Here is a 72,089-nt window from a genome sequence, read left to right on the forward strand (position 1 = left end):
CCTAAAACACAAGGCCAAATCTACACTGGAGTTGCTTACCAAGAAGACTGCGAATGTTCCTGAGTGGCCGAGTTACAGTTTTGAAAATGGTTGTCCAGCAGTTATCAACAACCAATTTGACAGAGCTTTTAAATGTTATCATTTTAAAAGGCTAATTGATCATTAGAAATCCCTTTTGCAATTATGTTAGCACAGCTGAAAACTGTTGTGCTGATTAAAGAAGCAATAAAACTGGCCTTGAGATTAGTTGAGTATCTGGAGCATCAGCAATTGTGGGTTCGATTACAGGCTCAAAATGGCAAGAAACAAATAACTTTCTTCTGGAACTCGTCAGTCTATTCTTGTTCTGAGAAATGAAGGCTATTCCATGCGAGAAATTGCCAAGAAACTGAAGATCTCGTACAATGCTGGGTTCTACTCCCGTCACAGAACAGTGCAAACTGACTCTAACCAGAATAGAAAGAGGAGTGGGAGGCCCCGGTGCACAAATGAGCAAGAGGACAAATACATTAGAGTGTCTAGTTTGAGAAACAGGCGCCTCACAGGTCCTCAACTGGCAGCTTCATTAAATAGTACCCCCAAAACACCAGTCTCAACGTCAACAGTGAAGAGGCGACTCCGGGATGCTGACCTTCTAGGCAGAGTTGCAAAGAAAAAGCCATATCTCAGACTGGCCAATAAAAAAAAAAGATTAAGATGGGCAGTCTGAGATATGGCTTTTTCTTTGCAACTCTGCCTAGAAGGTCAGCATCCCGGAGTCGCCTCTTAACAGTTGATGTTGAGATGTGTCTTTTACTTGAACTCTGTGAAGCATTTATTTGAGCTTCAAATTTCTAAGGTTGGTAACTCTAATGAACTTATCCTCTGCAGCAGAGGTAACTCTGGGTCTTCCTTTCCTGTGGTTGTCCTCATTAGAGCCAGTTTCATCATAGCGCTTGATGGTTTTTGCGACCGCACTTGAAGAAACGTTCAAAGTTCTTGAAATGTTCCGTAATGACTGACCTTCATGTCTTAAAGTAATGATGGACTGTCGTTTCTCTTTGCTTATTAGAGATGTTCTTGCCATTACATTTTACATTTACATTTTAGTCATTTAGCAGACGCTCTTATCCAGAGCGACTTACAGTTAGTGAATACATATTTTTTTATACTGCCCCCCTGTGGGAATCGAACCCACAACCCTGGCGTTGCAAACGCCATGCTCTATCAACTGAGCTACATCCCTACCGGCCATTCCCTCCCCTACCCTGGACGACGCTGGGCCAATTGTGCGCCGCCCATGAGTCTCCCGGTCGCGGCCGGCTGCGACAGAGCCTGGATTCGAACCAGGATCTCTAGTGGCACAGTTAACACTGCGATGCAGTGCCTTAGACCACTGCGCCACTCAGGAGTGGCGCAGTGGACTTGGTATTGTCACGGTTTCGGCCGAGGCTGCCTCTCTTCCTTGCTCGGGCAGGCTTCGGCGTTCGTCGTCTCCGGAATACTAGCTGCCACCGTTGTATGTTTCTATGTTCGTTTGGTCTTGTCTGGAATTGTACACCTGTTGTCGTTTAGTGTCATTAGTGTCCTATAAGTTCTCGTTGTGTTTGTCAGGTGTTGTGAGTGATTGTTCCCATTGTCGTGTTGGTGCGCTACCCGTTTCGGTGCGCTATTTGTAGCTTGCCTCCTTGTATTTGTAGGAGAGGATTTTCGCACATGTTTAGTGCGCCCGTTTGTTTACGCCTGTGTGCGCATTTTCTCGCCTCCGGGCTGTTTGGATTGTATTTTTGTGTGCTCTACTAAAAGTATTTGTTGGACTTAACTTCTGCGTCCTGCGCCTGATTCCACACCACACCCACCTACAGCACCTACTGACAGAATCACTCACCTTCTGAATGGAATCAGCAGGAGCCGCAGCAGCACAGGAGACGTTGGAGGATCGGGTTCGGGAGCAGAACGACCAGATCCTGCGGATCGGGACCGCCCTGCAGGATGTGATCAACACGCTCCAATGCTGGGAGACCCGAGGAACACCCCCAACGCCACCGTCCCTACCATCACCATCAGCAAATCAGCCCATTCCCGCTCCGGAACCCAGAGCAGTTCGACTCTCGCTCCCGAGGGCCTACGATGGGACCGCTGCCGGGTGTCAGGGCTTCCTTCTCCAGGTGGAGCTTTACCTGGCCACCGTGCACCCGGCGCCCTCGGGACACGAGAGCGTGTCCGCCCTTATCTCCTGCCTTTCCGGCAAGGCGTTAGAATGGGCCAACGCCGAGTGGAGGAGGATAGACGCGACCACCATCACTTACGCTGAGTTCTCCCGCCGCTTCAGGGCGGTGTTTGACCATCCACCAGAGGGGAAAGCGACGGGGGAGCGTCTGTTCTGCCTCCGGCAGGGGAAGAGGAGTGCCCAGGAGTTCGCGTTGGAATTCCGTACTCTAGCGGCGGATGCAGGGTGGAATGAGCGGGCACTCATCGATCACTACCGCTGTAGTCTACATGAGGACGTCCGTCGGGAGCTGGCCTGTCGGGACACCAGCCTCTCTTTTGACCAGTTAGTCGACATGTCCATCAGGCTGGACACCCTGCTGGCTACCCGCGGACGTCCCGAGGGAGGTCCGTCCATTTCACCCTCCAGCGTCTCCGAGCCGAGCCCCATGGAGCTCGGGGGCGCTGGCGCTAGAGAGAGGAGGGGTCGGAGTACGAGGGGGTCCATCTCCTGCACCAACTGTGGTCGGGGAGGACACACCGCGGCTAGGTGCTGGGGATGGCCTCCTAGGGGAGAAGACGACAGGCCCCGCACTGGGGAGTCCTTCCAGGTGAGTAGGCGCCCCACTCACCCAGAGCTCTCTGTTGCGCACTTCTGTATACCTGTGCGTTTTCCACAGGTAGCACCTCATTCCCAGCATAAGGCGCTGGTAGATTCAGGCGCGGCTGGGAATTTTGTTGATAAGACATTTTGTTTAGCCTTAGGGATTCCCCTTCTCCCTGTTGACGTCCCCTTCCCCGTTCATGCCCTAGATAGCCGTCCGTTGGGATCGGGCTTGATCAGGGAGGTCACGGCGCCACTTAGGATGTGTGCGCAGGGGGGTCATCAGGAGATGATCCAGCTATTTCTGATCGACTCGCCTGCGTATCCGGTGGTGCTGGGCATGCCCTGGTTGAGTACCCATAACCCGTTCATTTCGTGGCAGGAGAGGGCTCTGATGGAGTGGTCTGCCCAGTGTGTGGGTCGATGTTTAGGCGTTTCCGTAGGGGCTACCTCGGTGGAGAGTCCAAACCAGGTGCCCGCATTGCACGTTCCCCCTGAGTATGGGGATTTGGCTATTGTGTTCAGTAAGTCGAGGGCGACACAGTTGCCTCCCCATAGGCAGGGAGATTGTGCGATAGACCTCCAGGCAGGAGCTGCGCTCCCACGGAGCCATGTGTATCCTCTGTCTCAGGAGGAGAAGAGAGCTATGGAGACTTACATAGACGAATCTCTGAGACAAGGATACATACGGCCCTCCACTTCCCCTGCGTCCTCGAGTTTCTTTTTTGTGAAGAAAAAGGATGGTGGGTTACGCCCGTGCATTGATTACCGTGGTCTCAATCAGATCACGGTGAAGTACAGTTATCCACTCCCGCTGATTGCGACCATGACGGAGTCATTGCACGGGGCGCGTTTCTTCACTAAATTAGATCTCAGGAGCGCGTACAACTTGGTGCGCATTAGGGGGGGCGATGAATGGAAGACAGCCTTTAGTACCACCTCGGGCCATTACGAGTATCTTGTCATGCCATACGGGTTGATGAACGCTCCTTCAGTTTTCCAATCATTCGTAGATGAGATCTTCAGGGACATGCAGGGGCAGGGGGTGGTCGTGTACATAGATGACATTCTCGTGTACTCGTCTACCCGAGTCGAGCATGTGGCACTGGTGCGCCGAGTGTTACGGAGGCTGTTGGAGCACGACCTGTATGTCAAGGCAGAGAAGTGTCTGATTTTCCAGGAGTCGGTCTCCTTTTTGGGTTATCAGTTGTCTGCGTCAGGGGTGAAGATGGAGGTAGACCGGGTGTCAGCCGTGCGTAATTGGCAAACGCCAACCACTGTGAAGGAGGTGCAGCAGTTTTTGGGGTTTGCGAATTACTACCGGAGGTTTATCCGGGGTTTTGGACAGGTGGCAGCTCCCATAACGTCTCTTTTGAAGGGGGGTCCGGTGCGTCTGCAGTGGTCAGCCGAGGCGGACAGGGCGTTTGGGAGGCTGAAGGACCTGTTTACCTCGGCTCCGGTGCTAGCGCATCCGGATCCCTCTTTACCATTTCAGGTAGAGGTGGACGCGTCAGAGGCCGGTATAGGAGCCGTGCTTTCGCAACGGTCCGGCACGCCACCTAAACTCCGCCCCTGTGCTTTTTATTCCAAGAAGCTCAGTCCGGCGGAGCGAAATTATGACGTAGGGGACAGGGAGCTGTTAGCCGTGGTACAGGCCCTAAAGGTGTGGAGACACTGGCTTGAGGGGGCTCAACACCCTTTCCTCATTTTGACGGACCACCGTAACCTGGAGTACATCCGGGCAGCTAGGAGACTACACCCTCGCCAGGCGCGGTGGAATATGTTTTTGACCCGGTTCATATTTAAGATCACATACATCCCTGGGTCACAGAACGGTAAGGCAGACGCGCTGTCTCGGCGGTATGACACGGAGGAGAGGTCCGTGGAGCCCACTCCCATACTGCCGGAGTCTTGTCTGGTGGCACCGGTAGTGTGGGAGGTCGATGCTGAACTTGAGCGGGCGCTGCGCACCGACCCTAGTCCACCTCAATGCCCGGAGGGTCGGAAGTACGTTCCGCTCGAGGTTCGGGATCGATTGATCTATTGGGCTCACACGTCACCCTCCTCTGGACATCCTGGTATCGGCCGGACAGTGCACTGCCTTAGTGCTAAGTACTGGTGGCCCACGTTGGCGAGGGATGTGAGGGTTTATGTCTCCTCCTGCTCGGTGTGCGCCCAGTGTAAGGCGCCTAGACATCTGCCTAGGGGTAAGTTACTACCCCTGCCCGTTCCACAACGATCATGGTCTCACCTCTCGGTGGATTTCATCACTGACCTTCCTCCCTCACAGGGGAATACTACTATACTGGTCGTTGTGGACCGGTTCTCTAAGGCCTGTCGTTTGCTCCCTATGCCGGGCCTTCCTACGGCCCTACAGACCGCCGAGCGCTATTCACCCATGTTTTCCGGCACTACGGGTACCCGAGGATATTGTGTCTGATCGAGGTCCCCAATTTACCTCCAGAGTCTGGAGAGCCTTTATGGAGCGGTTGGGGGTCTCGGTGAGCCTCACCTCGGGTTACCATCCGGAGAGTAATGGGCAGGTGGAACGTGTGAACCAGGATGTGGGTAGGTTTCTTAGATCTTACTGCCAGGACCGGCCGGAGGAGTGGGCACGGTACGTTCCCTGGGCAGAAATGGCCCAGAATTCCCTACGCCATTCCTCCACTAACCTAACCCCTTTCCAATGTGTGGTAGGTTACCAGCCGGTTCTGGCACCTTGGCAGCAGAGCCAGATCGTGGCTCCTGCGGTGGATGAGTGGGTGCGGCGCTCGGAGGAGACGTGGAACGCTGCACACGTCCACCTGCAGCGGGCCCTCCGTCGTCAAAAGGCGAGCGCCGATCTCCACCGCAGTGAGGGACCGGTGTACGCACCTGGTGATCGAGTCTGGCTCTCTACCAGAAACCTGCCCCTCCGCCTGCCCTGTCGGAAACTGGGTCGGCGGTTTGTGGGGCCATTTAAAGTCCTGAGAAGATTGAACGAGGTGTGTTACAGATTACAACTACCTGTTGAGTATAAAAGTATTAACCCCTCGTTCCATGTGTCTCTTCTCAGGCCGGTGGTAGCTGGCCCACTCCAAGAAAATGAGATCAGGGAGACTCCTCCGCCCCCATTGGACATCGAGGGGCACCGGCGTACTCAGTGCGGTCCATCTTGGATTCGAGACGTCGGATGGGGGTCTCCAATATCTGGTGGAGTGGGAGGGGTACGGCCCGGAGGAACGGTGCTGGGTGCCGAGGGGAGACATTTTGGACCCGTCTCTCCTGACGGAATTCCATCGTAGTCACCCGACGCGCCCTGCTCCGCGTCCTCCTGGTCGTCCCCGAGGCCGAGTCGGCGCACGTCTGGAGCCGCGCGTCAAGGGGGGTACTGTCACGGTTTCAGCCGAGGCTGCCTCTCTTCCTTGCTCGGGCAGGCTTCGGCGTTCGTCGTCTCCGGAATACTAGCTGCCACCGTTGTATGTTTCTATGTTCGTTTGGTCTTGTCTGGAATTGTACACCTGTTGTCGTTTAGTGTCATTAGTGTCCTATAAGTTCTCATTGTGTTTGTCAGGTGTTGTGAGTGATTGTTCCCATTGTCGTGTTGGTGCGCTACCCGTTTCGGTGCGCTATTTGTAGCTTGCCTCCTTGTATTTGTAGGAGAGGATTTTCGCACATGTTTAGTGCGCCCGTTTGTTTACGCCTGTGTGCGCATTTTCTCGCCTCCGGGCTGTTTGGATTGTATTTTTGTGTGCTCTACTAAAAGTATTTGTTGGACTTAACTTCTGCGTCCTGCGCCTGATTCCACACCACACCCACCTACAGCACCTACTGACAGGTATTTTACCAAATAGGTCTATCTTCTGTATACCCCCAAAACCTTGTCACAACACAACTGATTGGCTCAAACGCATTAAGAAGGAAAGAAATTCCACAAATTAACTTTTAAGAAGGCACACCTGTTAATTGAAATGCATTCCAGGTGACTACCTCATGAAGCTGGTTGAGAGAATGCCAAGAGTGTACAAAGCTGTCATCAAGGCAAAGGGTGGCTACTTTGAAGAATGTCAAATATAAAATATGTTTTGATATTTTTAACACCGTTTTGGTTACTACATGATTCCATATGTGTTATTTCATAGTTTTGATGTCTTCACTATTATTCTACAATGTAGAAAATTGTAAAAATTAAGAAAAACCCTTGAATGAGTAGGTGTGTCCTAACTTTTGACTGGTACTGTACATCATTGGTCACACATCATTGTCAAGTAGAAAGTCTTAATAATAAATAATTTGCTGTTTCATGCCGTGCCATTTGCAGAAGATTTGAAATACATCAAGATATCCTTTTCATTTCAGTTCACAGATTAGTAGTCTCCTTCACTGCCTGTGTGTCTGAAGCCTGGCACGTGGCGATAACAAACCGGTAGTGCATGGACACCTTCTTGAAACAACAATTCCCTGTCTGCCTGTGGTTATGGCTAAAACAGCATCATTTACAGAGATGCAGTGAAAACATACAGAAAGAAATCTGCAGGTTGGTGCAGCACAATGACAAACATAGACCTACAGTATAGCACAGAACACCTCTCAGTAAAGAATTATACAGTATCATATCATATAGAAGCCATATAGAATTGGTCTGCTCATATTACTGCAAATGGACCAATGATCAAAGCCAAGAATTAGATTTGAGGTTAAAACAACACAATACAGATGAGGTTCTCGCGTATTGTGTAATAAATAATGTGATTTCTATGTAAATGGGCGCCATTCAAGCAATAATAATAAGTAATACAAATGACAGTGCCAAGATTAAGGGATGAACAGAGTTTATGAGACAATAACATGTTTCATATTTCAACAGACAGATATTGGCAAATGTTACTCCAGTCTATTTAATAAACAAATCAGAATTAAAATGTACATTCTTAAAATACTTACATTGAGTTGTGCAGACTTTGTGCAATACTGTATACATGTATATTTCTTATAGACCCTGCGTCACCACTAGCATTTTACACTGTGCAATGGGGCAGTGCTTTAGTGCAAAACAAAAGTTGCATGACATTTCTTCTTCCACATCATCAATAATTCATGTTTCCACTTGCGCCTCTATTGAAAACTGCGGGTAGCTCTGATGTGTTTCAGCCTTTCACTGATCTGCTATAAGAGGGCTGCAGAATACACCATAAAAACGTTTTATTTTGTACCAAGCAAAGATTTCAAGCTTAATGATCTGAAGCGTTATTAACTCTAAACAGAAAACAGTTTTTTTTTTTAAAGACCAGCCCTTCAGTTGACGTCCATCACTGACTTAATCCCTTAGGTTGTCAGAGCTATGTGGTTCAGTTACTATCCCCAGATGGCTTTATGAATACTACAAGGTGCGGAAGACACTGACAGTATTTTTCTTCTTACAAAAAATAAAACAAATTACTTAGTTAATTAAATACAGGGAATGCTTTAGTTGGAGGTGTATACATAACTGTGTCATTATGCCTATATAAGTGTATCATCATGACACATGACATAACCAGTCATAACACTTGACATTTTGCTCGATGTGTTAAATGCACGAAGGCATTAAAAAGTGGAGATTGGAGCATGGAGCACATAGCTGTTCATATGGATTAAGTCCATGAACTCTAATAAATGTTTTCCTATGCTAATTGGTGATTATGTCATGAGGTAATGACAGTATGTATACCCCCTCAAAATCAAGATAATTTACCTTAATGTAAGCTTGTCTCAAAAACTGTACTCTCTGGCAAGGTTGACTCATTTTCCAAATAAAGTTAATACATATTTTTTTATTATACTGAATTTAATCCTTTGAAAAAATATTGGCTTAACACCTCTGTGTCAAGCATACATCAATGTTCATGTCAATTTTGCATCAGCAAGTAAGGAGGATTACAAAGAGAAAATGTCATAGCAGCAAGGTATAGGTATCATTAAGGTACACTGTAACACTGTATCTGAGACAAGAAAAACACAAAATCCCAAAACACTTCTCACCAGCAATGAGGTCAAGAGCTTTGTTTCTGTGTGTTTAGCAGGTTTTGTAGTATTTATGTGTGTTTAGTAGGTACTGTAGTATCATTAACCTGTTTGTTTCATGAAGTGATGGGATTTCTCATTGTCTAACATCAGATCGTGTCAATAATAAGTGATGCTCATCAGTGCAGGCGGAATCAACGTGCAATGGGGATATCTCTGATACGAATGTAGATGGAGGAACCATAGAATTGGAATGAATATAATTAGAACCAAATCATTCTCATTCTAATTCTATTGGAGGAACTGTACATCATGGGCAAAGTAGAGTCACTCTCTTCCACAGAGGACAATAAAATACATAAATAAACAGTTACTAGTGTTGTGTTGCAATGAAAGGCTCAATTCCAATGGAGTAAGTTACAATAAAAACAATTGGCTATAGGCCTACAAATAAATGACAATTTTAGGTACCACTAGTTTTTAAAGCCTATAATATAGAATGGTGTGGTGCCTATAATAACCACCTACAATAGACAGTTTGTTGTTGTACTCTAATTGACAGTTTCTCAACAGTTTCTTGTCCACATTGTGACAGAGGACATAACACATATATTGTGAAATATTCAAGTGTTACCAATAAGTTAACTGCGTCTATTCAACAAGCTGCAGTTAGACTCCTGACTGTTGCATGTGTCATAATACTTTAATGCCAAAGTCAATAAGCGGCAGTATTTGCATCCTGAGTAAAATGGAACAGTGTGTATTGTGTCTTTTGTGAAATTAATTCATTTTCAAAATACTGGTTTCCATTGTTTTGGGGATAAGGCTTAATAAGGTTTTATTTTATATAGATTTGATAGATTTGGTTACAACTAATACTACATTACACACAGACCAGTTTAAGCAGTAATGTTTGATTTGGCAGGTCAATGATATGGGGCATTTGGGAATCGGATAAAACATATCTGTAAACATAATAAAAAGTGGCCCATTTGAAACTTGAAGTTCAGAGTGACATATAAATAAACACAGTTGACCAAATTTCAAAGTATGCTGGCTATTGAAGTTTATGAGTTGTACAGTACTAACTAAACGTAAAAATGTTCTTTATGTTCATAAATGTCCTTATCAATATGTTTATAATTAATCATCCAATACGACCGAGGCTTAAGCAAAAACAATTGTGTCCAGCACTCTTTACTCTTGTAAAATGTTAAATGCAACTGGATATTGGTGTATATATCCTTTGAAAGTAACTCCTAATTTCATATTTTTCATTTAAATGGAATAAACAGTAATATCGTAATTGACTGATGTTTTTTCCCCATTTAATTTGTGTAGAGTTAAGAGAAATGTTTTAATCTTAACCCACTTCAGTCCTTAGAACTCTGTTTATTAGACATAATTTATTGGTATACATTCAAAGATACACTATATAGCCAAAAGTATGTGAACACTGGACACCCCTTCAAATTAGTGGATTCGACTATTTCAGCAACACCCGTTGCTGACAGGTGTATAAAATCGAGCACACAGCTAAGCAATCGTCATAGACAAACATTGGCAGTAGAATGGCCTGTACTGAAGAGCTCAGTGACTTTCAACGTGGCAATGTCATAGGATGCCACCTTTCCAACAAGTCAGTTCGTCAAATGTTTTGCCCTGCTAGAGCAGCCCTGGTAAACTGTAAGGGCTGTTATTGTGAAGTGGAAACATCTAGGAGCAACAATGGCTCAGCCGCGAAGTGGTAGGCCACACAAGCTCACAGAACGGGACCGTCGAATGCTGAAGCGGTAATATTTTGTCTGTTCTCGGTTGCAACACTCACTACCGAGTTCCAAACTGCCTCTGGAAGCAACGTCAGCACAGGAACTGTTCGTCGAGAGCTTCATGAAATGGGTTTCCATGGCCGAGCAGCTGCACACAAGCCTAAGGTCACCATGCGCAATACCAAGCATCGGCTGGAGTGGTGTAAAGTTCGCCGCCATTGGACTCTGGAGCAGTGGAAACTCGTTCTCTGGATTGATGAATCTCGCTTCACCATCTGGTAGTCCGAACTGACAAATCTGGGTTTGGCGGATGCCAAGAGAACGCTACCTGCCTGAATGCATAGTGCCAACTGTAAAGTTTGGTGGAGGAGGAATAATGGTCTGGGGCTGTTTTTCATGGTTCGGCATGATAATGCCCCTGTGCACAAAGCGAGGTCCATACAGAAATGGTTTGTCGAGATCAGTGTGGAAGAACTTGACTGGTCAGCACAGAGCCCTGACCTTAACCCCATCGAACACCTTTAGGATGAATTGGAACTCCGACTGCGAGCCAGGCCTAATCGCCCAACATCAGTGCCCGACCTCATAAATACTCTTGTGACTGAATGGAAGCAAGTCCCTGCAGTAATGTTCCAACATCTAGTGAAAAGCCTTCTCAGAAGAGTGGAGGCTGTTATAGCAGCAAAGTGGGGACCAACTCCATATTAATGCCCATGATTTTGGAATGAGATGTTTGACGAGCCGTTGTCCACATAGTTTTGGCCATGTAGCGTATATACAATTTTATGACTAGATAAATCCCCTCTGACTGACAATCATTTTATATTGGTTTCAACTCAGTGAAAGAAAACAGGGAGGGAGAAGTAGTTAATAAAATATTCTGGGGTTCATCTAATATTGATGTTACTATTGTATTTTCACTAGTGAAACAATTACAATCCTTATCAAATATATTGCAGTAGTACAATAAAAACAGCAATGAGGTTATAATGCTTCCAGTCTCAGATCAAATAGCATTCGTAAGAAGCATGAAGGATGTCTGGCTTGGGCTTGTAATGTGGAGAACTTTCTCTGCTCTGTCGTTAAAACATATCTTCCTATCACCATACTTCATGTGGGGATAGTTTAAGATCCGTGAAGAGAATCCTTTGAACTTTCCTCAGGATTCCAGAAGTATACCATGATTTTAGCGTTTTACACAGTACTTCCCTTCAGATGGAATTATTGCACAGCCGAATTCATTTCAGAACTGGTCAACTTCAAGACCATGAAGAACATACTTTTCATTCAAGTAAAAGGTGCACTATACTATGTCATGCCATGGATGGTTAGATTTAATAAGTGACATGTAGACACAGGCCAGGCACTACAAGTGGGCTATGTTTGGCATTGCCTCCTCAAATAGACTCTTGGGGGTGATTGAGTTTTGCTCAAGTTGGCAACCCTAGTTCACCTTTACTCCTGGCATGCCATGGGCCTTTACACGATTAATCCAAAAGTTCAGAAGAGAAACACGTGTGTTGATTAATTCCATTATTAACACACATCGGTAATACCAGCATTCCATCATGACAACATGACTCAGATATAGAGATGAGGTGGGTTTAAAATGTCAATATGCTGAGTATACACAGTTATGTTGAAAGTGTTTAAGGTGCTGCTGACCTGCTAGAAACAAGCTGATGATGAATGTGACCAATTATTGAATCAATAATAAGTAACTGTTTCTTGTCTCCTTTCCCTCTCTCTCAAAGAAAGAGAAGAAATAAAAAAGTATATTGCTTCAGAAAAAAAGCTTTTTCAAAATGTTGTGAGACATTTCATTCACCACTGCTTGGGTTGTTCTAGAGCATTACATAGTCAGTCATAGGTATATTATATATATATATATATATACTGAGAGATGCTGTGAATCCAAGAGATAAATGATCAATGAGGAGTTGTGACTGTGACGAATGTCTGTGACCACACGGTGGCGCTGGTTCATCTCCACCATCCTCCAACCTACCAGCAAGACCACAATGCAATGCAGGCATTGATGTATTTTGCTGGGATAGGGGCTGGAATATCAGTCTGTCACAGTTAACATTAGGTAGTCCAAGGACCCAAGCCTCAGGATGTCACAGAGAGAGAGAAACAGAGAGATATAAGAGAGAGAGAAAGAGAGAGAAGATATGCACAGAAATGCACACACTCTCCCTCCGTCTCGCTTGCTCACCACCGTCTGGTGTCGTAGGGTAATGTTAGGATGGAGGGGGCAGATGGTTGGATGCAGTCCACTCCTCCACTTAGTGGTGATCATTTGCTCTTCCCTGACGTGCTGGAGCCTCCTGCCCCTCCCTCTGCTCTCTCACCCCTCTCCGACGTGTCTGCCTTCTCTGAGCCCTCGCCTGTCTTCTCGGACCCCTCTCCCTTCTCAGACCTATCCTTGTCGGACCTCTCGTCCTCCTCCACCTCTCCTCCCATCTCAGACCTTTCTGACCTGGCGTCTGCGTCACCCTCTGACTTCTCCTTCCTCTCCGAGCGGTCGGGATCTGTGGACGAGGTGGTGGGTTTGTCCCACTTGGCGATCTCCTCGTGTTCAGTTATACTGGTGGTGATGTTAGTGACCCAAGCCTTCAGGTCCTCCTGCAAAAGTGCACCCAGAGACATGGGATTATTAGGGTTTCTACAAAACCAAGAAGCAAGACCAGTAATTTAATCAATAAATCAATCAAAATTATTTTATTTTTTAAAGCCCTTTTTACATCAGCAGTTGTCACAAAGTGCTTTACAGCTACCCGGACCTAAACCCCAAAGAGCAAGTAAAGCAGAAGCGAAAGCACAGTGGCCTGGAAAAACTCCCTAGAAGGAAGGAACCTACTGTAGGAAGAAACTTAGAGAGGAACTCTGCTCAGAGGGGTGGTCTATCTAGCTCTCTAATGGGAGTAAATAATTGATGTTAAGACAGATTAAGCATGTTCATTTTCATCACAGGCATTCTCACCTCATCCTTTGCATGGAAAATATAGTCATTGCCATCATTTTTCCTGTTGGAGAAGAAAGGAGAGAGACATTGTTATGGAATTACCAAGAGTCTATCCTCTAGTCAGGGATTTTAAAGATATTCAAAAGTTTTGAGGTGAAGAAAATAATGATATGCTAAAATAAGGAGTAAGGTGGAGTAAAAAAATATCCTCTTCATCAAGCCATACTTGATAACGAAGACATTTTTCTTCTTCTTGTATCCCATGGTGCTATCACATATACAGACGCTGAGGTCGAGTGGGCTTTCTTCATTGTAAGGTGTGGTGGTGCTCTTGGCGTCCTTGTAGAAAATGATCTCTCCCTTTGACAACACGCAATACAAGTTCACCCACGACTTACTGCAAAACAAGAACAGCTTATTTTGCAACATATGCGTGTTTCTCCTTTCTTCCAAGGTGAATTCATAGTGTATCGATATGTGTGTCATAGTATGTCAATAGAGTACTGTATATATCCCTTAGTGATCTACAGTAACCGTTTAATTCTGTGGTGTGTGTGGTGGGGTGTGTTGTTTGGTGGGGTGTGGTGTGTGGGGTATGGTGGGGTGTGTGGTGTGCGATGTGTGTGGTGTGTAGTAGGGTGGGGTGTGGTGTGGTGAAGTGTGTGGTGTGGTATGTGGTGTTTGTGAATGTGAGTCAGTGGACAGCCCACCTGCTGGGACTCTTTTGCTGGCCCTCAAAGTCGTGTTTGCGGTACAGGAAGCCTTCGTTATGGGCAGTGTGTGAGGGCGGCAAGAGTTGCGCCGGACTCTGGGCCGGAGCCGAGCGAGAGCGCCGCTTCTCCTCAGGCTCTTTGGGGCGGGGTCTCCTGCGGGGTTTGGGGCGGTCTCGGGCGCGCGGGCGCTCGTAGGTCACGGGTGCTGAGAGGCTGCTGGTGGGGCGGTACGTCTCCCCTCGAGCCTGGAACAGACAGGAGAGAGGTGTGTCATTCAGAAAGCCGGCCTGTGTGGCCTAACAAACTGTATCTTCACTATACAAAAACTAAATATAAAATGGCCCCAAGATAAATGTTTCAAAATAGGAAATACTGTTAAATGCATGTGAAATAACTTACTTGTGCTGCCTCTCTCTCCTGGGCCTGCTCCACAATCTCAGCCATGGTGGTGGCTCTCTTCTCTCTGCAATGAGACAGTTTCTGCCATGAGTCACCCAAACAGGGAATATAATCAATACCTTCCAAATCAAAGCTTTTGGATCATGGTGGAAATTGCTGACAAGACACAACTGTTTTTGTAATGAGCATGTGAAATGAGTTGCCACAAACAGACAGCATAGTGAAGAACTGCTGAGGTTATGACCAGGCAGTCCTGGACTCACATTGAGCGTTTGTCAGAGCCTTCCTTGGCTGACTCCATGTCGCTGGAGTCGTCCTGCTTCGGTGTCCTAGCCTTCCCGCTGCCCTCCTGCTCGCTGGACGACTGCCTCTCCAGGCGTCGCCTATAGCGCTCCTGACGCACAATCATTGGCAGCTCGTTGAGCCGTGCCTGGATCTCCTGTTCGCTGGAGGTCTGCCGGCCCAGCTTGTACTCCCTCTCCCGCCGCAGGTGGTCCATCTGGGGGTCGGAGCGGCTGCCGCGGGGGTCCCTTTGGAGCCTGCCATGGAGGAGCTCCAGGCCAGACTCTGGCCCGATCATGTCCACCATGGGGATGTCCCCAAACTGTTCCCTCTGTGCCCTGCTGGCCTCCAGGAGGGGGTTGACAGCCTTGTGGATGTGGTTGATCCTGGGCTGCATGCAGTCGGCTTTCAGATGCTGCCACGCATACGCCATTTTGGGGTCCATGACCCCACCGCTTTGAGGCAGATAGCTAGAACTACCCATACCTCCACTACCTTGGTTTTGAGCCAGGTAGCCTGAACTACCCATAACCCCACTACCTTGGTTTTGAGCCAGGTAGCCTGAACTACCCATAACCCCACTACCTTGGTTTTGAGCCAGGTAGCCTGAACTACCCATACCCCCACTACTTTGATGGTTTTGAGCCAGGTAGCCTGAACTACCCATACCCCCACTACTTAGATTTTGCGCAAGGTAGCCTGAGCTACCCATACCCCCACTACTTTGATTTTGCGGCAGGTAGCCTGAACTACCCATACCCCCACTACTTTGATTTTGCGGCAGGTAGCCTGGACTACCCATACCCCCACTGCTTTGATTTTGCGGCAGGTAACCTGGACTAACCATACCCCCACTACTTTGATGGTTCAGTCCAAGGTAGCCAGAACTATCCACTGGCGGGGGGGCAGTCTGATGGTTCACTCCAAGGTAACTGGAGCTGCTGTCCACACCTCCACCGGCCTGATGGTTTAGCCCAGGGTAGTTGGAACTCTCCAACCCCCCACTGCTGCTCTGATGGTCCAGTCCATGGTAACCGGAGCCATTCATGACAGGGGTGTAGCTGGCCATGGTAGAACCCAACCTCTGGACTGCAGAAGAGGCAGAGGCAGCCATCCCCAGACTGGTCTGCTTGGGCCTGGGCTCAATATGCACCTGGACCATCTGCCTCAGCAGAGTTGAGGTAGCAACGGGAACGGTCGGAGTGAGACAGGACGATGGGAACATCCTCCGACTGGAGAGTGGTGTTGGGGCAGGCTTGCTGCTCTGTTCTTCTCTCAGCTTCTCTGCCTGAAAGTCAAGATTGAAGTGAAGAGTAACACAAAATGTAACAGCGAAACAATTAGCAGGTATGGAGTGGGCAAACTAGACTGGGCAAACTGTACTGCAAAGACCTTTCTTGTCTATTTAATCAAATGTCTGAATAAAACCCTTTGGCTAAGAAAGAAAACAAAATCCTAACAGGTATGTTAGACAACAAACATAAGCAAAGACTTAAGTAAATCTGCTTCGTCATCAGACAGTGCCAACAATGACGAGCAAGTGGTACAGTACAGTAGACTGTCTGTATCTATCTAAAGAAGAGCTTACGTTGGAGAGCTGTCTCAGTGAGCTGAAGCGCTCCTTCCAGGTGGCTGCAGCCTTGCGGAAGGCCTCGTGGCGGAGGATGAGCTGCTCCACCTCGTCAGTCTGGACCTGGGCCTCTCCTCCAGCACCCCCAGCCTCCCTGGAGGTGGAGCTGGAGTTGATCAGGGGCTCCTTGGCCTTCAGCCAGGCCTCCGCCTTCACCGTCTCCTGAGCATACTGGAACTGATCTTTCTCTGTAGAAAGGAAGAAGAGATGGGCATGGTCAATTCAATAGTTCTTATTATAACAAAGTCTTTGAACATTAACCAAAGCTCATATACTGTACACATTTATGCTGAATGGGTATGAATTTGTCTCCCACTGACATCAATTAATGATTTACATGAAAGTTGCAGCCAATTATCTCAACTCTAGGGCTAGGTCAGGGTTCCCCAACTGGCGGCCCCGTGGGCCAGTGGTTTTATTTGGCCCCTCAAGTTTTCTGAGCAAAAAATAATAATTTTGGGAACATAATAGACTGTAAAACAACAGGAATTTCTGTTCTCAAGTATTCCCACACATAATAGAGAGGCACGTGATCGTATACAAATGTAAGCAAGGTTTGAAATTATTATGTTTAAGTCAAATATTATATCTGTTTGGGATTATTGTGACCAATTTGCAGTCTAAATATTATTTGTAATTATGTTCCACGGCTGAATCTAGTTGATGATCACTGGGCTAGGTCTTGTGTTGATGTTGTATCAGATTTATTTGATTGTTGTACTGTTTTGTAATGTGTCGTCTAGTCTAGTCACGTTGAAACCATTGTTGAAGCCCACACACACACACACACATAAATATTCATAGTGAAAGCCGTGCGCTGAGGCACGATCTAAAACCAGTATTTCTCTCGAGCACGAGCCCTTCCATCCTTCCATATTTTAAATGCTGCAGTGCTGCCTGAGAGCTGTTTGTGCTCCCTCCACAGTGCTTGACAGTGTAGTGAGTCACTCACTGCGCTGTAGCTTTTCCTGGTGTTTGTCCCATCTCTCAGAGAGATCCTTCTGCTTAGCCAGGAGTGTGTCCAACTTCTCCTTTATCTGTGGAGAGAGCGCGCGCGAGAGAGAGAGAGAGAGAGAGAGAGAGAGAGAGAGACGGGGAACATTCAAGATTACAAGAAATGTACCAAACGTACCAAATTACAAGAAATGTACTCAACGACAATGTACCAAAATATTTGACAGGGAATTTTATTCATCATCATGTGAGGTTAAGTGATACACCTCCTTACGCACATCATTGAAGACACACAAATACAATCTATTGTTCTTTTTATTTACAATAACACAGCATGAGTGAAATGTGGTTTTGCTGCATAGTGTGTTGTGTACCCACTGGGCACAGATGTCAATTCAATGTCTAGTTTTTATTTACATTTGGTTGAGTTGTCAAATATTGTGAATTCAACGTGAAATCAACAAAAGACGAATTTTATTTATTTATTTATTTGCAAATCCAATGAGTTTTCCACGTCATCATATACATTTTTGGGGTTGATATGATGTGGAAACAACGTTGATTCAACCAGTTTTTGCCCAGTGGGTAGTGTGTTTTTTCTGCATACAGTGTGTTGTGTTGTTTGTGAGGCTGTGTGGTTTTGCTACATACAGTGTGTTGTGTTGTGTTGTGTTGTGTTGTGTGTGATGCTGACCTCCTCAGCTGCTGGGTTGCCTGCGGCCAACAGGATCTTTCCCAGCTCCACACACTGTTGTAGGATCTTACTGCGGCCGTCCATCTTGGCTTTCAGCTCACCGTGCTGTTTCATCATCACCTCCGCAGAGGACGAATCCCTGGCGGAAGCCACCCCATAGGACCAGGTCAGATAGGAGGGAAGCACACCATGTAAAGTGAAGAGAGGGACCTATTACCATTTTCACACTATATCGTTCCGATCTGAACCATACTGTATTGTGCTGGCTTGGATATTTTATTTTCAAGTTGTCCTTTCCAGCATGGGTCTAGCAACTATATGGTGGATACATACTGTAATATGCCAGCGAAGTACAGGCTGGCTCGGCTCAGTTCAGTAGTATATGAAGGGTATGTGTGAAATGTTAGCCAAGTGCTTGGTTAGTGTACTGCGAAACCAGCTGAAGAAAGTAGAGTTAATGAGTGATGTGAATTAAAAAGATGAATCAGGACTACTTAAATACTGAAGACAAAAAACTCCAATCTATTTCCCTCATTTCCCTCAAACAAATTAAACTGAATGGCAGAATACATTTAGGTCAAGGTGGCTAAGCGTTTTATTTTTAAACTAGGCAGTAAAGAGAGCTTTATTGCATAACATGAATGGGACCATCTACACTCTACAGTATGTGCAAGCCAAGCAGGAATTAGCTCAACTAGGGGTGCCTGAATTGGTAACTAAAATAGAAGATTACATATACATTACAGATACATTTCGTTTTTTATCTGTACATTAAGCAGAGCCTATTTCTCAAGTCAAGCATTAGAGGTATGAGATTAACAAAATGGCCGACAATTAGCCTTTAGTTCAGGTAAGGAGACCTTCCATTACTTACCTGGGGTCGTCCCCTCCAATCTGTCCCATGATGCCTTCCATCCACATGAGATGCTCACGCACCACTGAGAAGAACTGCACCTTGTCTGTCACCGAGGTGACCTGCACGCAACTGGCTTCACAGGAAACCAGCAACTCCTTCCATGCTGACATCACTTCCTGTTCCTTGCTCATGATGGCCTCGGCCTTCTCCCCGGCGTAGATGGTCCTCAGCTGGGCCGCGTTCTCCTGCAGCTGCCTTACCTGGAATACCAAACAGGACATGCCTCTGTCATCTCAAATCATCATCTAATCATGGTTGGTCTTCAGTTTAGTTGACAACCAGGTTAATCAGGTGTGCTAGCTAAGGTTGAGGCAAAAGTATGACACCAGTCATACGGTATCTTTCATCTTTGCTACTGTGTCCATAATTGTATTCTGTTTACTGCTCCACTGTGTATCTTGGGGTTAACATCTGTAACATTCTTATGCCCTCCAGGAGAATGACTTATTTGACTGATGGGTGTTAGAGGAGACCCAGAGAGCATTGATGTTCCTCAAGGTCATAAAGGAATTTACACTCACCTGTGAGACAAGCAGCTGGAGGGCGTGCTCAAAGGAGCGCATGAGCCTCTGCAGGGTGGCAGGGTTGGCGATGCTGGCTTGGCACGCCCTCACCTCTGGCAGTTGCCTCATCTTTCCGGCAATCTGAATCAAGACCTACAGCATAGGACAGACAGCCTCGTCATCATCACAAGACAGTCAGAAATAGTACCTCACACATCAGGATAATGGCAAGACTACAGTGTCTACAGTGTCTATGGTCTACCAGCACCTCCAAACATTATGCTGTCTGATGTTATCTAATATAAATCCAGCCAAGCCGTCCTAGGGTTGATTTCACCATTGTACAGGCAGGTCAGGCCTCTCTGCCTAGCTCTGTTTCCCTCTGCCTACATTTCTTTGGGGTCAATCGGTTTCAATTAAACATTTTGGTTAAAGAGGACCTTGATGTTGATTTGGGGGCCTTTGTGCCCTGCCGAGAAAATAATCTTGGGGAAACACTGAGCTGTACCTCTTTGCAGTCGGTGAAGAACTTGTGCAGCTGGTGTGATGCTGTCAGCATCTGTCCTCGGGTCTCCATGAGCTCCAGTAGGTCGGCCCATGACTCGTTCAGTCCGTCCTTCCACTCAGCGATGGTGGCCGCGTCCGTGTGGCCGCAGTCTATCATCTCATTCACCATCTTATTCACCTGCTCCATCCTCTGCTGGCCTATGCTGTTGGTCTCTGAGCAGAACTTGGTGAATTTTTCCTGTAGCATCTGTGTGAGAGAGAGAGACCAGAATAAGTTTGGGACCAAAGTTATAGAGGGCATGTATCATATGTCACATTTCCATTTCATTGACGCTATTTTTATTGCATTTTGTTTTGTCTCATTCTGTTATGTTTTTATGGTGCACTTGGGACTGATTGCGAACATTAATCATCAATTCATTGATTGAATGATTGATTGCCTGATTGATTGATTGACAAACTGACCGTGACATGCTCCAGGTCTTGGCCCAGCTCAGTGGAGCTGGCAACAGCCTCCCGCTCAGTGATCCACTTCTCTAACTCCTCCACCTCTCTGTTGAGCTGGTACATCCAGTACTGCTGCTCCAGCTTAGTCTTCCTGTGCTCCACCATGTCCTTCAGAGACACGTACAGACGGTCTATGTGGGACTGCTGCTTGGTGATCCCCTCACTGCCACAGAGAGAGGGGATATTGAGAGTGTTATTTACACAGTAGACAGTAAGAGAACTGATCATTCACTGACATTTTGTAGCCTATACAAACTGAGACAATTTTATTTGCTCTATGGTCAAATTCCACTAATAAATTAGCCGTTGTTTGTGTGTATCATTGAAGGATGTGTTTAGATCTAGTCTGAGCCTGAGTGTGACTGTCAGTGTGTCTGCCCGTGCCTGTCTGGATGTGCCAGTTCCAGCTGCCTCTGACACTGCTGGGAGAGCATGCCCACTGTTTCAGCGTAGTTCTCCACCGTCGCTTCCAAGGCCAGGTGTTCCTTCAGCAGCTGCAGGGTGCTCGCCTCGTCCTACACAAGAGGGACCTCATATTAGGGACCAAATCCTTGTTCACAGATATATACATTTTACAAACAAACCTTCACCCAGATGTTAATTGTTTGTAAAAGAACAGGCACAGTAGACAAATGATAGTAAAAGTCCTCCTGGAGCACTGTGCACTAACCAACCGGCCAGTCTCATGCCCACCCTGCCAGTTCAGTATCATGATACCATGCCAGCCATACGTACCATACCCTTCTCCTCGCTGATGAGGTGCAGTTTCTGGCCTGCCAGCCAGGACTCGACCTTGGCCGCCTCGCTGTAATACTGCTGGGCCTGCAACACCACATCCAGCATCACAGACCTCCTCTCCGCCTCCAGCCTCAGCACCTCCCAAAGCTGACGCACGTGCACCGCCCCCTCACGCACAAAGTCCACCTCGGGGGTCCGCAGAGAGGCGATGATCCCTGCCCGGTCCAACACCTCCTCCACCTGCGCCCGGCGCCCCTGCAGATCCCTCTGCAGCGTCTGACGGACCAATAAGAGACAGGGGTCATGTTCAGCTGGAAGAAAATGCCTCGAAACGGAGTGAAATGGGGAGGTACTATCTGGGGATGTACTATCGTTTTCCATCACAAAAAATCTGAGGCGGTGTGCCCTACTGAACACAACCATGCTTTAGTGTTGTGGGGACTGTAGTTAGGTCTGAGCTGAGCAGGGATAGTGCTTGATACTGTGCTGTGAGGAGATAGTGTTGTGTGCTTGTATAGAGGTCATCTGTCTCTCACCTGGTTGATCTTGACATGCTGCTGAACACTCTGCAGGTTGTTGCCGTAATCCTTAGAGGAAGCCAGAGGAAGCCGGTCCTGGATCCACAGCTATAACATCAGCAAATTGTCGTCAGTGACTGTCTGTACATACCTATCTCATTGAGAGGAGAGCCTGGTGGTTTAATTGATCAAGGATGGGAGACATATTAAACCTTTGGCCATATAACATAATAAATATTTAGAAAAACATATTAGAGACCTTTTGAGGCCATAAGCTAAAAACAAACTGAATAGATGGAGAGATGAAGTTATACCAGGGAGAGAGGGATAGATAGAGGGTAAGAAAGGCTGGAGGCACCATGGAGTAATGAAGTGTGTCAGTCACTCACTATCTCTTCCTTCAGGTCCTGGGCGACCTGATGCATCTCCTTGGAGGCCAGCAGGATGCGACGTCTCTCCTTCAGGGGCTCGATGAGGCGCACGATGCGGGTCTCCACCACAGCTGGCTGCTCGCTCCCTTCTCCTTCCCCGCCCTTCACCAGGCTGCCTCGCTGGGGGAGGCACACCCCCTGGAGGGATCCTAGTTCCCCCACGTCCTTGTACAAGTCCCCCATTTGAGACTGAGGAAGGCCAGCCCGAGGGAAGGAAAGGTCACGTTAGAGATAGATGATGAGAGACTGATGCCCCAAACACACAGCACATGGGTTTGAACAGCACTTTCAGCTATTTTCTTATGTGTGTGTTGTGTTTCAATGTTATGTAATGGGTTAGACGGCTTTAAGAACAAAGCATACGGTGCATTCTTTAATGTCAACCAGCCTAGTGGCTGGTGGGCAGGGAACTTGGCACAGAAAAATCCCAACAACGGCTTCTATAGCATTAGCAGACAGTAGCATGGATTGGAAAGATTACATAAATTCATTGAACATTTAGTGTTGTGTTACACTCTTAAATGTTGTCTATCACCAAGTTCTGATATCAGTTGTCCAAAGCACAGTCTTTGTCACAAAATAACTGCCTTAAAACAAAAAACATAAAAAACAACCTATAACAGTAAATAGACACCTGGAATTTATGCAGCTGCTCGTTGAAGGTGGGCAGGTGGTGAGCCTGCTCCAGCTGGGGGGGCTGTTTCTCCAGGCCAGAGAGCTGGTGGTCCAGGTCTGAGTAGCTCTTCACCACCGGCTCTGGCTTGTTGTTCTCAAACAGAGCTTGGGCCTTGGCCTTGGTGGTGCTCTCCAGGTCCGTCCAGCACTCCCTGATCTCCTCCAGCTTCTGCTGCACCACCGAGCGCAGCTCCGGCTTCTCATCGATCAGCTCCTGACCCTCCTGAAGGCACATAGAGGAGAGAGAGAGAGAACGGTGGTTACATACAGTATCTACACTACCAAAGTTATTTTCTTAGTTTAGTTTATCCTAACTACTGTCATTTACATGGCCAACAATTCATTTCACCGTTTGTATGGTTAAATATAAGCTGAGGTAGTTCAGGTGATATGCTGTTTTTATCATATACCATTGACGTAACGGTAAAGGCACTCTGCTGGTACTGTGATAAAATCAAACTCAGATGTTAAATAAAGCAATGAACAGTCGGATTTCTCAACTGAGAGATTTCATGCTTCCCTCCAACATGTACACTAGTATAATGTCAGCTTTCCCTTGGAGGGATGTTACTCACTGGCTGTGCTGATTGTTGCCTCATTTAGTAAAGTATGCTGAAAATCTCTCATATATAGGCTACACAATCGCCGTACAGTATTACTATTTGGTGCATAATGCCAGAAAATATGAAATGATTAAACCCATGCCTAATATGACCAGATCTGACTAACAAATCATAGTGTGAAATGTGCAGGATGACTGCAGCAGATGGAAGCATACACAATGTTTCATGTCTCTCTATTGCTGCCTATGCGTAGGTGATCTTCCGTCATGTCATACCTATGTTTACCATGGCCATTTAAAGATGCTTGGTTGTAGGGCAAGCTTTTCAATCAGTTTGATTTTAGGTTGATTTTACATTAATTTCATGAAGATCATCCTGTGTTTGCACACAAGTCTATAATAATAATAATATGCCATTTAGCAGACGCTTTTATCCAAAGCGACTTACAGTCATGCGTGCATAATTTTTTTTGGTGTATGGGTGGTGCCGGGGATCGAACCCACTACCCTGGCATTACAAGCGCTGTGCTCTGCCAGCTGAGCTACAGAGGACCACAAGTCTACAGTGTCTCAATAAACGGCTATGGCTCTCAGTTATCCAAAGCATCATCTTTTCAAGTCACCACAGAAAAGCATAGCACTGTCTCTGTTTAAAGTAGTGCTGAGCGATTAATGCTTTTTGAGGTCGGTTCAGTTTCGGTTCGATTATTAAAAATCAATCACGGTTTTCGATTTCGGTTTCGATTATTTGGGTTGAATGCTGTAACAACACAGAATAAAACAATTAAAAGTCCCATGGTGGTAGTGACTGCCCATTACTGCTTATCACTTATTAACCATAATTTATCCACATTACTTTAATAAAATATTTCAGTTGTTGTGTATATAACATTTGTTTATTTGATTACTTTATTATTTCATTCCAAGTCATCCCATCTCTATAGAACTGCTGCCTATGCTGTCTGACAAAATCACAATTTTGTAGTTCTTCAAAGTAAATAAGGCATACTTTTATGACTGCTGAATGCCAACTATCAATCACTTAGATCATGTATTTTCAGGTAGAGATAGGCTACCTCGCGAAGCAACAGCTGCTCTCTATATCACTATCCTAAATTCTTCTCTCTTCAGTAGCAGGCCTAAAAGAAGCACAGACTGGACAAGTAGATGCGCAATGGATTATGGTCATTGTAGTTAATAACCACGTTTTATGCGCTAAACTATGTAGAATATTGGCCTGTTGGAAACTACAACTCCCTACTACATTGCACAGTTCAGGCTGGATCTGATTTATCTCTAGAGAACCTGTAATGTGAGCATTGAGCTCACAGAAAAAACCTGAACCAAATGGAATTCAAATAATTCAACCGATGTCGGTCAATTAGTTGTTTAAAAACCGAGAAATAACCGATCAGCACTAATCAGGTCATGACCCTAATTAAAAGGTTGTTTAAGAAAAAATAAGACAAACACCCTTTGATTGAACAACCGATGTTGTGTCTGGTCAAAAACACCAAGACAACCCCAAATTTCACATCATTATTTGTTCAAACTCTGGGCTATAACAAATGTGTGGTTCATGTATCATTTTTGTCCCTGAGTTCAAGTCAACTCAAGAGCAAGGCCACGATAGCCCTAGAAATGCCAAAAGGCATTTTTATTTGGACAACGGAGGCTAAAACTTTTAATTTGGCTTTATGCTCCAGCATTTTAGATTTGAGATCAAATGTTTTATATGAGGTGACAGTAAAGAATGTCACCTTTTATTTGAGGGTATTTTCATACATACACTATGTACACAAAGGTATGTGGACTCCACTTCAAATTAGTGGATTCGACTATTTCAGCCACACCCGTTGCTGACAGGTGTCTAAAATCGAGCACACAGCCATGCAATCTCCATAGACAAACATTGGCAGTAGAATGGCCTTACTGAATCGATCAGTGACTTTCAACGTGGCACCGTCATAGGATGCCACCTTTCCAACAAGTCAGGTTGTCAAATTTCTGCCCTGCTAGAGCTGCCCCGGTCGACTGTAAGTGCTGTTATTGTGAAGTGGAAATGTCTAGTCTTGGAGCAACAACAGCTCAGCCGAGAAGTGGTAGGCCACACAAGCTCACAGAATGGGACCGCCGAGTGCGGAAGCGCGTGGAGCGTAAAAATCGTCTGTCCTCGGTTGCAACACTGACTATAGAGTTCCAAACTGCCTCTGGAAGCAACATCAGCACAAGAACTGTTCGTCGGGAGCTTCATGGAATGGCCACACACAAGCCTAAGATCACCATGCGCAATGCCAAGCGTTGGCTGGAGTGGTGTAAAGCTCGCCACCACTGGACTCTGGATCAGTGGAAACGCGGTCTCTGGAGTGATGAATTACGCTTCACCATCTGGCAGTCCGACGGATGAATCTGGGTTTGGCAGAAATCTTAACGGAACAGCATGCAATGACATTCTAGACGATTCTGTGCTTCCAACTTTGTGGCAACAGTTTGCGGAAGGCCCTTTCCTGTTTCAGCATGACAGTTTCCCGGTGCACACAGCGAGGTCCATACAGAAATGGTTTGTCGGTGTGGAAGAACCTGACTGGCCTGCACAGAGCCCTGACCTCAACCCCATCGAACACCTTTGGGATGAATTGGAATGCTGACTGCGAGCCAGGCCTAATCGCCCAACATCAGTGCCCGACCTCACTAATGTTCTTGTGGCTGAATGGAAGCAAGTCCCCGCAGCAATGTTCAAACATCTAGTGGAAAACCTTCCCAGAAGAGTGGAGGCTGTTATAGCAGCAAAGGGGGGACCAACTCCATATTAATGCCCATGAATTTGGAATGAGATGTTTGACGAGCAGGCGTCCACATACCTTTGGTCATGTAGTCCCCCCATTTGAAGATGTCATAAGTATTTGGACAAGTTCACTTATAGTGTATTAAATTTAGTTAAAGTTTGTATTTGGTCCCATATTCCTAGCACGCAATGACTACAAAGCATGTGACTCTGCAAACTTGTTGGATACATTTGCAGATGATTTTGGTTTGTGTTTTGGATTATGTTGTGCCCATTAGAACTGAATGGTAAATCATGTATTGTGTCATTTTAGAGTCACTTTTATTGTAAACAAGAATATAATATGTTTCTAAATACTTCTACATTATTGTGGATGCTACCTTGATTACGGATAATCATGAATTAATCGTGAATAATGATGAGTGAGAAAATTACTGATGCACAAAGATCATGCCCCCAAAACATGCCCATCTCACCATTACCAATAAGAGGAGAGGTTAGCATTTATGGGTGGGTATGATATTTATGCCTCTGTAACATTCTCACTCATCATTATTATCTGTAACTGTTTTATTAGTATATGTAACTGTTTTAAAGTCACCACTGGCCTCTGTGAAATCCCTGAGCGGTTTCCTTCCTCTCCGGCAACTGAGTTAGGAAGGACACTTATATCTTTGTTGTGACTGGGTGTATTGATACACCATCCAAAGTGCAATTAACAACTTCACCATGCTCAAAGGGATATTCAATGTCTGCTTCTTCTTTTTATTTTTGTATATACCAGCAGGTGCCCTTCTTTGTGAGGCATTGAATCTGTGTTTGAAATTAACTTCTCGACTGAGGGACCATACAGATAATTGTATGTGTGGGGTACAGAGATGTTAGTGTTAAAAATCATGTCAAAAACTATTATTGCACACAGAGTGAGTCCATGCAACGTATTATATGACTTGTTAAGCACATTTTTACTCCTGAAGTTATTTAGGCTTGCCATAACAAAGGGGTTGAATACATATGGACTCAAGACATTTCAGCTTTACATTTTTATTAATTTCTAAACATTTCTAAAAAAATAATTCCACTTTGACATTACGTGGTATTGTGTATAGGCCAGTGACAAAACATCTCAATTTAATGTATTTTAAATTCAGGCTGTAACACAACAAAATGTGGAAAAAGTCAAGGGGCGTGAATACTTTCTGAAGGCACTGTAACTTCAAATGGGGGGGATTAGATACATAAAGTGCTTTCATTTTTAAATGGTAAAACAGATATACAGTGGGGTAAAAAAGTATTTAGTCAGCCACCAATTGTGCAAGTTCTCCCACTTAAAAAGATGAGAGAGGACTGTAATTTTCATCATAGGTACACGTCAACTATGACAGACAAAATGAGGGAAAGAAATCCAGAAAATCACATTGTAGTGATTTTTAATGAATTTATTTGCAAATTATGGTGGAAAATAAGTATTTGGTCAATAACAAAAGTTGCTGGTATTTTGGCCCATTCCTCCATGCAGATCTCCTCTAGAGCAGTGATGTTTTGGGGCTGTCGCTGGGCAACACGGACATTCAACTCCCTCCAAAGATTTTCTATGGGGTTGAGATCTGGAGACTGGCTAGGCCACTCCAGGACCTTGAAATGCTTCTTACGAAGCCACTCCTTCGTTGCCCGGGCGGTGTGTTTGGGATCATTGTCATGCTGAAAGACCCAGCCACGTTTCATCTTCAATGCCCTTGCTGAAGGAAGGAGGTTTTCACTCAAAATCTCACGATACATGGCCCCATTCATTCTTTCCTTTACACGGATCAGTCGTCCTGGTCCCCTTGCAGAAACAGTAGAAACAGCCCCAAAGCATGATGTTTCCACCCCCATGCTTCACAGTAGGTATGGTGTTCTTTGGATGCAACTCAGCATTCTTTGTCCTCCAAACACGACGAGTTGAGTTTTTACCAAAAAGTTATATTTTGGTTTCATCTGACCATATGACATTCTCCCAATCCTCTTCTGGATCATCCAAATGCACTCTAGCAAACTTCAGACGGGCCTGGACATGTACTGGCTTAAGCAGGGGGACACGTCTGGCACTGCAGGATTTGAGTCCCTGGCGGCGTAGTGTGTTACTGATGGTAGGCTTTGTTACTTTGGTCCCAGCTCTCTGCAGGTCATTCACTAGGTCCCCCCGTGTGGTTCTGGGATTTTTGCTCACCGTTCTTGTGATCATTTTGACCCCACGGGGTGAGATCTTGCGTGGAGCCCCAGATCGAGGGAGATTATCAGTGGTCTTGTATGTCTTCCATTTCCTAATAATTGCTCCCACAGTTGATTTCTTCAAACCAAGCTGCTTACCTATTGCAGATTCAGTCTTCCCAGCCTGATGCAGGTCTACAATTTTGTTTCTGGTGTCCTTTGACAGCTCTTTGGTCTTGGTCATAGTGGAGTTTGGACTGTGACTGTTTGAGGTTGTGGACAGGTGTCTTTTATACTGATAACAAGTTCAAACAGGTGCCATTAATACAGGTAACGAGTGGAGGACAGAGGAGCCTCTTAAAGAAGAAGTTACAGGTCTGTGAGAGCCAGAAATCTTGCTTGTTTGTAGGTGACCAAATACTTATTTTCCACCATAATTTGCAAATAAATTCATAAAAAATCCTACAATGTGATTTTCTGGAATTTTTTTCTCAATTTGTCTGTCATAGTTGACGTGTACCTATGATGAAAATTACAGGCCTCTCTCATCTTTTTAAGTGGGAGAACTTGCACAATTGGTGGCTGATTAAAAACTTTTTTCCCCCACTATATATGAAAATACCCTCAAATAAAAGGTGGCATTCTGTACTGTCGCCTCATATAAAACATTTGATTTTAAATCCATAATGGTGGTATAGAGCCAAATTAAACATTTTAGCTTCACTGTCCAAGTAGCTCAGCTGGTAGAGCATGGCACTTGTAACGCCAGGGTAGTGGGTTCGATCCCCGGGACCACCCATACACAAAAATGTATGCACGCATGACTGTAAGTCGCTTTGGATAAAAGCGTCTGCTTAATGGCATATTATTATTATTATTATAAATAAAAACGTAGGGGAGTGTAGATGTGGAGAGAGAGATCAAAGCTTGTGGCGTTTTCCTTCTGTGTGTGTATGCGTGTGTGTGTGTCGATGGAGCTCTCTCTGTGGCTCCACTCAAAGTCTCCTGAAATAGATTCCGCATGTAAAGTCTCCTCCCATGCTCCGACTGAGAGGAACAGGAGGTGTTTCCTATGACAAGCGTTCATATCAGACGTTTCCTCATCATTTCTATCAAGGACCACTGAATGTCAGTCAGCCGTAAGGAAGCAAAGGGAAAATGTGCAGTGAAACTGACATACAGTCCTGTACTGTACACACGTAGTAGACCTTCATAACCAAAAGTCTAATAGAGACCTGCCTAGTGCAATGTTTGTTTTCAAATCAACCCCGTTTGAAGAAAAGCTTGGATCAAATTGGTCCTTTATTCTAAATACCCTGCTAAATGATAATAACTGGTGTTGCTATCTATTGTACTATTGCAGGGAAATACATAGTAACCCAGAATACAACATATTTCATCCTGTAAATCTTGGTGTTTCTCTCTCTCTCTCTCTCTCTCTCTCTCTCTCTCTCTCTCTCTCTCTCTCTCTCTCTCTCTCTCTCTCTCTCTCTCTCTCTCTCTCTCTCTCCTGTATCTCTCTCCCCTGCATCTCCTCTCCTGTATCTCTCTCTCTCCTATAGGTTTCTCAGAGCGAGCTGGCCTATCCTGTGCTTTCATAATGCAGTGCTGCATTTCTCCTCTTGGCACAGTCTCTCTGCTTAACTGCTGCTAGCACTCTCTCCCTCTCTCTTTTTCTCTCCCTCTCTCTCCCTCTCATTCTTTTTCTTTGCCTCTCTCTCCTCCTCTCATAATGCAGAGCCGGCAGAAAACAGGCTAGGTCTCTTTCTCTCCCCTCTCACTTGGCTTCACTGACACACAGGGAGAGAGAAGGAAGAAGAGACATCAGTGTGGGGGGAGGAGAGGAAATGGAGAGGAGAGAGAAATGAGAAGGACAGAGAGAAAGAAAAAGGAGGAGAGGGAGGTATGAGAGGAGAGTGAGGAAGAGCAAAAGAGAGGGGGATGTCAGGGTAATACATGAGACATGGGACCAATACATTCTTACAGTACATACACACATACACCTATGTAAATATACTATGCATCTTGACAAGCACATATTCACCTCCAAAATTATTGGCACCCTTGATAAAGATTAGCAAAAAAGATTCTATAAAACAAATAACACAAATACTAAGCTATATTGTATTCTAAAACATTAAAACATGTATTATTTTACACTAATGCAACTGCTCATAGAAAGAGATTTTCTTTAATAAGTAATACTTTTCTTCTCAAAAAGAGAGGTGACAAAATGATTGGCCCCCCTTAAGATTATTATAAATGAAATCAAACTAAATGAAATCTGCATTAACATTCTACTTTTTTAAAGTTAATCTTAACTTAAGACATTGTGTTGTGGCCTTCCATGGCTTCCTGTTTCACTTGGGTCAATTTAAAAGTTTACAAAATGAGATAACATGCATGTAAAATCTGTTTGTCGTTCATCACCATGGGGAAAGGTAACTCACAAACGAAAAGAGACAAATGTTTGTTGACCTTCATAAATCAGGCAATGGGTACAAAACATAGCTAAAAAAACGAAATATACCAGTTACCACTATTAGGGCAATTATTAAGAAGTATAAACCAACTGGAACAGTGGTAAACTTGCCTGATGCATGTGTATCTTGTCCCCACGCACAGTAAGGAAGATGGTTCTGGAGGCAAAGAAAAGTCCAAGGGCCACAGTTGGAGAATTACAGAACTTGGTCACATCTCGGGGTCACCAAATCTCTTAATTTACAATTCGACGCCACCTCCATGCCAATAGGCTCTTTGGAAGGGTTGCCATAAAAAAGCCTTTATTGAGAGCGACCAACAAATGTAAACACAGGGAGCTTGCTAAACAACATTGACACTTGGATTGGAACCAGGTGCTCATATGAGATGAATGTAGAGGTTTTAGCCACACAGCAGCGGCGGGTTTTGTATCAAACGAAGGATGCATATGCAGAAAAGAACATCATACCTACTGTAAAATATGGTGGTGGATCTTTGATGTTATGGGGCTGTTTTGCTTCCACTGGTCCTGGGGCCCTTGTTACGGTCAACGGCATCATGAACTCGACCAAGTACATAGTAACCAGGACATTTTAGCCAAAAACCTGGTTGCCTCTGCCAGGAGGCTGAAACTTGGCCACAAGTGGATCTTCCAGCGAGACAATGACCCCAAGCACACATCAAAATTCACAAAGAAATGGTTAACTGACCACAAAATCAACATTTCGCAATTACCATCTTAGTCTCCGAACTTGAACCCCATTGAAAACCTGTGGCTTGAATTGAAGAGGGCAATCCATAAGCGTAGACCGATTGATATCAAGGATCTGGAAAGATTCTATATGGAGGAATGGTCTAAGATCCATCCCAATGTGTTCTCCAGTCTCATAAAACATTGTAGAAAAGGGCTCAGTGCCGTTATCCTTGCAAGGGGAGGGTGCACAAAGTATTGAAAACAGGGGTGCCAATAATAGTGACTTTTTGAGAAAAAAATATACTACTTGTTAAACAAAATCTATTTCTCTGAGCAATTGTATTAGTATAGTATATAAAACAAATGCATACAATATTGCTCAGTATTTGTATAATTTATTTTATACATTCTTTTTTTGGTCATCTTTTCAAGGGTGCCAATAATTTGGAGGTGACTGTATAAGCACACACACATTCACAAAATACACATGCATAACAATACTGTACAAACACTCATACATTATACAGGTAGCCTATGCAAATCAATAGGCACTCGCACTCTCACAAATATGGCATTCACATGGATATGCACACACAAGTGCACCCACACAGATGCACACCCACAATGCCACAATACCATCAGAGGCATGGTCTGAATCATTTGCCATTAGTTACCCTATTGACGGGTATATTGTGATGCTAAGCTAATCCATGACATCACCATAAAGATACTTTACACACCCACTTGAGAATCCATGTGAGGTATCATCTATCTAGAAGCTAGCTTCATATGAAGCTTTAAGGCTTTCTCTGTAATATGAATAGTATTTTGATTTCCAAAACCTTTTTTTTACATTAATTTATGAATATAGAAAAATATACACATTTTGATTTGGCAAATGTTTCTATATATTGTTGAACATAATATACTTTACAAAGCTCCAGAGTGGGATCTCTGCTAGTTGTATTAAAGCTAAGGTTTACACTGAGAAATTGGCATAGTAGACAATGTAACCAATCACAGCCCTCCTTTTACTTTTAATTTTTATCCAGAGCGACTTACAGTTAGTGAGTGCATACGTTATCTTTTTTATTTTATTATTATTTTTATATATATATTTTTTTCATACTGGCCCCCCATGGGAATTGAACCCACAACCCTGGCGTTGCAAACGCCATGCTCTACCAACTGAGCTACATCCCTGCCGGCCATTCCCTCCCCTACCCTGGACATCCTGCAAATCACCAGCAGAGGGCGACCACTTTGAAACCATTTTCACATTGGAACTTTGATACGTACGTAGAGTATTATGTTCAACAATATATTGAAAAATTAGCCAATATTAATGTTGATATTTTTCTATATTCATAGGTTAATGTAAAAAAAAGTTATTGAAATCAAAATACTACTCATATCACAGAGCAAGCGGTAAAGCTTTCATCCCACTGGGCAAAAACTGGTTGAATCAATGCTGTTTCCACATAATTTCAACCCAAAAAAACTATGTGATGACATTGAATCAACGTGGGAAATTAATTGGATTTGCAAAAAGTCATCAATGCCTTTTATTCACATTTCGTCTTTTATTCACCCAACCTTTAACCTAAATCCAATGACATGGTGACATTTTTTGTTGATTTCACGTTAAATTCACATTAGTTGACAACTCAACCAAATGTAAATCAAAACTAAACATTGAACTGACATCTGTGCCCAGTGGAATATGACACCAATGTTTGCTTTGTAGCACCTACAGATTCAAAAGGCACTCGCACATCTGAGCTATCTTTTTTGCAGGTGCATGGTAACAGTTGAATAAGATGAGAAAAAATAAGTGTGTGGGTTTCTTCTATTTTCTTAGCAACTACAGATGAAACACTATAGAGTCTTAAAGGAGGCCTGGGTAAGGCCAAAACATAATTAATATGCCAACTTTAATAAATTATTTCTCAATTATGCTTTTAGATATATGTCAACAATCCTTTGTCTAATGGACTATTCTGTGGATTACATTTTGTGAAAATCCCCAAAATCATGGTCTTCTTTTGTCTGGGTTTCGTGAGGAATCACTCTACATTGTTTCTCAAGTGGGTGTGTAGATAGATTCTAGCAACTACTCTGGGCAACCAAAACAACACTGACAACAATTCTGACTAAGACTAGTGCATGGTTAATTTTTCACTCACAAAACCAATACTTTAAAAACAGCTACACCAGATCGCAATCATTATAATATGATGTTATATATGTATAAAATGTTCCAGAGGGATAGGTATTTTTGTGTTGTCTCTATGTTTACACAGCATTTGACCCCTGAGCCATTGGCAAAGCATTGCCACAAGGTCAGCCTTAAGTAAAACCCAGCGTCTTCTCTTTGTTACAGACAAGCATCCCCAGGGGACTGAAGAGGCTTCCACAGAGAGACAGCCCCAGTTCAGAGCTCCGAGCTCAGTCTCCAGCCCCAGATCAGAGCTCCGAGCTCATGCCCAGCCCCAGCTCAGAGCTCCAAGCTGGGGCTCAGGCCCATCTGCCGAGTAAGTACTGAGGGAGAGCATGGGGCTGGGGCAGGGGCGGTAACCCTTCCAAAAGGACACAGAGTTCTCGAATCGCACCAGGTCGCAGTGTAATCTTTTCTCCCCAGTCTCCCAGGTAACGAGAGAGGGAGAGGAGGAAGGAGAGGTGGGGGCCGATTAAGTGATGTTAGTGAGAGTAGCGAGACAAGAGGGTCTCTGTAACACTGTGTGGGGATGGCAGAGACACAGAGCCCTTGAGAAACCCTGCTAGTCAGCCTTGTGGATGCATTCACCACAGCCAGAGCAGCTATCTTCTGCACTCCATGTCCACTCTTTCGATATACTGTATCTATCTGGTATCTGGCATGAGAGGTTATACGAATAGCCTGATGATTCCTAAGCAGAGCCGGTATCCTTTTTCACTCCATTTTCACTTTGACCAGAGCTGTTGTTCTAGAGTAAGGGCCTCTCTGTGCCACCAGTAGACGTTTCACAGCCATTTGTAGATGTATGTAAATAATAAACTATGCATACTTCATTGTAAGATGCTTTCATCCAAGATAGTATATCTTACACAGGTATGAAATGTACACTACCGTTCAAAAGTTTGGGGTCACTTAGAAATGTCCTTGTTTTAGAAAGAAAAGCAATTTTTTTGTCGATTTAAAATAACATCAAATTGATCAGAAATACAGTGTAGACATTGTTAATGTTGTAAATGGCTATTGTAGCTGGAAACGGCTGATTTTTTATGGAATATCTACAGTGAGGGAAAAAAGTATTTGATCCCCTGCTGATTTTGTATGTTTGCCCACTGACAAAGACATGATCAGTCTATAATTTTAATGGTAGGTTTATTTGAACAGTGAGAGACAGAATAAAAACAAAAAAATCCAGAAAAACGCATGTCAAAAATGTTATAAATTGATTTGCATTTTAATGAGGGAAATAAGTATTTGACCCCTCTGCAAAACATTACTTAGTACTTGGTGGCAAAACCCTTGTTGGCAATCACAGATGACAGACGTTTCTTGTAGTTGGCCAAAAGGGTTTGCACACATCTCAGGAGGGATTTTTGTCCCACTCCTCTTTGCAGATCTTCTCCAAGTCATTAAGGTTTCGAGGCTGACGTTTGGCAACTCAAACCTTCAGCTCCCTCCACAGATGTTCTATGGGATTAAGGTCTGGAGACTGGCTAGGCCACTCCAGGACCTTAATGTGCTTCTTCTTGAGCCACTCCTTTGTTGCCTTGGCCGTGTGTTTTGGGTCATTGTCATGCTGGAATATCCATCCACGGCCCATTTTCAATGCCCTGGCTGAGGGAAGGAGGTTCTCACCCAAGATTTGACGGTACTTGGCCCCGTCCATCGTCCCTTTGATGCGGTGAAGTTGTCCTGTCCCCTTAGCAGAAAAACACCCCCAAAGCATAATGTTTCCACCTCCATGTTTGACGGTGGGGATGGTGTTCTTGGGGTCATAGGTAGCATTCCTCCTCCTCCAAACACGGCGAGTTGAGTTGATGCCAAAGAGCTCCAATTTGGTCTCATCTGACCACAACACTTTCACCCAGTTCTCCTCTGAATCATTCAGATGTTCATTGGCAAACTTCAGACGGGCCTGTATATGTGCTTTCTTGAGCAGGGGGACCTTGCGGGCGCTGCAGGATTTCAGTCCTTCACGGTGTAGTGTGTTACATTGTTTTCTTGGTGACTAGGGTCCCAGCTGCCTTGAGATCATTGACAAGATCCTCCCGTGTAGTTCTGGGATGATTCCTCACCGTTCTCATGAACATTGCAACTCCACGAGGTGAGATCTTGCATGGAGCCCCAGGCCGAGGGAGATTGACAGTTATTTTGTGTTTCTTCCATTTGCGAATAATCGCACCAACTGTTGTCACCTTGTCACGAGCTGCTTGGCGATGGTCTTGTAGCCCATTCCAGCCTTGTGTAGATCTACAATCTTGTCCCTGACATCCTTGGAGAGCTCTTTGGTCTTGGCCATGGTGGAGAGTTTGGAATCTGATTGATTGATTGCTTCTGTGGACAGGTGTCTTTTATACAGGTAACAAGCTGAGATTAAGAGTGTGCTCCTAATCTCAGCTCGTTACCTGTATAAAAGACACCTGGGAGCCAGAAATCTTTCTGATTGAGAGGGGGTCAAATACTTATTTCCCTCATTAAAATGCAAATCAATTTATAAAAAATGTTACATGCGTTTTTCTGGATTTTTTTGTTATTATTCTGTCTCTCACTGTTCAAATAAACCTACCATTAAAATTATAGACTGATCATTTCTTTGTCAGTGGGCAAACGTACAAAATCAGCAGGGGATCAAATACTTTTTTCCCTAGGCGTACAGAGGACCCTTATCAGCAACCATCAGTCCTGTGTTCCAATGGCACGTTGTGTTTCCTAATCCAAGTTGATCAATTTAAAAGGCTAATTGATCATTAGAAAACCCTTTTGCAATTATGTTAGCACAGCTGAAAACGGTTGTGCTGATTAAAGAAGCAATACAATTGGCCTTCTTGAGACTAGTTGAGTATCTGGAGCATCAGCAATTGTGGGTTCGATTACAGGCTCAAAATGGCCAGAAACAATAACTTTCTTCTGAAACTCGTCAGTCTATTCTTGTTCTGAGAAATGAAGGCTATTCCATGTGAGAAATTGCAAAGAAACTGAAGATCTTGTACAATGCTGTGTACTACTCCCTTCACAGAACAGTGCAAACAGGCTCTAACCAGAATAGAAAGATGAGTGGGAGGCCCCGGTGCACAACTGAGCAAGAGGACAAATACATTAGATTGTCTAGTTTAAGAAACAGACGCCTCACAGGTCCTCAACTGGCAGCTTCATTAAATAGTACCTGCAAAACAGCAGTCTCAATGTCAACAGTGAAGAGGCGACTCCGGGATGCTGACCTTCTAGGCAGAGTTGCAAAGAAAAAGCCATATCTCAGACTGGCCAATAAAAAGAAAAGATTAAGATGGGCAGTCTGATATATGGCTTTTTCTTTGCAACTCTGCCTAAAATGGTTGGAACTTCACTGGTACGGCTGATTAGCTGTCCTAAGTAAGGTATCTTCGAAAGTGATTTAAGTAGGACCATCTGCTACTCTGCTCAAACCATCGTATTACGCTACTCTCATCATCGATATGGCTGGCTAGCCTATCTTCAAAGAAGCAACTTCCAGAGCGACGGGAAGGAAAATCAATTCTGTAGTTCTGTTCAGGACTACATGACAAGTCATTGGAGACCAGACAACTACGAAGAAGGACATTGTGAACCATTTTGGACAAGAAGAGCCTTACAAGCGTGCTGCAAAAAGGCCCAACCCCTTTCCAGGGTGGTCCTGTCCACCGAGAGAGATACACGGCGAACCAGGCATTTCACGTAAATACATTCATGATTTCTTACTCAAAGATGGTGGCGGTTCGTGTACCAAGTATGTAATTACTGTAGGTGAGAGTAGTTTTTGAATGTATCAAGGTTAAGTGTCTCTGTCCCTCTCTTTCTTTCTTCCTCTCCATCTCTTCTTTTTAACAAGCAGCCATGTTGTTGTCATTCCGCTAGGGACCTGTTTTCTCCAGTCAATAACCGGTGAAGTGTGTAAGTTTATCCTGCGTTTCCATTTATTTAGCTAGTAAATAAATAATTTAACCAATTTGTGTAGTACTGAATCATAAGTAAGGCTCGGGTTTTTGCAGATGCAAGGAGTTTACGACTTTCAGAATGACGATATGATGCGAGGTTATGATTAATAAATTGACTGTTTATAGATGTGATAGGTAAAGTTTAATTCAGGAGATGGTATGTCTTTGAAGAACCGCTCTCGTGGTGTCCCAGATACTAATGAGTTAATTGTTACATGATGAATTTAATCGGGTAACAATTAAACATAGTTAGTTAATTATAGATAACAGTCTTCAGATTCATGTTAAAGTCACGTCACGACACATTCAATGTGATTTTGGAGACCGAAAAGATAAATACTCTGCTTATGAGCTTGACGAATAAATTATGCACTCTACAATAACAAAACAGATTTACCAGAATGTATTGAAATTAAATCCGTTAAAATGTCAATCTTAAAGGAATGCCAACTGAGGTTAAATCATGTTCTTGCAAAAAAGCTCAGGACATTGCAAAGTCTTTGAACATTTAAAAAGGTAAGAGAAAATATCATACATTTTGGTAAATGTTTAACGTCAAGACATCTAGCAAACTCATAAAGCTTTTAAAATGGTGTTATCCACAATAATTAGTTAGCTAGGTCCTACATACTATGTTGATCAAGTGTTGTTTTCACATCCAATCTATTGTATTTATCTCTTGATAGGCCTCAATAAACTGATACAACAGTGGTCAAGAGAGCATTCAAAAGGGTGCTGTATCTGGGCTAGATAAGCTAATTCTCACAGTATTGCCTAGCCCTAAACTGAATAACTTGAAGTGAAGACTTTTACGAACCACATAGACCTTTTCCTGTAATGGGTAGATTTATTTTAAATTTACCCTTAGCCCCTGTAGATCTGAAAGGATTGGGTATGGCAATTGCTTCACCAGGCCTTCTGATTGGCTGTGTGGAATATTTGTCATATTACTTACTCCTATACCATCCTCCAGTTCCACAGGAGTGCCTTAGGTGTAGGGGCTAGGGGTCGATTTGGAATTCCGGGTTAAACTGATTCAAACATGGAGCACCCACATGAGCCTCCCATCAGGCTTCTCTGCAGTAGTGTGGTTAAAGTACACTTGGATCGTGGTCAGTAGGGCACATGGTAACACCAAGGCTTGTTCTATTGGACAAGTTCAGCTAGTACCTCCCAGTTTCCACCTGTTTCGAAACATTTTCTCTCTACTGAACATGACCCATGTATGGGTTCTCTTCACTGACAAGACAGCAGCGGAGAACTGGGATGCCGGCATTTAGTGTAGGCCTCTCTAGTTACCATACAAACAATTTAATATTGTACAGAATTATGCTATTAATAAAGGCTTGGCGGTATATTCATAAAACAAGGCCATGAATGTTGGCAGTATCACACAGGTTTGATAGATTGCCCACTAGCTGTCAAGTTGTTCACAGGTTTCATCCAATTCTTGATAAGACATATTTTGAGGAAGAAACACACTGCGCAAATAGAATCCAATGTTAATACGTAGCTATTGCATGGGCAGCTGAAAAGGCAATGGAAAAATACCTTGCCCATGATTTACTGCACCAGTCATGCAGAAAACAATACAGCTTTTACATTTATATAACCTTGAACTTGAAATTATGGATGTCCTTAGGAGAAGCATATACCAATATTTGTTTACAGTTTACTCATGGCTAAGTAATCAAAATGGAGTAATGACACCCCCCCCAACACCCCCTCCAATATGTCTGATGTGTCTTATTGCCATCATCCCTTTCACACACACACACACACACACACTGCTACCCCCCCACCCACGCACACACACACACACCCTCTCTCAATCATGTGCTGACACTACCCACCCCCAGCACCTTCCATTCACCTGCCCTCTCTGACCTCCCCCCACCACCCTCTCCCCTTCCCTCTCCACTCACCTGCTCTATCTTGGCCAGCCATTCTTTATTGCAGGCCAGCTCGACCATGAAGGTCTGGTGCTTCAGCCATTTCCGGTGAAGCTTCTGGGCCTCATCCCGCGCTGTGTTTCTTCCCGCACCCATAAGCATCTTTCCCTTTACCGGCTGTCCCCAATCACTCAGCTAGGGGAGACAAAAATAGCCACCATCAGGGGCCCGAGCCTGAGCCAGCCCCTCTTCTTCTCCTCTCTCCTCCTTTCCCACAGGACGTCCTGCCTGCCTGGCTGCCTGCCTGGCTCCTCTACGCCAGAGCCACCCACTCCGCTCTGCAGGGTCCTGGGTACCTGCACTGTCACAACCCACCCCAACCAGCAGCCCTTTCTGAAGAAAATAAATCAAGATAAGCACCTCAGCAGCAGCAGTGGCAGCAATGGTAGCTCAAGCCCTTCCACTGGCTCGCCCCTGGGTCCTCATGCCCTACCCTTCACGGCTCCTGCAGTCCTTCCTGGTGCTGCAGTGCCTGCTAGCCAGTCTCAGAGAAAGTAAAAACAACCAAGCAAACAGAAGAAATGAGCCAACAACCCAACAGCGCCGACAAAGAGCGTCACAAACATCTAAGACTCCTTTTTCGTTGTTTGGAGTGTTTTTTTTCTCCTTGTCTCTTGAGCTCGATTAGAATCCAGTCGTTAATGGAGGTAATGATGATTTAACATATCCACCACGACTCCTTCAGACAGGGCAAACCTGAATGTCCAGCGATTGCCGTTGGTGATCCCGAACGGTCTGTAGTCCTGCCTAATGATGCCGTGGTCGGGAGGAGGAGGAAGAGGTGGGGTGGGAGGAACAGAGTGAATGGGATGGATGCAGAGGCAGTGCAGTCAGAGGGGGGCAGATAACATAAGCTGTCCGCTCTTGAAATGCACTGTTGCCACTGCTGCAGAGCAGAGACGTAGCTACCTTACGCATGGGGGTTGGGTTGTGTAAGACACTGCTACGCTATATCCTCTTCCCAGTTCTTCTTCCTTATGTCACCACACAGATCAGACGCGGCTGGTGCATGCTGCTGCAGTCCCTGTCTCTCAGCTACACTCTGCTGTGTGAGACCATGTGTGTGTGGTGTGTGGCGTGTGTGTGTGTGCGCGTGTGTGTGCAATCACAACCAGCACTGCAGTGCCGGGGAAGAGAGAGAGGGAGGGAGAGAGAGTGAGGAGAGAGAGAGAGAGAGAGAGAGAGAGAGAGAGAGAGAGAGAGAGAGAGAGAGAGAGAGAGAGAGAGAGAGAGAGAGAGAGAGAGAGAGCAAGGAGAAAGGGAGAGGGAGCGGGAGCGGGAGAGAGATATAGAAGATGGAGAGAGAGAGAGAGAGAGGAAGAACAAGGAGAAAGATATAGAGCTATTGGGAAAAAGAAGGAGAGAAAGAGAGAAAGAGAGAGAGAGAAAGAGAGAAAGAGAGAGAGAGCCTGCGTCATCCTTCTGTGTCACCAGGGACATTTCTCTGCACTAGAAATGACTGCACTCGGAGCAGAGCAGAGCAGAGCAGACCAGAGCAGGAGCGGGAGCGGGAGCAGGGTTTAGGAGGGAGGGGGAGATGTTGTCGTTTGGAAACAGCTGAATGAGAGGGGAGGAGGACGCAGGGACACATGGCCGACAGTGCAGCTGACTGATTCGGATCACTGTTCACTCTCACCCATTTAAAGGGACCAGCATGCATTTGGTTCACCAGCAGCAAATTGGGCTATCTCATTGGCTAGCTACAGTAACACCATTTCAGGGGGTAGAAGTGTAGTTCTTTACAACACAGGCATAACCCGTAACCAATTCTAGACCTCTGAAATAAATGTTTTAACCCATGAATATTTGTTTCACATGAATCACAAATAGTGATATTTTCATGAGACAATAAACGTTCAATGACAGTTTATGTCATGTATATGGATTAGATTTGTGTAAATGTACCCGAATTAGAATGTAACATCCTGCTGTTGTACAGTATGATAAAGACTATATACAATGAAAAATAAAATGTTACACTTTACTATAAGAACATAAGAAACGGATAAGCAATTCGGGTAACTTCACCCCGAGTACTTTAGGGTATCATTTTTTTCATAATTACATATAAACATATTCATACTGCCTATGAATTAAAATGCAGTCTAAAGAACAATATGGACCTGTATAATGTTATGAATACATCACAGCTAACATTATTGCTTTATTATGATGTTCCCTAATGCTGACAGCATCTACAGTATCAGGTGCCATATCTTGGCCACATTATAACGATTTACATTGGCTGTGTGTCATAAAGCATACATTACACATCTATTCGTACATCATATACATGACATTATGGCTACATAGAACATTATTAAAGCTTAATTAATGTTGTTATAGCAGTACCTTGTATGTCATGTGTCGTAAACAAGGCCAGTTAGCCCTGAAATATATGACTGCATTATGATATGATATGATATGATATACTTTATTGTCCCGAGGGGAAATTTGACTTGGACAATAGAGAGTGCTGCTTCCACATAAATACATAAATACATAAATAAATCAAATCAATTGACACAGCATACATAGAATAACATCCCATCATACACCCCCCTTCCCACCCACACAAAAAGTTAATAAGTTCATGCCAGGCAAGGCTGTGACTAGGTGGAAGTTCCACATGATGAAGGCCTATAGGCCAGCCTCCAGTCCGTCAATGGTGTCGCCCTCGTCTGTCTCTGTCTCCCCTGCTGTTAAGCAGTTTTATTGCCAATGGCAATGGCACCATATAATGCCTCCTCGATGGCATCAGCTGGAACTCTGTGTTCAGTGCATATGTTGGGTTCGATATGACCTTTCTGGCCTGTCTGATGATGGTCTCCTCGAAAATGTCCTGGAGAGAGGAGGAAAGTATCATGCCTATAATCTTCCCTGCTGTCTTGGTCAGTCTCAAGATTTGGGCTTACCAAACCATGTAACAATGCCGATGCAGTTGGATGCGTGAGCACACAGTCTCTACATCGGTGCGCCAGCACAGCCCACTGTCAATGTGGACCCCCAGGTATTTGTATGAGTTCACCTTGCTCAATGTTCTCTCCTTGTTTTACTATGGGGCTGTGGTCCCGAATGGACTAAGGGTCAAGGATCATCTCCTCTGTTTCTTTTTTCAAATTCAGTTTTAGGCGATGTTCATCAAACCATCTGACTAAACCTTCAATCTCTGCCCTGTAGCCGTTGGTGTCAGAGCCTTTGTTTAAGAGCCCGAGGACAGCAGTGTCGTCCGTAGCTATAATGCCATGTTTTTTATGTGTTTATAGATGTGCAATGTAACCTATGCGTTATAATATAGCCTACAATTAATGTACATAAAACAAAAAAATCAAGACATACAATACAGTGTGTTTTAGAAATCATTATTTGAGGCTCAGATACAGGCCTCCATCAGCTTCATCACATTTTGCAATCCTGGTGCCACTAGAGGGCATTCTTTCTAAAGGTTTTAGTAAATGTTTTTAAATTACTAGTAGACAATGCATATTTTGTTATCATTTGTGAAAAATAGTACACATTTGTCCATTGTCCATTTTATTTTAGGTTGGATAAAACGTTGAAAGTGAATTCTAAATGGAGACTCAAGTTGAGTAGATCCTTAGGTTAACTAAATAATTTAACCTTGGCTTCTACTTATTGAACTCAAAGTATTAGGCCACTTGGCCAAAATCATGGTTAGTATGCTCCCCCATATAAGTGAAAAACATAACTAAAGAGTAACTTTCTTATCTAAAAGTCTCTTCACTGGAATGGGAACTTCAACAGTTTTAAGTAAAGTCACACTGACGGCAACAGCCAAAGGCAACAAAAGGTCATGACCTCCACAGGAGTGACCTGGAAAGTAAAGCTGCAATTATCAATAACTGTCAATAATTGCCATGGTTAGTCGGCTAAATACTTGCCTTGGTGTGCTAAAGATATACAAACAAGTTCCGAATCCTTCTTCTGGTGTGTGTGAAAAGGCTGATGACTGCATGAACTGAACAACTTGTAGCAATAGCAGAATTTGTTCTGTGGTGCTTCTTTTCAAATGATGTTATACACTTTTATACCATTGGTATATTGGGTAGGGGGCAGTCTCAGCCCCCTAAAAAGTGCAGTGGTTTGTGTGGGAACAGAGAACTGGGAACTAGCCTACAGACACTTAACCTTGACCACTGGTTCTAACACTCCAAATGGACCCCTTAATGATAACCCAGCATAATTACTGAGTAGTTCTCACAAGGAATGCACCATGAACATGCTACCTCTGCCTTTGGAGTTTGTCTTCAGCTAAAATCCTCTATTCATAAGCTGACAGACATACAGACAATTGAAGTGTTTTACAGGAGCTGTCTATGCATCATAAAGCTTATGTAACGTATCATTACCATGACATGACATGATACATGGACAAACTGAAAAAACTATATACTTTTTTCGTCCAAGCAATCAATCAGCAATTCACAGCACATGCTTCTGTTTGGAAGATCCTAGTAAATGCCTTATCATTCTTATAATGATGAAATTATTTCTCATTGTTTGTTTTTGTTTTATATCCCCTTATAAAAAAACACATCAAATTTGCCGTTTTCACATATTGAGCTTAAATTTCACACGTGAAACCATATTTTCACATGTATTACATTTAGAGTTCACATGTTAACACCGATTTTCCACATGTGAGGAGAATAACATGTTTTCACCTCACATGTTGCGGTTTCACATGTTCAAATCTCACTTTCACACGTGAACTTGCAATTCCAAATGTGAAAGTGAGATTTTTGCACGTGAAAGTTTTTCACATAAACTGCAAATTAGATTTTTTTATGTGATTGCTTTGCATGTGAAAATCTAATTTGCAGTTTCAGATGTTAGTAAACTCCATGTGAAAATCTCACTTTCACTTTGCAAGTTCACATGTGTGTTGAAATAATGTCATTCTCCTCACATGTGAAAAGATGATGTTAACATGTTGCATTAGCAATGTTTCCACTGGTGGATTTAGGGTGACCACATCTAAAAAGCCCAAATGTAGGGCAAGGGAACGATTTTGCGGGACATTTGCGGAACAGTTGACAGAATACATTTTTGGGGGGTTTGGCAGGTTAATGGATCATGTTCAAATGGCAACATAGTTCTACTGTTTGAAGGTCACTGTCTGTTAAAATGATAATCCTTAGTTGTTTCATCCATTTTTGCTTATAAATGAATGGAATGTACCCATTGATTCTTGAAGAATATGATGTATAAATGCCTCATGAGCTTAGTTCAACTGTTGTACTCCATCAGAACCCAAAATATAAGCTTGTTTTACTCCAATGTTTGTAAATAAAGTAAATGTAAACAACCACTGTATAGCCTAAAAACATGGTTAAAACTATAATTTTGATATCATGGATGGTCAGTCCTTGCATCCATAGCGTAAACTATGAATTTGAGAGCGGTTGCATTTCTCCAGCCTCATCCCTCAGCTTTTTACTGAAATTGTGGTGGGGAGAATGTTTCAATTAATTAAGAATTGCCACTTTAAACACCTTTAATCGAGTAATTGAGTAAAAGTGTTATTATATGGTGTCACGGCTTCCTCCGAAGCTGCCTCCTCTCCTTGTTCGGGCAGGCTTCGGCGTTCGTCGTCACCGGCCTTCTAGCCACTGCCGCTCCTCATCTCATCATTCCATTTGTTTTGTCTTGTTTTTTACACACACCTGGTTCCTATCCCCTCATCAGTACCTGTATCAGTGTACCCTCTGCCCCCTTGTCTTTGTGTGTGATTGTTTATTGTGGAGGAGAGAGAAGCTCGGTGGAGCTCCGTGTATTTTGTATCGCCGGGAATATTCCCGTGTGCCTTGTATTTTCCAGTGTGCCTGTTTTGTGCACTGGAGTGTTTTTACGCATTACTGTATAACTCTGTGGTTCAGAATAAATCCTGTTATTCTGCGATTTACCCTCCTGCGCCTGACTCCTTCAAAATCACCTCATCACAGAATCACACACCCGAACATGGAGTCAGCAGGAGAGGAGCACCTGCCTGGAGTCGTGGCACGGGTCCGGGAGCATTCGACTATGCTAACCAGCTTGGGAGAAGCGATGGATCGGGTTCTCCAGGTCGTCCAACGCCTGGATAGAAGAGGACCCGATCTTTCGGGACCAGTTGAGTGACCGGATCCAGCCACCCACACCCCAGCACCCAGAGGGATTCATATACAGTTGAAGTCGGAGGTTTCCATACACCTTAGCCAAATACATTTAAACTCAGTTTTTCACAATTCCTGACATTTAATCCTAGTAAAAATTCCCTGTCTTAGGTCAGTTAGGATCACCACTTTATTTTAAGAATGTGAAATGTCAGAATAATAGTAGAGAGAATGATTTATTTAAGCTTTTATTTATTTCATCACATTCCCAGTGGGTCAGAAGTTTACATACACTCAATTAGTATTTGGTAGCATTGCCTTTAAATTGTTTAACTTGGGTCAAATGTTTCGGGTAGCCTTCCACAAGCTTCCCACAATAAGTTGGGTGAATTTTGGCCCATTCCTCCTGACAGAGCTGGTGTAACTAAGTCAGGTTTGTAGGCCTCCTTGCTTGCACATGCTTTTTCAGTTCTGCCCACACATTTTCTATAGGATTGAGGTCAGGGCTTTGTGATAGCCACTCCAATACCTTGACTTTGTTGTCCTTAAGCCATTTTGCCACAACTTTGGAAGTATGCTTGGGGTCATTGTCCATTTGGAAGACCCATTTGCGACAAAGCTTTAACTTCCTGACTGTCTTGAGATGTTGCTTCAATATATCCACATGATTTTCCTTCCTCATGATGCCATCAATTTTGTGAAGTACACCAGTCCCTCCTGCAGCAAAGCACCCCCACAGCATGATGCTGCCACCCCCGTGCTTCACGGTTGGGATGGTGTTCTTCGGCTTGCAAGCAACCCCCTTTTTCCTCCAAACATGACGATGGTCATTATGGCCAAACAGTTCTATTTTTGTTTCATCAGACCAGAGGACATTTCTCCAAAAAGTACGATCTTTGTCCCCATGTGCAGTTGCAAACCGTAGTCTCGCTTTTTTATGGCGGTTTTGGAGCAGTTACTTCTTCCTTGCTGAGCAGCCTTTCAGGTTATGTCGATATAGGACTCATTTTACTGTGGATATAGATACTTTTGTACCTGTTTCCTCCAGCATCTTCACAAGGTCCTTTGCTGTTGTTCTGGGATTGATTTGCACTTTTCGCACCAAAGTACGTTAATCTCTAGGAGACAGAACGCGTCTCCTTCCTGAGCGGTATGACGGCTGCGTGGTTCCATGGTGTTTATACTTGCGTACTATTGTTTGTACAGATGAACGTAGTACCTTCAGGTGTTTGGAAATTGCGCCCAAGGATGAACCAGACTTGTGGAGGTCCACAATTGTTTTTCTGAGGTCTTGGCTGATTTGTTTTGATTTTCCCATGATGTCAAGCAAAGAGGCACTGAGTTTGAAGGTAGGCCTTGAAATACATCCACAGGCTTCGGCATTCATCGTCACCAGCCTTCTAGCCACTGCCGCTCCTCATCTCATCATTCCATTTGTTTTGTCTTGTTTATTACACACGCCTGGTTCATATCCCCTCATCAGTACCTGTATAAGTGTTCCCTCTGCCCCCTTGTCTTTGTGTGTGAATGTTTATTGTGGAGGAGAGAGAAGCTCGGTGGAGCTCCGTGTATTTTGTATCGCCGGGAATATTCCCCGTGTGCCTTGTATTTTCCAGTGCGCCTGTTTTGCGCACTAGAGTGTTTTTACGCATTACTGTATAACTCTGTGGTTCAGAATAAATCCTGTTATTCTGTGATTTACCCTCCTGTGCCTGACTTCTTCAAAATCACCTCAACACATAGGGTGCATTATGCTAGTGAGTAAGTTACTTTTGTGCTATTGGTATTGAAAGATGTCTTGAAAATGATTCGATTTTTTTATGTAGAAGACTAATTAATTAGACTTACCTGCTACCTGCCTGACCCTAAAGGTTTTCTTTATTACACAATGTGACCAAAAATACTGTCACGATCGTCATTAGATGAAACGGGCCAAGGCGCAGCGTGATAAGCGTACATGATTTATTAGATGTACAACACACGAACAAAAACAACAAACGATACGTGAAGTCCACAGGTTCACAAACACAAACCTACACGGAACAAGATACCACACCACACAAATGCCAAATGACTACCTAAGTATGGTTCCCAATCAGAGACAACAAGCAACAGCTGATTCACGTTGCCTCTGATTGAGAACCACCCCGGCCAACATAGAAACACAAAACATAGAAACTAACACCTTGGCTCAACATTAAAGAGTCCCCAGAGCCAGGGCGTGACAGTACCCCCCCCCCCCCCAAAGGCGCGGACTGCGACCGCGCCAACTAAACACCACAGGGGAGGGACCGGGTGGGCATTCCACCTCGGCGGCGGATCCGGCTCCGGGCGTGACCCCGACCCTCTAACAACCCCTCCGTAGTGCCCCTGGTCTGGTCTGGCCCCGCTGGCTGGAGCTGGACTGGACATCGGTGGAGCGGATTGCTTAGGCTCCGTGGTGGAGCAGCTGACCGGTACCTGACCAGGCACCTGTGAAACGGGCACGGGCTGTGCCGGACTGACGACGCGCACCACAGGCTTGGTGCGGGAAGCAGGGACGGGCCGGACCGGGCTGACGACGCGCACCACAGGCTTGGTGCGGGGAGCAGGAACAGGCCGGGCCGGGCTGGCGACGCGCACCATAGGCTTGGTGCGGGGAGCAGGAACAGGCCGGGCCGGGCTGGCGACGCGCACCATAGGCTTGGTACGGGGAGCAGAAATGGGCCGGACCGGGCTGACGAAGCGCACCACTGGCTTGGTGCGGGGAGAAGGAACGGGCCGGACCGGGCTACGATGCGCACCACTGGCTTGGTGCGGGGAGCAGGAACAGGCCGGGCCGGGCTGGCGACGCGCACCATTGACTTGGTGCGGGGAGCAGGAACAGGCCGAGCCGGGTTGGCGACGTGCACCATTGGCTTGGTGCAAGGGGCAGGAACAGGCCGGGCCGGGCTGGCGACGTGCATCACAGGCTTGGTGCGAGGGACAGGAACAGGCCGGGCCGGGCTGGCGACGTGCATCACAGGCTTGGTGCGAGGGACAGGAACAGGCCGGACCGCACTGGGAACACACACCACTGGCCTTATACGGGGATCAGGAACGGGCCGGATCGGACTGGCAACACACTTCAGTACCTCTCGCCGTGCCTCTACACTTTCCTTCCCTCTAATCACCAATGGCTCCCGTAACCCGGTGGCCTTCTCTCCTTGTCCACAAACTCGCCCCTTATCTGCCTCCAGCAGCCCCGTCGTCCACGGTGTGAGCCCCCCCCCTAAAAATGTATTGGGCTTGTCTCTCCCCCATGGCTATGGCCTCCATGGCTCTCGCCAGACCCTCCATCCTCTGCTCCCAAGTCCAACCTCTCTCCTCTTCACGCTGCTTGACCCAGTCGTGGTGGTATCTTCTGTCACGATCGTCATTAGATGAAACGGGCCAAGGCGCAGCGTGATAAGCGTACATGATTTATTAGATGTACAACACACGAACAAAAACAACAAACGATACGTGAAGTCCACAGGTTCACAAACACAAACCTACACGGAACAAGATACCACACCACACAAATGCCAAACGACTACCTAAGTATGGTACCCAATCAGAGACAACAAGCAACAGCTGATTCACGTTGCCTCTGATTGAGAACCACCCCGGCCAACATAGAAACACAAAACATAGAAACTAACACCCTGGCTCAACATTAAAGAGTCCCCAGAGCCAGGGCGTGACAAATACTTATGAGATAACACTTACCACTGAGGGCTCCAGCACTGTTTTCTGCCATGCCAGAAAATCTGGTTACCATGGAGTAAAAAAAAACATTGAACACAGCGGAGATATTCATGTACAGTATTCTTCAAAATAGCTCAATGATTAATAGTCAACATTTTGACAAACATCCTGAGTATGACACTTTCAGTGTTGAGGTGTATGTGCTGAAGAAGCTTCCATCGTTATTTCCACTCAACATTTCAGATTTTATGGCCTGCGCTAGCTGAAAGAGATTACAGCAACTGAACATGCATAATTGCCAGTAATTTCAGACATAATGATTCACAATGTTGCACGTCAGTAACCTTCCAAGTTTTTACGTGTTGTTTAGAATATATTTGATGTACTCACACTGTATGTATGGTATGGGGCCAGCAGACTTCAAGATAGAGAGATGGACCCAGATCTGAAGGGAGATGTGGCCTGAGAAGTTGATATGACTCATTGCCTTTCTAACGGCACTCCACTCCACAGAGCACTACAGATTAATGTTGAATTGCTGCCATCTGAATTCTATAGTGCCAGAGGCGTCAGTGGACTCTGAAGTAAATTCCTGTTATATTCAATAATGAATACTAATTTCTGCATGCGACACATCTCTTTATTCAGAGACACCATCTAAAAGTAACTAAACGTCAATGCATATATTATATGCATATCACAGATATGGATAGGCCTATGTGCCAATGCCTTGAGCAGTGTTAAAATATAATAAACAGAATAGCAACTATTAGGCTTACTAAGAAACAAAAAGATTGTTGAGTCTACAGGTGAAAACATCCATCTATCTTTTAAGACATTAACAATTCATCAGGAATGTGTGAGAAAAAGGAAGTGCCTAGAATAACGGGGAGCCCACTTTTTTAACTGCAGGCTTTTTATTGAGGTGAGAAAATTCCAGAGTGGACGCCAAAAACAAGCATTAACATACCACTGCAAAGCCAAGGTTAGCGAACCCGGACCTTACTCACTTATTACCCCTGTAACTACCCCTTTGGAAATATACATCTATAACGTTTGGCACACAGACCTCTAATAACGAGCAGGTAACAACCAGTCATTATGGGGGCTTGTAGCAGGAGATTTACAAATCTCAGGTTCAGTGGTGTTGGGCAGGATCCCCTCGCTTGAAAATTTATATTTAGTCAAGGGCATGGTGAGGTAGGGGAGACCGGGGCTAAAAGTAACACGGGGTCAGTTGTAACAGCAAAAAAAAAATATATAATTTAGAAACCACTTAGAACACTGTTATTCAATGTGATAATGCTTGGTTATTGTCGCTACATACATACAGTGCATTTGGAAAGTATTCAGACCCCTTGACTTTTTCCACATTTTGTTACGTTACAGCCTCATTCTAAAATGGAATTAATTGTTTATTTCCCTCATCAATCTACACACACTACCCCATAATTTATAAAACAAATTAAACTGAATTATGACATTTACATAAGTGTTCAGACCTTTGTTGAAGCACCTTTGGCAGCGATTACAGCCTCGAGTCTTCTTGGGTATGACGCTACAAGCTTGGCACACCTGAATTTGGGGAGATTCTCCCATTCTTCTCTGTAGATCCTCTCAAGCTCTGTCAGGTTGGATGGGGAGCATTGCTGCACAGCTATTTTCAGGTCTCTCCAGAGATTTTCGATCAGGTTCAAGTACGGGCTCTGGCTAGGCCACTCAAGGACATTCAGAGACTTGTTCTGAAGCCACTCCTGCGTTGTCTTGGCTGTGTGCTAAGGGTCTTTGTCCTGTTGGAAGGTGAACCATCGCCCCAGTCTGAAGTCCTGAGTGCTCTGGAGCAGGTTTTCATCAAGGATCTCTCTGTACTTTGCTCCGTTCATCTTTGACTCAATCCTGACTAGTCTCCCGCTGAAAAACATCCCCACAGCATGATGCTGCCACCACCATGCTTCACCGTAGGGATGGTGCCAGGTTTCCTCCAGACGTGACACTTTACATTCAGGCCAAATAGTTCAATCTTGGTTTCATCAGAACAGAGAACCTTGTTTCTAATGGTCTGAGAGTCTTTAGATGCCTTTTGCCAAACTCCAAGCGGGCTGTAATGTGTCTTTTACTAAGGATCACCGATCACTGCACCTGTACACAGCCCATCTGTAATTAGCCCACCCAACTACCTCATCCCCACAATGTTATTTACATTGTTATTTATTTTGCTCATTTGCACCCCGGTATCTCTATTTGCACATCATCTTCTGCACATCTATCACTCCAGTGTTAATACTAAATTTTAATTATTTTGCACTATGGCCTATTTATTGCCTTATCTCCATAATTTACTACATTTGCACACACTGTATATAGATCTTCTATTGTGTTATTGACTGTACATTTTGTTTTTGTTTATTCCATATGTAACTCTGTGTTGTTGTTTTTATCGCACTGCTTTGCTTTATCTTGGCCAGGTCGCAGTTGTAAATGAGAACTTGTTCTCAACTGGCTTACCTGGTTAAATAAAATATATAAATATCAACAAAAATGTTTAAAAAAAAGGAGTGGCTTCCGTCTGGCCACTCTACCATAAAGTCCTGATTGGTGAAGTGCTGCTGAGATGGTTGTCCATCTGGAAGGTTCTCCCATCTTCACAGAGGAACTCTACAGCTCTGTCAGAGTGACCATCAGGTTTTTGGTCACCTCCCTGACCATGGCCCTTCTCCCCCGATTGCTCAGTTTGGCCGAGCGGCCAGCTCTAGGAAGAGTTTTGGTGGTTCCAAACTTCTTCCATTTAAGAATGATGGAGGCCGCTGTGGTCTTGGGGACTTTCAATTGTGCAGACATTTTTTGTTACACTTCCCCAGATCTGTGCCTCAACACAATCCTGTCTCGGCGCTCTACGGACAATTCCATCGACCTCATGGCTTGGTGTTTGTTCTGACATGCACTATGAACTGTGTGCTTTTCCAAATCATGTCCAATACATTGAATTTACCGCAGGTGGACTCCAATCAAGTTGTAGAAACATCTCAAGGATGATCAATGGAAACAGGATGCACCTGAGCTCAATTTCGAGTCTCATAGCAAAGGTTCTGAGTACTTACAGTACCCGTGAAAAGTTTGGACACACCTACTCGTTCAAGGGTTTTTCTTTATTTTTACTATTTTCTACATTGTAGAATAATAGTGAAGACATCAAAACTATGAAATAACACATATGGAATCATGTAGTAACCAAAAAATTGTTAAACAGATTTGAGATTCTTCAAAGTAGCCACCCTTTGCCTTGATGACAGCTTTGCACACTTGGCATTCTCTCAACCAGCTTCATGAGGAATGCTTTTCCAACAGTCTTGAAGGAGTTCCCACATATGCTGAGCACTTGTTGGATGTTTTTCCTTCACTCTGCGGTCCAACTCATCCCAAACCATCTCAATTGGGTTGAGTTCGGGTGATATTGGAGGCCTGGTCATCTGATGCAGCACTCCATCACTCTCCTTCTTGGTCATATCGCCCTTACACAGCCTGGAGGTGTGTTTTGTGTCATTGTCCTGTTGAAAAACAAATGATAGTCCCACTAAGCGCAAACCAGATGGGATGGCGTATCGCTGCAGAATGCTGTGGTAGCCATGCTGGTTAAGTGTGCCTTGAATTCTAAATAAATCACAGACAATGTCACCAGCAAAGCACCCCAACACCATCACACCTCCTCTTCCATGCTTCATGGTGGGAACCACACATACGAAGATCATCCATTCACCTACTCTGCGTCTCACAAAGACACGGCGGTTGGAACCAAAAATCTCAAATTTGGACTCATCAGACCAAAGGACAGATTTCCACCGGTCTAATGTCCATTCGTCATGTTTCTTGGCCCAAGCAAGTCTCTTCTTCTTATTGGTGTCCTTTAGTAGTGGTTTCTTTGCAGCAATTCGACCATGAAGGCCTGATTCATGCAGTCTCCTCTGAACAGTTGATGTTGAGATGTGTCTGTTACTTGAACTCTGTGAAGCATTTATTTGGGCTGCAATCTGAGGAGCAGTTAACTCTAATGAACTTATCCTCTGCAGCAGAGATAACTCTGTGTCTTCCTTTCCTGTGGTGGTCCTCATGAGAGCCAGTTTCATCATAGCTCTTGATGATTTTTGCGACTGCACTTGAAGAAACTTTCAAAGTTATTGACAAAAAATTAATAATAATAATAATTCTTGACATTTTCCGGATTGACTGATCTTCATGTCTTAAAGTAATTATGGACTGTCATTTCTCTTTGCTTATTTGAGCTGTTCTTGCCATAATATGGACTTGGTCTTTTACCAAATAGGGCTATCTTCTGTATACCACCCCTACCTTGTCACAACACAACTGATTGGCTCAAATGCTTTAAGAAGGAAAGAAATTCCACAAATTAACTTTTAACAATGCACACCTGTTAATTGAAATGCATTCCAGGTGACTACCCCATGAAGCTGGTTGAGAGAATGCCAATAGTTTGCAAAGCTGTCAATAAATGCAAAGGGTGCTATTTTGAAGAATCTGAAATATAAAATATATTTTGATTTGTTTAACACGTTTTTGGGTACTACATGATTCCATATGTGTTATTTCATAGTTTTGATTATTATTCTATAACGTAGAAAATATAAAAAAATAAGAAAAGTGGGTGTCCAAACTTTTTACTGGTACTGTATGTAAATAAGGTATTAATGTTTTACATTTTTTATACATTTGCTAAATTTTCTAAAAACCTGTTTTCATTTTGTCATTATGGGGTATTGTGTGTAGATTGCTGAGGAACATTTTTTATTTAATCCATTTTAGAATAAGGCTGTAACATAACAAAATGTGGAGATAGTCAAGGGGTCTGAATCCTACCTTTGATTAAAATCCTTATTTTTTTTGTTGTTGACAAAAGTAGTTTTTGAGGCCTAAAGTCAATATTCTTGCCTCCTCTCTTTTTTGATTATTGACCTGTGGAACATTCCCCAAGTACAGTTGCGTCCAAATGTATTGGCACCCTTGCACTTTTCTTAAGTAATTCCCTGTTTCTTCTAAAATAAGTTTAATTTGAAAAAATATTTGTCTCCTCTCCTTGTTTTTGGATTTTCAACATTACAGAACCAATTTTATTTTTGTAAATTTATTTTTTCAATTTAATTGATAAAATAAAGACAAATGGCATGGACAATATTTACAAAACTATTGTCACATCATACCTAGTACTTGATTGCACATTCTTTATATCAAATCAAATCAAATTGTATTTGTCACATACACGTGTTTAGCAGATGTTATAGCGGGTGTAGCGAAATGCTTGTGCTTCTAGCTCCGACAGTGTAGTAATATCTAACAAGAAATATCTAACAATTTCACAACATTTACAGTGAGGGAAAAAAGTATTTGATCCCCTGCTGATTTTGTACGTTTGCCCACTGACAAAGACATGATCAGTCTATAATTTTAATGGTAGGTTTATTTGAACAGTGAGAGACAGAATAACAACAACAAAAATACAGAAAAACGCATGTCAAAAATTGATTTGCATTTTAATGAGGGAAATAAGTATTTGACCCCTCTGCAAAACATGACTTAGTACTTGGTGGCAAAACCCTTGTTGGCAATCACAGAGGTCAGACGTTTCTTGTAGTTGGCCACCAGGTTTGCAGATCTTCTCCAAGTCATTAAGGTTTCGAGCCTGACGTTTGGCAACTCGAACCTTCAGCTCCCTCCACAGATTTTCTATGGGATTAAGGTCTGGAGACTGGCTAGGCCACTCCAGGACCTTAATGTGCTTCTTCTTGAGCCACTCCTTTGTTGCCTTGGCCGTGTGTTTTGGGTCATTGTCATGCTGGAATACCCATCCACAACCCTTTTGGCCCCGCCCATCGTCCCTTTGATGCGGTGAAGTTGTCCTGTCCCCTTAGCAGAAAAACACCCCCAAAGCATAATGTTTCCACCTCCATGTTTGACGGTGGGGATGTTGTTCTTGGGGTCATAGGCAGCATTCCTCCTCCTCCAAACACGGCAAGTTGAGTTGATGCCAAAGAGCTCGATTTTGGTCTCATCTGACCACAACACTTTCACCCAGTTCTCCTCTGAATCATTCAGATGTTCATTGGCAAACTTCAGACGGCCCTGTATATGTGCTTTCTTGAGCAGGGCGACCTTGCGGGCGCTGCAGGATTTCAGTCCTTCACGGCGTAGTGTGTTACAAATTGTTTTCTTGGTGACTAGGGTCCCAGCTGCCTTGAGATCATTGACAAGATCCTCCCATGTAGTTCTGGGCTGATTCTTCACCGTTCTCTTGATCATTGCAACTCCACGAGGTGGGATCTTGCATGGAGCCCCAGGCCGAGGGAGATTGACAGTTCTTTTGTGTTTCTTCCATTTGTGAATAATCGCACCAACTGTTGTCACCTTCTCACCAAGCTGCTTGGCGATGGTCTTGTAGCCCATTCCAGCCTTGTGTAGGTCTACAATCTTGTCCCTGACATCCTTGGAGAGCTCTTTGGTCTTGGCCATGGTGGAGAGTTTGGAATCTGATTGATTGATTGCTTCTGTGGACAGGTGTCTTTTATACAGGTAACAAGCTGAGATTAGGAGCACTCCCTTTAAGAGTGTGCTCCTAATCTCAGCTCGTTACCTGTATAAAAGACACCTGGGAGCCAGAAATCTTTCTGATTGAGAGGGGGTCAAATACTTATTTCCCTCATTAAAATGCAAATCAATTTATAACATTTTTGACATGCGTTTTTCTGGATTTTTTTGTTGTTATTCTGTCTCTCAATGTTCAAATAAACCTACCATTAAAATTATAGACTGATCATTTCTTTGTCAGTTTGCAAACGTGCAAAATCAGCAGGGGATCAAATACTTTTTTCCCTCACTGTACCTAATATACACAAAACTAGTAAGGAATGGAATGTAAGACAATATACATATATGGACAAGCAATGACAATGACAGAGCGGCATGGACTAAGATACAGTAGAATATTATAGAATAGAATGCAGTATATACATATGAGATGAGTAGTGCAAGATATGTAAACATTATTAATTAAGTGACTAGTGTTCCATTTCTTAAAATGGCCAGTGATTTCAATAGGCAGCAGCAGCCTCAAATGTGAAAGTGATGGCTATTTAACAGTCTGATGGCCTTGAGATAGAAGCTGTTTTTCATTCTCTCGGTCACCAGCTTTGATGCACCTGTACTGACCTCGCATTCTGGATGATAGCGGTGTGAACAGGCAGTGGCTCGGGTGGTTGATGTCCTTCATTATCTTTTTGGCCTTCCTGTGACATCGGGTGCTGTATGTGTCTTAGAGGACGGGTAGGTTGCCCTCGATAATGTGTTCGGCAGACTGCACCGCCCGCAACCGCAGGGCTCTCCAGAGTTGCCGTACCAGGTGGTGATACAGCCCGACAGGATGCTCTCAATTGTGCATCTGTAAAAGTTTGTGAGGGTTTTAGGTGCCAAGCCAAATTTCTTCAGCCTCCTGAGGTTGAAGATGCTCTGTTGCGCCTTCTTCACCACACTATCTGCGTGGGTGGACCATTTCAGTTTGTCGGTGATGTGCCAAGGAACTTGAAGCTTTCCACCTTCTCCACTGCGGTCCCATCGATGTGGATAGGGGGATGCACCCTCTGCTGTTTCCTGAAGTCCATGATCATCTCCTTTGTTTTGTTGACGTTGAGTGAGAGGTTATTTTCCTGGCACCACACTCCCAGAGCCCTCACCTCCTTCATGTAGGCGGTCTCGTCATTGTTGGTAATCAAACCTACTACTGTTGTGTCGTCTGCAAACTTGATGATTGAGTTGGAGGCGTGCTTGGCCACACAGTCATGGGTGAACAGGGAGTACAGGAGGGGGCTGAGCACGCACCCTTGTGGGGCACCAGTGTTGAGGATCAGCGAAGTGGAGATGTTGTTTCCTACGTTCACCACCTAGGGGCGGCCCGTCAGGAAGTCCAGGACCCAGTTGCACAGGGCGGGGTTCAGACCCAGGGCCTCGAGCTTGATGATGAGCTTGGAGGGTACTATGATGTTGAATGCTGAGCTATAGTCAAATAACAGCATTCTTACATAGGTATTCATCTTGTCCAGATGGGGTAGGGCAGTGTGCAGTGTGATGGCGGTTGCATCGTCTATGGATCTATTGGGGCGGTAAGCAAATTGAAGTGGGTCTAGAGTGACAGGTAAGGTAGAGGTGATATGATCCTTGACTAGTCTCACAAAGCACTTCATAATGACAGAGGTGAGTGTTACAGGGCGATAGTCATTAATTTCCTTTGCTTTCTTGGGTACAGGAACAATGGTGGCCATCTTGAAGCATGTGAGAACAGCAGACTGGGAAAGGGAGAGATTGAATATGTCCATAAACACACCAGTCAGCTTGTCTGCGCATGCTCTGAGGACGCGGCTAAGGATGCCGTCTGGGCCGGCAGCCTTGTGGGGGTTAACATGCTTAAATGTCTTAATCACGTAGGCCACAGAGGAGAGGCCACAGTCCTTGGTAGTGGGCCTCGTCAGTGGCACTGTGTTATCCTCAAAGCGGGCAAAGAAGGTGTTTAGCTTGTCTGGAAGCGAGACGTCGGTGTCGGCAACGTGGCTGGTTTTCCATTTGTAGTCCGTGATTGTCTGTAGACCCTGCTACATACGTCTCATGTCTGAGCCGTTGAATTGCGACTCCACTTAGTCTCTATACTGATGTTTTTCCAGTTTAATTGCCTTGCGGAGTGAGTAGCTACACTGTTTGTATTCTGCCATATTCCCAGTCACCTTGCCATGGTTGAATGCGGTGGTTCGCGCTTTCAGATTGGCGCGAATGCTGCCATCTATCCACGGTTTCTGGTTAGGGTAGGTTTTAATAGTCACAGTGGGCACAACATCACCTATACACTTCCTGATAAACTCAGTCACCGTTTCAGTGTATTCGTCGATATGTTGATAGAACTTCGGCAGCCTAGTCCTCAAATTTGCTTTGTTAAAATCCCCAGCTACAATAAATGCAGCCTCAGGATATGTGGTATCCAGTTTGCATAAAGTCCAGTGAAGTTCTTTGAGGGCCGTCGTGGTATCTGTTTGAGGGGGGATATACACGGCTGTGACTATAACCGAAGAAAATTCTCTTGGGAGATAATACGGTCGGCATTTGATTGTGAGATATTCTAGGTCAGGTGAACAAAAGGACTTGAGTTCCTGTATGTTACTACAATTACACCATGAGTTGTTAATCATGAAACACACACCTCCGCCCTTCTGCTTCCCAGAGAGATATTTATTCCTGTCTGCGCGATGAACTGAGAACCCCTCTGGCTGGACCGATTTTGACAGAATATCCCAAGAGAGCCAGTTCAGTTGCCCTGGGGAGAGCAAACAAAGGATCTGCTTCGGGAAAGTCGTATTCCTGGTCGTAATGCTGGTGAGTTACCGCCGCTCTGATATCCAATAGTTTTTCCCGGCTGTATGTAAGGATGCAAAACACTTTCTGAGCTAATAATGTAAAAAATAATACATAAAAAACAAAATACTGCAAAGTTTCCTAAGAGCTAGTCGCGAGGCCACCATCTTTGTCGGCACCAGGGGAGTTCCAGTGAAGGGAAATCTTAACGCTACAGCATATAATGACATTCTAGACGATTCTGTGCTTCCAACTTTGTGGCAACAGTTTGGGGAAGGCCCTTTCCTGTTTCAGCATGACAATGTCCCCATGCACAAAGCGAGGTCCATACAGAAATGGTTTGTCGGTGTGGAAGAACTTGACTGGCCTGCACAGAGCCCTGACCTCAACCCCATTGAACACCTTTGGGATGAATCAGAACGATGACTGCAAGCCAAGCCTAATCGCCCAACATCAGTGCCGACCTCTCTAATGCTCTTGTGTCCCCACAGCAATGTTCCAACATCTAGTGGAAAGCCTTCCCTGAAGAGTGGAGGCTGTTACAGCAGCAAAGGGAGGACCAACTCCATATTAATGCCCATGATTTTGGAATGAGATGTTCGACGAGCAGGTGTCCACATACACTACATGACCAAAAGTATCTCTCTAATAGAAACATGTAAAGTGTGGTGTATTGCAGAGAAGCTCCCTTGGCCCTCTACTCTTTTCTATTTTTACCAATGACCTGCCACTGGCATCAAACAAAGCCTGTGTGTCCATGTGCTGATAATTCAACCCTATACGCATCAGCAACCACAGCTAGTGAAGTCACTGCAACCCTAAACAAAGAGTTGCAGTCAGATGTAGAATGGGTGGCCAGTAATAAACTGTATAAATCTCTAAAACTAAGAGCCTTGTATTTGGTACAAATCAATCTAGACCTCAGCTAAATCTGGTAATGAATGGTGTGGCTTTTGAGCAAGTTGAGGAGACTAAATTACTTGGTGTTACCTTAAATTGTAAACTGTCATGGTGAAAAAAACATATTGATTTAATGGCTGTAAAGATGGGAAGAGGTCAGTCCGTGATAAAGAGATGCTCTGCTTTTTTGACACCACACTCCACAATAGGGTTGAATGTTGGGAACCCAGTTACCAAGATTTTACGGGATTTTCCTCCCAAAACCACTACCTTTTCCCGGGATAAATAACTACGAGAAACCGATAAATTATATTAAATTATTTATATGAACAGCATGGCGTGAAATGGAACTGTTAAATTATATGCAATGTCTAAATCTGGCTTCTCTACGGCCTCTGCATGATGAATCATCACTCAGGGTGGGGACAGACAGCCCATCTCAGTATGGAGCGCAGTTTACAATGCATGTATTAAATTTTTTTTACATTTTAGTCATTTAGCAGACGCTCTTATCCAGAGCGACTTACAGGAGCAATTAGGGTTAAGTGCCTTGCTCAAGGGCACATTTACGTCATTTAGCAGACGCTCTTATCCAGAGCGACTACAAATTGGTGCATTCACCCTATAGCCAGTGGGATAACCACTTTACAATTATACTTTTTTTTTTTTTTTTTTGGGGGTAGAAGGATTACTTTATCCCTATCCCAGGTGTTCCTTAAAGAGGTGGGGTTTCAAATGTCTCCGGAAGGTGGTGAGTGACTCCGCTGTCCTGGCGTCGTGAGGGAGCTTGTTCCACCATTGGGGTGCCAGAGCAGCGAACAGCTTTGACTGGGCTGAGCGGGAACTATGCTTCCGCAGAGGAAGGGGAGCCAGCAGGCCAGAGGTGGATGAACGCAATGCCCTCGCCTGGGTGTAGGGACTGATCAGAGCCTGAAGGTACGGAGGTGCCGTTCCCCTCACTGCTCCATAGGCAAGCACCATGGTCTTGTAACGGATGCGAGCTTCAACTGGAAGCCAGTGGAGTGTGCGGAGGAGGGGGGTGACGTGAGAGAACTTGGGAAGGTTGAACACCAGACGGGCTGCGGCATTCTGGATGAGTTGTAGGGGTTTAATGGCACAGGCAGGGAGCCCAGCCAACAGCGAGTTGCAGTAATCCAGACGGGAGATGACAAGTGCCTGGATTAGGACCTGTGCCGCTTCCTGTGTAAGGCAGGGTCGTACTCTCCGAATGTTGTAGAGCATGAACCTGCAGGATCGGGTCACCGCCTTGATGTAGACCTATCATCTCATCATGGTGACTTTTTTCCTTGTGATAGGTAGGCCTACATTTGCTGCAGCATAGCCCATGCTACAGTAATATAGAGACCGAATGCATGTCTAATTTACCCATCTCCATATGGCTTTCGGGGTCACCTTGGTTTTTAATTCTAAAGATTATTTTTATTTTTATTGGAGCTGCAGAGTTTTTAAAAAGCCTATCACTCTAAAATCGTTGCTTTAAATCAGTGCACTCATGAGAACTCTCTTGGAGTCTTTCTCTCTCTCCATCAACTCCATTCAAATTGCATCCAAAATAGATAATCGTGTTCTAGATTGATATTTTTACATTTATGTCATTTTATCAGACCCTCTTATCCAGAGCGACTTACAGTTTTGAGTGAATAAATTTTTCATACTTTTTTGATATACAGTCCTATACAGTGGGGAGAACAAGTATTTGATACACTGCCGATTTTGCAGGTTTTCCTACTTACAAAGCATGTAGAGGTCTGTAATTTTTATCATAGGTACACTTCAACTTCCTTGCGTGCGCTGCAGGATTTTAATCCATGACGGCGTAGTGTGTTACTAATGGTTTTCTTTGCGACTGTGGTCCCAGCTCTCTTCAGGTCATTGACCAGGTCCTGCCGTGTAGTTCTGGGCTGATCCCTCACCTTCCCCATGATCATTGATGCCCCACGAGGTGAGATCTTGCATGGAGCCCCAGACCGAGGGTGATTGACCGTCATCTTGAACTTCTTCCATTTTCTAATAATTGCGCCAACAGTTGTTGCCTTCTCACCAAGCTGCTTGCCTATTGTCCTGTAGCCCATCCCAGCCTTGTGCAGGTCTACAATTTAATCCCTGATGTCCTTACACAGCTCTCTGGTCTTGGCCATTGTGGAGAGGTTGGAGTCTGTTTGATTGAGTGTGTGGACAGGTGTCTTTTATACAGGTTTGGACAGGTGTCTTTTATACAGTTCAAACAGGTGCAGTTAATACAGGTAATGAGTGGAGAACAGGAGTGCTTCTTAAAGAAAAACTAACAGGTCTGTGAGAGCCGGAATTCTTACTGGTTGGTAGATGATCAAATACTTATGTCATGCAATAACATGCAAATTAATTACTTAAAAATCATACAATGTGATTTTCTGGATTTTTGTTTTAGATTCCATCTCTCACAGTTTAAGTGTACCTATGATAAAAATTACAGACCTCTACATGCTTTGTAAGTAGGAAAACCTGCAAAATCGGCAGTGTATCAAATATTTATTCTCCCCACTGTATATAGATGTCCTAGCCTACCTCTTTCAGGTAATACATTCAATGCAGTATTAGCCTTATATTTAGCTAATTACTGATGGGTTATGTATAATAAGCTTCTAACTTATAGCCTTTGTCTCTTGCACAATACGCAAGCACCTGTGCTCCACTGGCCTCTCCTTAAAAAATGCTCCTTAGCTCTTGGAGTCCCATGCAGGAAATGCTAGACCAGAATAGTTTGCTGGACGTAATTTTTGTAGCATTTCTTAAAAAGCACTATTCGAAGAGGGACGCCCTTTTTTTTACGGAATGTTAAATACAGCAGGAACACACAATGGTGGTAGGCTATAGCAGTTATTTATTCAGACCCATAACCATTCAATCAATTTTCATGAAGAGAAGTGAAAGCCTTCTGCATCTAATTCTAGTCCTATATTATTCAAGGATGTCATTAGAATGATGAAGATAAGGACAAGAAAATGTATTTCATTTAACTGTTGAAAGCGAGGAAGGAATTAAGCAAAAATAGTGAGATAAAGAGGAGGTAGGCTAATAAAATTTGGGGAAATATTATGAAAGGCATATATGCGTCAGCCTACTAATTATACAAATAGGCCCTATTAAATTTCAAAATTAAAATCAAATTCACTAGCCTATACTTGTAGGCCACATGTGCTGCACCAGAATCGCATGTTATCTTCTGCTTTATCATGGTTTGAACGATGTGCCTAATTCCAGTCCATATAATACTGTATAATACAATACAGTACAGTAATACAGTTCACACTCAAAAATATTAGCCTAATGGAGCTAGTTTCATTTATTTACCCAAGAGAGCATATAGCTAGCTACATCTATGGGCTTTTATGTTTTTCTGTCGTGATTAATGTGCAGTAGCCTATATCATATATGTATTGGATAATGGCTTTTTTGGGCTTGGGCTCATTAAATGTCTTTAATGTAGGGCTCATAAAATGTATTTAATATATGGCTCAACAGGCTCAGGTAGCATCAGGTTTGAATTTTCATGCCGTTCAAAGCTCTAATCAAATCCAGAAATATTTATATGCTTTATAATGCTTTTGAATGACACTTCCTATTTTGGCGGGAAATACCGGGTTACCCAGGAGAAAAGTGATTTATTCTCAGGATGGAACATTTGTAAAATACCGGGAAAATAAGTCCTGCAGGCTCTAGTTTTATCTTGTCTTGATTATTGTAATTATTGACCACAGTCATATGGCCAAGTGCTGCAAAGAGCTGCAGCTGGCCCAGAACAGAGCAACACATTTTGCTCTTCATTGTAATCAGAGGGCTAATATCAATAATATGCCTGCCAGTCTCTCTTGGCTAAGAGTTGAGGATAGACTGACTGCATTGCTTCTTGTTTTTATAAGAAACATTAATGTGTTGGAAATTCCTAATTGTTTGCATTGTCAACTTACACACAGCACTGACACACACACTTACCCCACCAGACATGCCACCAGGGGTCTTTTCAAAGTCCCCAGGTCCATTACAAATTCAATGAATTTACACAGAGCCATAACTGCATGGAACCCTTCCATCTCATACAGCAAACCTGGTTTAAAAAAACGAATAAAGCAACACCTCACGGCACAACGTCTCTCCCCCATGTGACCTACTTTTTGTGTGTATGTACTGACATGTATGTGTAACTGAGATGCAAACACATGCGCACACTACATGTTAATGTTTAAAAATATATGTAAATTGTAAAGTCGTTTGTCTGTAATGTATTTTTCGTTATGTGTTGGACCCCATTAAGACTAGCTGTCGCCATTGGCTTCGGCAAATGGGGATCCTAATAAAATCAACAAAAAATAAAATAAAAGTCCATTGTTTCTTCTTGAACCATTCCACAGTGCTTTTGATGTGTGTTTGGGGTTGTTGTCCTGCTGGAAGACCCACAACCTTCAACCGATACACAGTTTTTGGACACTGGATTGAACATTGCACTCTAACACACCTGATAATCTGCTGATTTCATGATGTCTTACGCACGTTCAAGTGCCCCATTACCAGAGGCAGCAAAGCAACCCCACAGCATTATCGAACCTTCCCTATGTTTGATTTTCGGAAGGGTGTTCTTTTCAACAAAAAATAAAGTATTCAATGAAAAGAAGACCCTCCCTACAATCAAACATGGGGAGGTTTGATAATGATGTGGAGTTGCTTTGCTGCATCTGGTAGTAGAAGCCTTGAATGTGTGCAAGGCATCATGAAATTAGCAGATTATCAAGGTGTTTTGGAGTTCAATGTTCAACCCAGTGTCCAAAAACTGGGTCTCCAATAAAGGTTGTTGGTCTTCCAGCAGGAGAACAACTCCAAACACACATCAAAAAGCACCCAGGAATGGTTCAAGAAAGAAAGCTGGACTGTTCTGGAGTGGCCAGCGAAGAGTCCAGGGCCTCGTTTTCCCAGTTGCAATGTAACTTAAGCAGGGGCGGTGTGTTCAATAGGGCGATATGGGCGACGCACTGCCAAACGGGAAAAGGAAGGGATTTTTTTTCTAATCAATTATATCACGGCAACAGTAGTTATCAGTATTGTAATCTAGACGTCTGATCTGCCACAGTGCCACTAAATGTCCAATCAGGCTAAAGTCGTGCTTCAAATGGCCCCGCCCGTTTTGGGGCGATTTCAGTCAGGTTGAAAATCGCCCAGAAGTCTGTCATAGACTCCCATGTAAAATCTATTTTTTTCAAATATCAGAGCTTTCAATACAATCTCTATGGGTGTCTGAGGGCTTGCACTTACGCGTCGTCATACGTAACGTAACCATGAACGTAACTAAGAAAAGAGCGGGTAGCCTCATCAATCAATTCACGTACTACTATCAAGATGGCTATAGCGTTCAGTGCAACTCGATTGTCTCTTTGAAATAAGTTACTTTTTGTCGGCGAACAAATCAAGATAAATTGGCAACGAAACAATTAGGACCTCCCAGACCAAATTTAATAATTCAACAGGTTTCTATTAAAGGGGGGAAGTCCTACACCCGATGATTTTCCAAAAATTGGTACGAACAAAAACCTGGCTAGCAGGCTGCGATGTAGCTAATGCAGTCTTCTGCTACCCCCTGCTTACTCTTTCACCCTGAAGGCGGCACGGCAGACAGCACCGCTTGGACAGCGACTGGTGTGTAACGGACATGCACCATCTTTCAGGAAAGATTAAGAAACATGAGCTGTCAAAGACCCACATGGATATCTGTTTGAGATTGTCTGCTTTGGGGAGAGTGAACATTCCCACTCAACTGGATGAGGGATACAGGCTAGCTGTCCGCCGCCACAACGATGAGGTTAGTGTTGATAATCACAAGTTTACTGGAGAACTGAAACTGACAAGGCTGACAAGATAGGACCCTTTTGTCCATTGTTATTGGATAGGAACAGAACTTATAACCAGCTCCTGACCTAAATAGATCTTAGCACAACATTTTACTCAACATATCATATTCCATATTCACTATAACAAATATATTTACTACGACATTAGCAAGAACCGCCACATCCTCAGCCGGCTAATCCAGTGTGTGAAGTTTTGCGGAGTGTTTGAGTTAGCTTTGCGAGGCAAAGATGAAACTGAGGGCTCCACCAACCCTGGTAAGCCAACACTTTTGAGATCAGTCAATAAATGCTTCTGGTATTGACTTATATGCTGCCCCTGTCTTCATGTTGTTGCTGGACATATCTTTTTTAAAATGTGTGTAGGTCACCTAAATCATCAGAAAAATTGCCCCCCCTGAGAATTTTTTCAGGAGCCGCCACTGTATTACGATGATCGTACCAGATTCAAATTAATTACGAGCCAACTTTTTAAGAGTGTTTCCCAAACGAGCACGTAGCGAGAATGTTCGATAAGTGCGTGAATAGACCATGTGTCAATACTAATAAGATCGAAAGAAAATTAGCGCTGCTCTCGAATCAGCTTTCTCCATTCAAATCTTTCCTTAACGTTATAATTATTCCACAATACTGACGACGGATAAGCTATTTTTATTACCACCTATGGCTGCAAATAGGCTATTGAGGCTGCGTATTATGCTTACCCAATAATTGTGAACTTAATCATAGATTGGGCACATCATTGCACATATGTTGTCACACATAAAGAAACACATAGGAAAAAAAATTACAGACAGTAACCTAGTCGCAAAATAGAACCTAGTTGCAAAATAGAACTAAACTGATTGAACATGAAATTCATTGCTGTGCTGACTCCAACTACACTGACTCCAACAGCGGCTTCGTCATCGAGTTCGGCTTCTTTCCCTCTCTCTGGATCTGATGGGGCTCTGCCTGCAGTGGGAGGTCTGGACCTATTGCCGGGAGCTGCGTGCGTATGCTATCCTGCTTCTCGTGGGCCCGTGAAAGGTTCCACAAATTGTGTGAGAGGTACAAATGGGTGGATTTCTCCATCCCCTTCTCCGGCCGTTGTGTTGGGCAGTTCAATGATGAGAAATGTCTCAGTCCCTGGAGCAAAAACTTTGTGCAATCCACGATCACGAGTACAGGACATCAATAAGCTGCTCCCAAACATTTTAAACCTGCATCACGAAATTGAGTCTATCATAGTTCATTTGGGATTCAATTACATTATGAAGGGCAGCTCAGAACAGCTGAAGATGGATTTTAAAACACTGATTGGGTCTCTGCTTGACAACAATAAACGCCCCATACAGTGAAGGAAAAAAGTATTTGATCCCCTGCTGATTTTGTACATTTGCCCACTGACAAAGACATGATGTCACGCCCTGACTCAGAGGACGCTTAAATGTTGAGTCAGGGTGTGTATATTCCTTGTTGTGATTTTCTATGTTGTATTTTCTATGTTTAGATCTAGTATGTCTAGATCTATGTTGGCCGGTGTGGTTCCCAATCAGAGGCAGCTGTCGCTCGTTGTCTCTGATTGGGGTCCATACTTAGGGAGCCTATTGGCACTAGTGGGTTGTGGGATCTTGTTCCGTGTGAGGTATGTTGTTTGTGTACCTTGGACTTCACGTGTCGTTAGTTTGTTGTTTTTGTCGTTGTTAATTCGGTTCAAATAAACATGTATGCATATCACGCTGCGCCTTGGTCTGACCCGTCAATGAACAAACGTGACAGAAGATCCCACCAAACGAGGACCAAGCAGCGTGCCCAGGAAGAGCGAATAGCCATGTCACAGGTGGGCAAATGGTGGTCATGGGAGGAGATATTTGCGGGGAAAGGGCCATGGGCGAAGGTAGATGCCCAGGCAGGAGAGGTGAAACGGCGCCAACCTTGCTGACGACGGAGACCCGAAAGGCAACCCCAAGAATTTTTTTTGGGGGGGGCACACGGTGTGGATGACGAGGCAGCAGGAGGCTGCGACAGGGCGGATCTGCTGGTTAAGAGATGAAGGCCACCAGATTACGGGGGCCATTGGTTCAGAGGGAGCAGAAGGAAGGTGTAGAGGCACGGCGAGAGGAGCTGGTTAGGCAGCAGAAGGAGCGGGGGTTAATAAAGGAACCCAGTCCCGCTCCTCTCACCAAGCAAGTGGTGCGTGTCGCCAGTCCGGTCCGGCCCGTTCCTGCTCCCCGCACTAAGCCAGTGGTGCATGTTCCCAGTACGGCCCGGCCCGTTCCTGCCCCTCGCACCAAGCCAGTGGTGCGCGTCGCCAGCCCGGCCCGGCCTGTTCCTGACCCTCGCACCAAGCCAGTGGTGCGCGTCGCCAGCCCGGCCCAGCCTGTTCCTGTCCCTTGCACTAAGTCAGTGGTGCGCGTCACCAGCCCGGCCCGGCCTGTTCCTGCCCCTCGCACCAAGCCAGTGGTGCGCGTCGCCAGCCATGTCCAGCCTGTTCCTGACCCTCGCACCAAGCCAATGGTGCGCGTCGCCAGCCCGGCCCGGCCTGTTCCTGTTCCTCGCACCAAGCCAGTGGTGCGCGTCGCCAGCCCGGCCCGGCATGTTCCTGCCCCTCGCACCAAGCCAGTGGTGCGCGTCGCCAGCCCGGCCCGGCCTGTTCCTGCCCCTCGCACCAAGCCAGTGATGCGCGTCGCCAGCCCGGCCCGGCCTGTTCCTGCCCCTCGCACTAAGCCAGTGGTGCGCGTCGCCAGCCCGGCCCGGCCTGTTCCTGCCCCTCGCACCAAGCCAGTGGTGCGCGTCGCCAGCCCGGTCCGGCCTGTTCCTGCTCTCGCACCAAGCCAGTGGTGCGCGTCGCCAGCCCGGTCCGGCCTGTTCCTGTCCCTCGCACCAAGCCAGTGGTGCGCGTCGCCAGCCCGATCCGGCCTGTTCCTGCTCTCGCACCAAGCCAGTGGTGCGCGTCGCCAGCCCGGCCCGGCCTGTTCCTGTTTCTCGCACCAAGCCAGTGGTGCACGTCGCCAGCCCGGCCTGTTCCTGCCCCTCGCACCAAGCCAGTGGTGCGCGTCGCCAGCCCGGTCCGGCCTGTTCCTGCTCCTCGCACCAAGCCAGTGGTGCGTGTGTCCAGTCCGGCACGGCCCATGCCTGTTCCACCGGTGCCTGTTTCGGCACCGGTCAGCTGCTCTACTCCGGAGCCAGAGCAGTCCGCTCCACCGGTGCCCAGTTCAGCTCCGGTCAGCTGCTCCACTCCGAAGACAGAGCAATCCGCTTCACCGGGGTCCAGTCCAGCTCCGTTCAGCGGCTCCACTCCGGAGCCAGAGTAGTCTGCTCCACCGGTGCCTGATCCAGCTCCGGTCAGCTGCTCCACTCCGGAGCCAGAGCAGTCCGCTCCACCGGGGGCCAGTCCAAATCCGGTCAGCGGCTCCAGTCCGGAGCCTGAGCAGTCCGCTCCACCGGTGCCCGGTCCAGCTCCGGTCAGCGGCTCCAGTCCAGACGCAGACGTCAGCCCCTCTCCAGGTTCGGGGTCTCCCACACCAGGGTCCAGACAGGGCTTGGAGTATAGTGGGAGGAAGGAGAGGGGAAGCAATGCGCCGAGGTCTAGACCACACCAGGGGCGCAACAGTGAGGCGAAGAGTGAGAGGTCGTCACGCCCTGAGCCGGATCCGCCTCCGAGGCGGAATGCCCACCCGGCCCCTACCCTGTTATGTGTATATTGTTCGGTCGGAGTCCGCACCTTTGGGGGGGGGGGGGTACTGTCACGCCCTGACTCAGAGGACGCTTATATGTTGAGTCAGGGTGTATATATTCCTTGTTGTGATTTTCTATGTTGTATTTTCTATGTTTAGATCTAGAATGTCTAGATCTATGTTGGCCGGTGTGGTTCCCAATCAGAGGCAGCTGTCGCTCGTTGTCTCTGATTGGGGACCATACTTAGGCAGCTTATTGGCACTAGTGGGTTGTGGGATCTTGTTCCGTGTGAGGTATGTTGTTTGTGTACCTTGGACTTCACGTGTCGTTAGTTTGTTGTTTTTGTCTTTGTTTATTCGGTTCAAATAAACATGTATGCATATCACGCTGCGGCTTGGTCTGACCCGTCAATGAACGAATGTGACACATGATCAGTCTATAATTTTAATGGGAGGTTTATTTGAACAGTGAGAGACAGAATAACAACAAAAAAATCAAAAATGTTATAAATTGATTTGCATTATAATGAGGGAAACAAGTATTTGACCCCTCTGCAAAACATTACTTAGTACTTGGTGACAAAACCCTTGTTGGAAATCACAGAGGTCAGACATTTCTTGTAGTTGGCCACCAGGTTTGCACATATCTCAGGAGGGATTTTGTTCCACTCCTCTTTGCAGATCTTCTCCAAGTCATTAAGGTTTCGAGGCTAACGTTTGGCAACACAAACCTTCAGCTCCCTCCACAGATTTTCTATGGGATTAAGGTCTGGAGACTGGCTAGGCCACTCCAGGACCTTAATGTCCTACTTCTTGAGCCACTCCTTTGTTGCCTTGGCTGTGTGTTTTGGGTCATTGTCATGCTGGAATACCCATCCACGACCCATTTGCAATGCCATGGTTGAGGGAAGGAGGTTCTCACCCAAGATTTGACGGTACATGTCCCCGTCCATCGTCCCTTTGATGCGGTGAAGTTGTCCTGTCCCCTTAGCAGAAAAACACCCCCAAAGCATAATGTTTCCACCTCCATGTTTGACGGTGGGGATGGTGTTCTTGGGCTCATAGGCACCATTCCTCCTCCTCCAAACACGGCGAGTTGAGTTGATGCCAAAGAGCTCGATTTTGGTCTCATCTGACCACAACACTTTCACCCAGTTCTCCTCTGAATCATTCAGATGTTCATTGGCAAACTTCAGACGGCCCTGTATATGTGCTTTCTTGAGCAGGGGGACCTTGCGGGCGCTGCAGGATTTCAGTCCTTCACAGCGTAGTGTGTTACCAATTGTTTTCTTGGTGACTATGGTCCCAGCTGCCTTGAGATCATTGACAAGATCCTCCTGTGTAGTTCTGGGCTGATTCCTCACCGTTCTCATGATCATTGCAACTCCACGAGGTGAGATCTTGCATGGAGTCCCAGGCCGAGGGAGATTGACAGTTATTTTGTGTTTCTTCCATTTGCGAATAATCGCACCAACTGTTGTCACCTTCTCACCAAGCTGCTTGGCGATGGTCTTGTAGCCCATTCCAGCCTTGTGTAGGTCTACAATCTTGTCCCTGACATCCTTGGAGAGCTCTTTGGTCTTGGCCATGGTGGAGAGTTTGGAAACTGATTGATTGATTGCTTCTGTGGACAGGTGTCTTTTTACAGATAACAAGCTGAGATTACGAGCACTCCCTTTAAGAGTGTGCTCCTAATCTCAGCTCGTTACCTGTATAAAAGACACCTGGGAGCCAGAAATCTTTCTGATTGAGAGGGGGTCAAATACTTATTTCCCTCATTAAAAAGCAAATCAATTTATAAAATGTTTGACATGCGTTTTTCTGGATTTTTTTGTTGTTATTCTGTCTCTCACTGTTCCAATAAACCTGCCATTAAAATTATAGACAATTATGATAATTTCTTTGTCAGTGGGCAAACGTACAAAATCCACAGGGGATCAAAAACTTTTTTCCCTCACTGTAATATCTGTCCCTGTGCCCTCCTTAAATCATGGCATTGAATGTTTCAGCTGACTTTTTGCCCTCCATAACTAGCTACGTGACTATTGCAGCTCTGTGGGTGTAACATTTATTGACAATTTTGATACCTTCTGGACACAAAGCTCGTTTTATAAGGAGGATGGGATCCACCCAAATAATTTGTGTTCCTGGATCCTTTCACAGCATTATAAGGCTGCGCTGAGACAATGACTTATCAATGGTCCAAGCCGAGCTCAGTTAATCCCTACCATTGTGTCGCTGAGTTGTCATAATGCTTCAGCAAATGTACATTATCCCATGGGCATTGGTAGACACAATGTAAGTAACCAAATGTATGTCCCTCTAACTGCCCTGAATGCCTCTGCTGATCCTACAGCTATTGTATGCAGTAATCACGTGCCTATGAACAAGACTTATGCTGTTAGCACTGAGGCGGTGTGCCCTAGTAGGAAGTTCACTGTTTGTAGCTCACCCTGCACTAACATAAATAACATGATCATGTCTACTTCTGCTAAGCTTCCCAGTAAAGCAATGAAAACAATCAAGTATCCCAGAAAAGTGCTAAAAAAAATAGCCCACGTTAACATACAGTGGGGAAAAAAAGTATTTAGTCAGCCACCAATTGTGCAA

The 72,089-nt window shown here is 44.8% G+C and overlaps 1 protein-coding gene across 1 annotated transcript; it reads right to left on the minus strand.

Moving 5' to 3' along the window:
- Positions 1-11,209: 11,209 nt before the first annotated feature.
- On the minus strand, positions 11,210-40,769 carry LOC121573587 (spectrin beta chain, non-erythrocytic 4). The gene is made up of 19 exons (XM_041885678.2): positions 39,780-40,769; positions 22,937-23,200; positions 22,261-22,491; positions 21,890-21,979; positions 21,351-21,629; positions 21,000-21,130; positions 20,574-20,778; positions 20,110-20,355; positions 19,620-19,754; positions 19,057-19,298; positions 18,183-18,321; positions 17,487-17,571; positions 16,493-16,722; positions 14,886-16,192; positions 14,623-14,686; positions 14,221-14,468; positions 13,737-13,907; positions 13,529-13,571; positions 11,210-13,170 (listed from the first exon to the last, which is right to left on the minus strand). Exons 1-19 carry the CDS (start codon positions 39,906-39,908, stop codon positions 12,841-12,843), a joined length of 4,569 nt encoding a protein of 1,522 aa, XP_041741612.1. The 5' UTR covers positions 39,909-40,769; the 3' UTR covers positions 11,210-12,840.
- Between the last annotated feature and the right edge of the window lie 31,320 nt (positions 40,770-72,089).

The sequence above is a fragment of the Coregonus clupeaformis genome, chromosome 9, assembly GCF_020615455.1.
Source record: "Coregonus clupeaformis isolate EN_2021a chromosome 9, ASM2061545v1, whole genome shotgun sequence".
Lineage (NCBI taxonomy): Eukaryota > Metazoa > Chordata > Actinopteri > Salmoniformes > Salmonidae > Coregonus > Coregonus clupeaformis.

Coding starts and splice junctions, on each gene's coding strand:
- LOC121573587 (XM_041885678.2), bottom strand. CDS start 39,908: ATGCTTATGGGTGCGGGAAGAAACACAGCGCGGGATGAGGCCCAGAAG. Junction 21,630..21,889: donor AGCATGTCAAGATCAACCAG/GTGAGAGACAGA, acceptor TTGGTCCGTCAG/ACGCTGCAGAGGGATCTGCA. Junction 18,322..19,056: donor ATTGGAGGGGACGACCCCAG/GTAAGTAATGGA, acceptor GGCTTCCGCCAG/GGATTCGTCCTCTGCGGAGG.